At 44.4% G+C, this 72,089-nt stretch overlaps 2 pseudogenes; one reads left to right on the top strand and one right to left on the bottom strand.

Annotated features, from left to right (window-relative positions):
* Positions 1 to 37,400: 37,400 nt before the first annotated feature.
* On the bottom strand, positions 37,401 to 37,519 carry LOC148511638 (5S ribosomal RNA; annotated as a pseudogene).
* Positions 37,520 to 42,454: 4,935 nt separating this feature from the next.
* On the top strand, positions 42,455 to 42,573 carry LOC148511637 (5S ribosomal RNA; annotated as a pseudogene).
* The last annotated feature ends 29,516 nt before the right edge of the window (positions 42,574 to 72,089 follow it).

Here is a 72,089-nt window from a genome sequence, read left to right as displayed (position 1 = left end):
TCATAGTAATGCCCCTGTATTGTCCATGCCCCCATAGTAATATCCCTGTAGTGCCCTTACAGTAATGCCCCTGTAGTGCTCATGCCCCCACAGTAATGCCCCTGTGGTAATGCCCCTGTAGTGCCCATGCCCCAATAGTAATGCCCCTGTAGTGCTCATGCCCCATTAGTAATGCCCCTTATTGCCTATGCCCCCATAGTAATGCCCCTGTGGTAATGCCCCTGCCCCCATAATAATGCCCCTGTAGTGCAGCTTATTAAAAAAAAAAGTACTTACCTTGAACCCCGCTCCTGCATCCAGCGTCGCGTCCGGTCCGCCGGCTGCTCCTTGGAACTATGGGGGAGATGTCATGACGTCTCCCCCATAGTGCCCGTGGGGAGAGCCGGAAGCTGGAGTTCGGGAGAGGACTCCAGCCTCCGGCTCCGGCTACACCGCGTCGCTGCAGAGAAGGAGCCGGGCGCCCGCTGGTAATAAATATTACCAGCGGACGTCCGGCTTGGAGCCTCTCTGCAGCGCCGGGCTGGAGGTCACTGGCACCAGGTACAGCGGCTCACCCGGTGCACGTGCACCTCCAGCCCCCCCCTAGTTGCGGCCCTGTACAGAGGTACAGCTCAGGATAGTGATGCCAGAACAGACACATTTAAATCATGATTCTCTATTGATAAAACCAGTTAAGTAACCTGGGATTGTCAATGTGGTAAGGGGATTAAGGACCTCATTCAGAGTCGGTCGTTGCAGCCGCACGGTCGTACGCCACCGATGTTCGCTAAACTGCGCATGCGTAAAGTTCGCAATGTGTGTGCGCAAACTAGCTGCTACAATCAGAAATTTCTCTCTCCTTGAACACAGCCAGGTCGGTAGTTTGAGTGACAGAATGAGGCATTTGTGGGTGGTAACAGGGGAAGGTGCTTGAAAACGGAGGAGTGGAGATCCGAACGCAGGTGTGCCTAATTATGCGAACGGCATTTTATGGGAGTGCATAATTAACAAAGTAGTGTCATAGCACACGTGACATGGGTGGTTTGTACACTGACCTGATCGTAGTGCTTAAGAGAGGGTATGGCCAACCTTAAGCTCTACGACCAGTTCCGATGGTTCCCGATGGTCTCGATTAATCCTTATATGGCCGGAGATGACGTGTAATGCGTACGAGAAGGGGGCGTATTTTTTGTCTTACGGCCGCATCCTCCCCTTGGTCGGCCAGCTGCCGATCCGATCTTAAGGACGCAACTTGCGAGTGCATCATTTGCATATCCGGCCCCTTTTCCCTTATGACCGTGCGGCCGCAACTACTGACTCTGAATGAGGTCCTAAACGTGGGGGATACTAAAGTCCAGTGTATTTGCGCCTATTTGAGTGCCGCAGCTGCGATAATATGCAAATGCTAGTTTCAGCCTTCCCCTTGTGTACCAGTGCACGCCAGAATGTGCAAGACCTTTCACTGACACACCCGTGACACACGCATAACATGCCAACGCAACAGATTTTATTACGTTCTCTTCAGGTCACCACCCTGGGGCTCCCCATAACCGTGCGCGCGTCTCTGGACGAAAAGGGGCTGTGGCCATTACCGTAGGCCAGACCCCCTAAATTATGCTATTTGGGGGCATGCCCTTATGGCACGCCTCCCATTTAACGTCAGACTGTGGGCGAGCCCAGCACTCCGTCAGTAGCTGGGCTACCCCCAGCCCTCTCCCTGCACTGAATGGATGCATCTATTCTTCTTCTCCAGGGCTGGCACCGCCGCACGGCTGCCCAACCTCCCGACCACCGGAGGGACATTTCGGCCCGCGTGTGGAACAGCGGGCAGTGCCTGAAAATTGGGACTGTCCCACTGAAATCGGGACTGTCCCGCTGTCCGCACACACTGTAACACATGCGCTGTAGGGGTTTTCATATTATTCAATATTTCAGGCTGGCGAAGTAGCAACAACATGAACAGTTGAAAGAGAGAAAAAGAAAAAAGGCAAAGAACAAAATGGTAGGCTTCAGCTCATGGAAAGGGCCGCACAGTCATCAGACTTACACCCTATCAAATTGTTTTGGGGTGAGCTGGACAGAAGGATGAAATGAAAGCAACCTACTGCATAGAGCAAAATCATGCAAGATACAGTATACACTATACTGCTGTCACTCTGCACCAGCCCCAAAGTGTGCTCTGCTGATTAAAACATCCTTACAGGAAGTACCTGCCTACCTAGGATACTGCACCCCCACAGCTATCGTGGCTTCTCCTTGTGGTTAGTGAAAATGTTGGCTAGGGAGGGTGTTTTTGCCATATTTTGTTTGTAATGTTATTTTGTTCTAAAGCTTTTTTTCCCAGGTACCTTGGGAATGCATGTTACACGTGCCCTGGGTTTTGGGATTTGTTGGGGTGTCGGCATGTCAATATATGTCCTTCTATATACAGTGGTTAAAGGGCTAAGGAATAATGAGCACTGGCTATTACAATCACATTATATACTGCCGAAAGTGCCAGTTGGACTCAGGGCCTAAGGCCCTCATTCAGAGCCGCTCGTTAGCGGCAGTACGCTCGTTCCCCAAACGAGCGAGAAAATGTAAATTCCAGCGCTCGCTCGAAAGTTCGCTCGTAGCTACTCTTCCGCCCCAAAGTCTCCCAACCCCTCCTCTAGCGAGCGAGCAAAATTGCGACTGTCCATCTCCCAATTTGGTTGCAGGGAACGCTCGCACAAGTACAAACCGGAAGTGGGCCTGTCAGATTTCGATTACCTGCTCGTTCATTCTGCATACATACTTTAATCGTATCATGCCAATCAATATATTAATTAGCTTAATTGCTCTTCACATGTTTTCTATCCTTTTTTTTCTTTTTTCAAACAACTTTATTGTCCGTGTGTGTCATTTTACCCGCAGAATACGTACGGTTTCCCCAATGGTTTTCTTTTTCATAAAAACATGTTGTAACCAATTATCCTTTTGCTTTCCTGTGTTTAGGATATTCCTAATTTCTGATCCAAAATTCTTTATTTAAATTAGCTTACGCATGTCACTGCATGAAGCCTATCATAATTCACATTAGATTTTGGAGCCTGAAGGACACATGACTCATACAAGAACCAATACAATGGTTCCTGCTAATTTCCAAAGTACATTAGCCAATCAAAAGTTTTCTCTGCCCTTTATTAAAACTGTTTTTTGCCAAAAAAATCATTGCCATCATGAGAGCCTCCGCATTCACAAGACGGGAGCTGTTGGTCCTCACAGAGGTCATGGACCGGAGGATCACCAGCCATCCTCCCCCCATCACCAACCGGTGATAGCGATCGGCCTATGCGGAGGTTCGCCACCACCTGCGCTCCTTCGGCTCACGCCGTAATATAGGCCAATTAGAGCGCAGGTGGTCGGATCTGCGGTGCCGCACCCCCCGCTTGCTGGCATGTTTTCGGCAGCGGATCGCTGCAAGCAAGTTTTTTGTTTTGTTTTGTGGAATGGTTTTTTGCCCTATCTGCGTGTGCTTGTTTACAGTATAGCCCTGTTTGTTTTTTGCGGCCCTATCTGCATGTGCATGTTTGTTTTCAGTATAGCCCTGTTTTAGCTTTTTGGACATGTCTGTGTGTGCATGTTTGTTTTCAGTATAGCCCTGTTTTAGCTTTTTGGACATGTGTGTGTGCATGTTTGTTTTCAGTATAGCCCTGTTTTAGCTTTTTGGACATGTGTGTGTGCATGTTTGTTTTCAGTATAGCCCTGTTTTAGCTTTTTGGACATGTCTGTGTGTGCATGTTTGCCTGTTTTATAATGTTTTTTTTTTGGGGTGTGGGAAATTTGGCTTCCACACCCCCCCTTCCCTAAAAAAATGTAAAATGTTGTCATTAATCATTTAGGGGCTGAACGCAGAATACTGGCTCGCCGCAGAGTTCGGCGCCGGGCTCGGCCCCTGCCGCCGACTACCAGCCCGAGCACATCTCCCCAACCTTCCACCAATTCCCCCTCCACCCCTGCCCGGCCAATAGGTGAGGCCCCTCCCTCTTCCAATTTGCCCCACCCCCAAAATTCATCCTCCCCTCCAACCCCCCCTCTCTTTTATTCACCCTCCCCTCCACCACCCCCTCGATTTTTCCTCCCCAATTTCAGACCTCTCCCCTCCCTCAACCCACCAGCACTAGCCCACCTCCGAGGAGGAGGAGGAGGATGGACTTCAACCCAGACCATCCAGCCCAATGACCGGTAGGTTGACCTTTCTTTTGTTGTAATAAATCCTTTTGAATTGTATATACAATGTCTGGGATATATTCCACTGATACATCTCACCCATGTGCAAACACTCATTCTTTGTGTTTTGTGCTTTACCCCAACAAGGCTACTGTGTCCTTTTTGTTTCTCATATTTGTGTGTTCATTTCGAAATTATTATTGATACCATCTTAGCATTTGCCTTGTTATTTGTTTGGTTCTCCAAACTGGATCTTGTTTGCAACTCGATTTATTTGTTTATTTAGTTGTTTACACTTATAATGTAAGGTGTCATTTCCTTAAGGATCCCTTTTTTTTTATACCAACAGCGGACCAGAGGCGGATGCATGCTATGCAGGAGGGCTTGGCCGCCTTGCGAGGCCACGTAATTGCAATGCTCGTGGTCCTCGACCACATGTCGGCGCTCCTTCGGAGCTGATTTGTTTTTTTGGGATTTTTTAATTGTGTTTTTTTTGCAAAATAAAAATGCGTTGGATGTTAACGAGTCTCATTTCTTGTCTGTAAAAATGTCATTGTCTAACCTTCCATAAGTCCACTATTTGTTCATGTTATTTAAAGTAAGGTAAATTAGATTGTACAAAGCGCTAGAAAGTATGTAAGCTGCCACATTAAACACCTCGCCATACCAATAGGTTTGTGGCTACACCAACAGTTTGTGGTTTTGCGCGTGGTGGGTAATGTAAATAGAAACTGAAACCTGCTTAGGCCTCTTTTTTATGAAACTACTGATTCACCCTAAGACCTTTGTTGTTTTTTTAACGCCACAAAGCATGTTCAAAGACTTGACAATTTCACACATTACAGGATACAGCATTCTGAAAGGTGGCATTTTGGGAGACAGGTTACACGTGCTTGTAATGTGTAAATAAACAGTCTTTTGAATGGAAAACAAAACTTTGATACACAGCAAGCACAAACAGAAAGTGAATTGTGACAAGCAATTCACACAGTGAAAACACACGTCAAAAATCAACCTACACCAAACTCCCAAAAAACAAACAACACTCAAGAACTGTTGAAATAAGTAGCAGGCCAACAGGAATCCACAAATGAGGCGATGCAAAAATATGTCAACAAGTTAGTTCCAATGTGGCCGCATGTAGACAATTTAGTGGATCAGGTAGTAGGCATCGTTTTTACATGGTTTGAAAAGGAAGACAAGAACAAAAAAGGAAAACCAAGATTAAAAAGGCACATTCCAATCGTACATGTAGACATTGGGTCAATTAAGTAAAGGTTTGACAATAATTACCTGAAAAAGCGGGCCACCACATCATCGCGTATGGCCCCCCACATACTGACCTCCGACCAACCTCGGGGGGGCCATCCTCAGGTAAGGCATCCTCTGGCTGCATTGGGACACCACTCCTTATGGCGATGTTGTGAAAGATCCCACACAGGACCACAATTTTCGAAACCATATCCGGCAAATACATGAGTTCGCCACCAGAGCGGTGGAGGCATCTGAATCAGCCTTTTAAAAGGCTGATACAGCACTCCACCACCTGCCTGGTGGCTGTATGTGCGGAATTATACTCACTTTGTGGCCCTGGTGTGGGAGCCAAATAAGGAGTGAGCAGCCAGGGCGTGCAAGGGTAGCCACTGTCTCCTGTGAACATAAAAAAAAAACAGTCAGGATCACTGTGTCTCAAGCTTGGCAATGGTTACAACTAAAGGTCTCCACTTACCCAGAAGTCACGCATCACCAGCTTGGAGGTTGTTTAATTTATGAAAAAAATCCCTAATTGCCGGATGACGAATGAGGATATGTGCACTCCCAGGTAATTTTGCATTCAGGGACAGGATCTGGAGGGAGGCATCACATACCACCATTACATTAAGGGAGTGATAGTGCTTTTGGTTGTGAAAAATGGCCTCCAGCCGTGCTGGAGGCTGCAGTGGTATGTGAGTACCATCCACAACCCCTATGATGTGTGGGAAGCCAGCTATTTGGTAAAAATTGGCCTTTGCCACACTAAGGGAACCCATATCCAATGGCATGTTAATAAAATGATGGAGGTGCTTGAAAAGGGCCTCCATCACTGCCCTCAGGATCCTTGGAAATGGGGATTGGGAGATTCCAGCCACTATTCCCACCGTGGTTTGAAAGGATCCTGAGGCATAGAAATGTAACACCACCATTAATTGCGTAAGTGGTGGTATTGCTGTAGGACTGTCAATTTGCCGCTCAAGATCACTCTCTATTAATGAGAGAGTGTCTATGATGATTTTTGGAGGAAGACGGTATCGTCGTAAAACCTCATCATCGGGCATTCCAAAAAGGGTGACACATGTTCGAAATATCTTGGGCCTTGCATGCCTACGATGCCTACGCCTGGGACGAGATTGAGATTGGTCGGGTTCTGGAAGCATGGCCAAAACAATACGACCAACATCAACCTGAAATGGGAAGCCAGGTAGTTATTTTGGGATAAAAAGGTAAATTCAAAAATATACTTATCTTAGGTTTAAATTCCAAAGATGCTTACATGCTGGGGTATGGTCATGAGTGCAACAACCTACATTTCCAAATTTGAAATTCCGGTTAGTATTTTTGGTGGACATATTTGATTCTTTAACAAAAAACAAAATGCTTAAAAAGTTAGGGGGGAGCACACATTATTTCGAACATCAAACCTACTTTGAGAGGCCAAAAAATAATGTGCAAATTTCTTCCGAAAAAAAAAATATTGCGCTAAATAGTTCGCATTTGGCGAAGGAGAATAAGGAAACATTAGTGCGCTAAATAGTTCGCATTTGGCGAAAGAGAATAAGGAAACATTAGTGCGCTAAATAGTTCGCATTTGGCGAAGGAGAATAAGGAAACATTATTGCGCTAAATAGTTCGCATTTGGCGAAGGAGAATAAGGAAACATTAGTGCGCTAAAAGTTCGCATTTGGTGAAGGAGAATAAGGAAACATTATTGCGCTAAATAGTTCGCATTTGGCGAAGGAGAATAAGGAAACATTATTGCGCTAAATAGTTCACATTTGGCGAAGGAGAATAAGGAAACATTAGTGCGCTAAATAGTTCGCATTTGGCGAAGGAGAATAAGGAAACATTATTGCGCTAAATAGTTCGCATTTGGCGAAGGAGAATAAGGAAACATTAGTGCGCTAAATAGTTTGCATTTGGCGAAGGAGAATAAGGAAACATTAGTGCGCTAAATAGTTCGCATTTGGCGAAGGAGAATAAGGAAACATTAGTGCGCTAAATAGTTTGCATTTGGCGAAGGAGAATAAGGAAACATTAGTGCGCTAAATAGTTCGCATTTGGCGAAGGAGAATAAGGAAACATTAGTGCGCTAAATAGTTCGCATTTGGCGAAGGAGAATAAGGAAACATTAGTGCGCTAAATAGTTTGCATTTGGCGAAGGAGAATAAGGAAACATTAGTGCGCTAAATAGTTCGCATTTGGCGAAGGAGAATAAGGAAACATTAGTGCGCTAAATAGTTTGCAATTGGCGAAGGAGAATAAGGAAACATTAGTGCGCTAAATAGATCGCATTTGGCGAAGGGGAATAAGGAAACAGTGCGCTAAATAGTTCACATTTGTCCCATCAAAAATCACGAATCAAAAAATACAAATATCGGACGCTAGATTTAGTGTTAATACATGATATGCCAAATAAAAAAAAAAACATGAATGTGCCAAATATATGTGAAGACCCACACATCAAATTCGAAAAATAATGTAAAAAACAAACTTACCAAAAGTCGAACAATAAGTCACAGTCCAAAAACTTCTCTGGGGCAAAAGCCAAAATAACTGTCAAAAAAACCAAAAAAATATTAAAATGCAGAAATTCGGATTGTAGAAACCTTCATTTTTAAAGTACATGAAAAAAATACTTACTCACCAAAAAACAAAGAAAGAAAATATCCGCACTTCAAAAAAGCGAACGCAAAATATCCAAATCCAACCAAAAAACCAACTACACCTCGAAAAAACGCCTCTCAACCACGAATCCCGCCAACAATCCATGACTACACACGATACCTCCAACAATCAACACCCGCCACCTCGAACTCGAGTCGCCCATATCCATAAATAGTTTTTTTTTCCCGCTCAAATTAAGGAGGGATCATAGGAGCGCACAATCAATGATGCGAACACAAAAAAAGGACGCATGTATAAATACGTCACGGAAAAGCCAAAACGGTCTGGTGTAGTTCAAGTGCTTTTGAAAAAAATGTCTACAGACCAGCAAAACGAGGGCCAAGAGGCGCCCGGTAAGTACTTCTCTCTTTCTGTTTAAGGATTTGTTAGTCCCCAAATGTATAGACAGATGGACATGTAAATGATATTTATTTTTAAATTGAAAGGTGTGGAGGATGCCATGGAAGAGGCTGCTGGGCCGAGTATGGCAACCAAAGAAAGCAAAAAAAAAAGGCAGCCACAATTCACATGAAAGGAGATGGAGGTTTTACACCCTGCCCCTGGCAGATCGGAATATGGGTTCAAGCCAGAAGTGGAAAATGTGGGAGGAGATAGCCAGTGCTGTCAATAGGGTTGGTGAGTTTGAACGTCTAGCCTGGGATGTCAAACGGCGGTACGTAAGAACTACATTTTTAAGAAAAGTGGTTACAGGGCCAAATACTGCAGGAATAATGCTTTTGCTTTGTTCCACAGATGGACCGATTACAAATATCGTCTAAAACAAAAACTGGCAGAGAGGGCCAAGCATGCAAGGGGGACAGGTGGGGGTCCCACCCCTGTGTCATTGGAGCTGAATGACTTGGAAGAGCTGGCACAGGGGTGTGTGCAGTATGAGGAGGTGTTTGGTGTGTCCAACATGGATAAAGACATGCCAGACTTTGCGGTTCCTCATGTTGTCCCAGGTAAATGTTGTTATGTTACCAACTCTGAAATGTGTTTGTGACAATATGTAGATTGTAATGTTCCTCTTTTCTCTTTTTTCTCACAGAGACACAGGCGGATGAGTCTGATCCAGAGGGGAGCTGTGGCCGCAGAATTTGTGCTGGCTCTACAGGGGAGGAAGCAGTAGATCCGGCTGGGGACCCTGCAGAAGTCAGTCCAGGGCAATCCCCCTCGCAGGCAGTGGCCCTCCTCACGGATCTCAATTTTAAATCGGATCACCACACGGAGATTCTGCTGAGGATGGATGCCAGTCTGCTACGGGTGGCGGAGGCCATGGAGCAAAATGCTGCGGCCAACGTGACCATTGGTCAGGCCCTGGCGGAAAATACCAGGGCCAACATCCGAATTGCCAATGCCCTGGAGCAGCTCGTTCGCCAGCACATGGTGGAGCCGGCCTCCCTTCCTGCCGGAACATCAGGATCCTCCACCTCTGGCACAACAACAGCCATCCCTCCAAATGTGCCTAGCCCTCTGCCTAGTCCAGAGGCCACAACATCTGCCTCTGGAGAGGCCAGCCAAAGGACATCCCGAACCCGGTCAGGCTCCCACCCTACCCCAGCCAAACGGGGCAAAAAGCGATGACAGCACTGGCGAATTTTCCCACAATCCTTCTGTGCTTGACCCATATTCCTTAAGGGCCAAAACTTCCCTCTCCTTTCTTGTGAATTGTTTTTAATGTGTGTTCTTTTAATTTGGCCAAATGCCATTCTTCTTTTTTATTTAATTATGTCATTTTTTGTGACGTTATCCAGACCTGCAAAGTGGCCAATGGCCTGTAAAAACAAAAAAAAATATTTTAAAAAATAAAACAATCAAATTATTCTGCATTGTATTGTGACATTATTCCAAAAATGTATTTTCCTTAATCCCGGCACCCCAAATATTTTAATTTTAAAACATTACGAAAAAAAAAGGGTTCAAAACCATTTGGGAGTTTAAAGGCACACTTTTCCATTTAAAAATGTTGTTGAAATTTCTGAGAAAATTAAAAATTTTGCAAAAAAACAAACATGATGACAATATTGTTGCAATAACAGAAACCCCTAAACCAAAATAATGTAATTTTTGGGACCACAAAATGGTACGCTAATTGATTGTGTAATACTGAAATTAGCAGCTGAGTATTTCACCTGCGTACGGTTTTGGGCTTCCACCCAAAAAATAGTGGCTAAACACATTACAAGCAAGTTTGGTAATCAAAGTTGATTGCTTGTCTGTTTAAATTTAAAACATTGATGAAACATCGAGGCGGCTCGGGGAGGGGGACGAGACCATCGCCATTGTGGTAGAGTATACCAGACCCCAAGCTGTGCGAGCAGTTTGAACGGAAAGTGGATCAGACAGTGACGTATGACTCGTTCCGATCACATTTGACGTTCGCATGAGATAACTTAAGGACGCCCACAAAATGCCTCGACACGCCTGTGTTTTCCGATCTCCACCCCCGTCACCGCCCAAAAACGGCCTGTTCTGTCAATCACATTTGACAGGTCACTTCCTGTTCGCTATTTGACGAACGACTTAAAAAAAGATCGCAAACAGCTGTACGCACATGCGCTGTGTAACACCGGCGCATGCGTGGTTGCACAACATCGGAACGCTACTAGCGTACTGCCGCTAACGAGTGGCTCTGAATCAGGCCCTAAGTCAGCATGGATCACAATTGCAACCGTGTATGCAGATCGGCCGATTGTTGCTTACTGTGCATGCATATGCACGGCGATCGCACTGCGATTACGGACGCACTGTGGAAGCCATTGCAAAGTGAGTAACAGACTGTGAGCATTTAGGAGCGGTGACGGGGGAGTGGTTGTAGAAACGCAGGCGTGCCTGTCCGTTTTACCTCCATTGCAGGGGCGTTCATAAATTAGCCTCTGCGATTGCCTACGCAGCCTGAGTACTCACTGCGTGCAACGAGACTTGTAAATTCTGATACAAGTCAGAGCTGTGGTAATTGTGCGTCAGGGGCCGATGTTACCGATGTATACACAGGTCTGCCAGGCCCCTCACATCGCAGTGCATCACTGGGAACGGTGGCTTCTGAAGCTATTGGAGGCTTCTTTAGTCTCTGATCGCTTCAGAGGCCAGCGTTCACAGTTCCAAGGAGCCGCATGAAAAAGTAGGGGTCGGAGGCGAAGCGCCCCATGCAATTGCACAGGTCGCCCACCCCTAGAAATGGTCCTGCTTATGTGTATGACGTTATTTTTTCTCAGGGTTTGCTTTTTGCATGGTGTACCAATACTGATTGCCTATATAAACTATTCAGTCGGTTCGGATATAAAGTGTGGATGTTATTAACTTTATTTTACCACCACACACAATATTAACCATGAGGTGTTCTAGTTACTAAAATTGCTACCAGTAAGCTTCCAAAAATCGGATTCAGTGAGCAATAGCCCCACGCAGCTGCTAGTGTGGATGCGACCTGTGCACAACCTAGCCTGTTGGGACGGTGCAGCATCACTGTTAAGGCAGATGTACTAAGCTCTGGAAAGTGATACATTGGAACGTGCTAAACTACCAACCAGTCAGCTCCTAAATGTCATTTTTCAAACATAGGGTGGGATGTACTAAAGGAAAAATGCGGTAAAAATACAGTTTTCTGGGTTTTTACTGCATCTTCATATGTACTAAGCCCCGGCCGCCCTATTTTCGGTGCAGAGGGTAACGCCAGAAAAACCTGGTGTTACCCTATAGAAGCTTATGGGTTTCCTACCGCATCATGCTTCCGATGCTTCGCTGCCACCTAGCCGCCCTGCAGTCGAGCACTGGCCCCCACTCACCGACCTGTGCTTCTCCTGGGTCCTCAACCTCCTTCTCCTCTTAATCTTCTTCCGGGTGCAGGGAGGAGGAGGAGCCCGGGACTTCCTGCACAGGTCACCAGCAGGAAGCTCCTAGGGCTCGGAGGGGGCGGAGACCCACGGAGACCCCCTCACCCGTCGTCGGCTGTTTCGCAAAGGGCAGCTCTTATCGCAAGAGCTGTCCTTTGCGATACTAATCGCATATGTTAGTACATACTACATATGTGATTAGTCATTTTGCTGTGACTTGCGGGATATACACCGCAAGGTTAGTACAATCTGCCCAAAGTCTGTAACATGACAGTTAGGAACTGAATGACTGGTAGTTTATCACTCTCCAATTTATCACTTTCCAGAGTTTAGAAGGGCTTCAGCACAGGATGGGGCCTCTAAGAACTGGCAGAGACAGTTCGGCAATGAAGGGGATCTATCCACTTCCGTTCGGGGAGGTGGGGGGCAATAGGGGTCAGTTACAGTTAGATCCCCTTCCGTAGATGTACCCTGATGTCATCGGTTACTGTCCAACATCATTCCCTACCATCCACGTAGGCATAGTGGGGGAATACAATCTTATGGCGAGCGAAGCATGGCGAGCCCGCAAGGGGACAACTTTTTTCTTTGGTGGACAGTATGGGCAGAAAACTACACTTTCGCCCTCACTTATGTCACTTCCAGGTACAAAATCTGAAGGGGAATTATACCCTACCAATAGGGGATGCACAGTGGCCACGTTAGACACATACTGAGGGTGCAGCAGTGGAGGTCCCTGCGGCTCTTACAGACAGCCTGTCCTGCCTGCATCAATCCTAGTAGCCAGCAATGTTGTCCTGTAGCCCTCAGTGACCTGACTCCAACTGTGAGCATTACACCCACTGTGTTCTCTTACAGGGGCTGTGCCCCTGCCCCTGTCTTATCTCATGGCTCCTCCTCCCAGCTGCCGGATTTGTTACCTACTGCTGCCTGCATTTGCAAGAGGTGAGTGGGGGTTTGGGTGGTAAGGGGTAGAATTGAGGTATTATGTATAGTACATTGTATAGTGAGTCCTATGTATTGTTGTAGGTGGTTGTTATGTACACTGTGCTGTGCCCTGTATGTTGTTGTTACTCATGTAAATGTATGTTATACACTGTGTAGTGTGACCTAAGCTTTGTTATATATGTGTATGTGTGCTGTACACTCTATAGTGATACATATGCATTGCTATAGGTGTTTATGTTGTGTATTGTCTCTAGTATGACCTGTATATCATTATACGTGTTTATATGTATTGTATGTTTTGCACACTTGGGACCTCATTCAGAGTCGGTCGTTGCGGCCGCACGGTCGTACGCCACCGATGTTCGCTAAACTGCGCATGCGTAAAGTTCGCAATGCACATGCGCAAACTAGCTGCTACGATCAGAAATTTCTCTCTGCTTGAACACAGCCAGGTCGGTAGTTTGAGTGACAGAATGAGGCGTTTGTGGGTGGTAACAGGGGAAGGTGCTTGAAAACGGGGGAGTGAAGATCTGAACGCAGGCGTGCCTAATTATGCGAACGGAATTTTATGGGAGTGCATAATTAACAAAGTAGTGTCATGGCACACGTGACATGGGTGGTTTGTACACTGACCTGATCGTAGTGCTTAAGAGAGGGTATGGTCAACCTTAAACTCTACGACCAGTTCCGATGGTTACCGATGGTCTCGATTAATCCTTATATGGCCAGAGATGACGTGTAATGCGTACGAGAAGGGGGCATATTTTTGTCTTACGGCCGCATCCTCCCCTTGGTCGGCCAGCTAACGATCCGATCTTAAGGATGCAACTTGCGAGTGCATCATTTGCATATCCGGCCCCTTTTCCCTTACGACCGTGCGGCCGCAACGACCGACTCTGAATGAGGTCCTTGGTCCTTTGCATTGTTATATATGTGACTGTGTGTTGTGTAGTGGGACCTATGCTTTGTTATATATGTGTATGTGTGCTGTACACTCTATGGTGATACCTGTGCATTGCTATACTGTAGGTGTTTATGTTGTGCATTGTCTCTAGGTTGACCTATATATTGTTATACAGGTTTATATGTATTGCACATTAGGACCTTTGCATTGTTAAATATGTAATTGTGTGCTGTGTAGTGTGTCCTGTACAATCTGTTATATAAATATATATATATATATATATATATATATATATTAGGGGTGAGCGGGTTCGGATTTCTGAAATCCGAACCCCCCCGATCCGAGGCCGATCCGAGTCAGGCTCGACTTTTCCCGCCTGACTCGGATCTGAAATCGAGGCAAAACGTCATCATCCCGCCTTCCGAGTCTCGCGGGTTTTGGATCCTATATAAGGTACCCGCGTCGGCGCCATTTTCTCACTCGGCTGTGGACAGTGAAGAGGGAGGGTGGGAGTTAGGGCTGGCTGGGCTGTGTAGTGTAGTGTAGTGTAGTGCAGAGTAGTGTTGTGCTGTGCTGTGCTGTGCTGCGCTGTGCTGCTGTTGTCCACTACTTCAAAGTCCATAGGGGCTGGCTGTGTTGTGCTGTGCTGCTGTTGTTAATAGGGGCTGTGTCCACTACTTCAAAGTCCATAGGGGCTGGCTGGACTGTGTTGTGCAGTCAGTTCTCCATAGGGGCTGTGTCCACTCCAAAGTCCTGTGCAGTGTCCCAGTCCTAAAGGGGTGCTGTAGTGTTGTCCAGGGGGTGCTCTGTCCATCAGGGGTGCTCCCCCCAAGTGCTAAAAAAATAATATTTTTTGTGTGTTTGTGAATTGTGTGCGCAGTAGCCGCACGTGCATCAACAAAGTAGTGCCAAGCGTGCGCCTGTGTCATAAGTAAAGGGCCGGCTGGCTTGACCGTTAAAGGGTGCTGTAACTCCCAAAGTACACTCCAGTCCAAACAAAAAAAAAATATATTTTCTGTGTTTGTGAATTGTGTACGCAGTAGCCGCACGTGCATCAACAAAGTAGTGCCAAGCGTGCGCCTGTGTCATAAGTAAAGGGCCAGCTGGCTTGACCGTTAAAGGGTGCTGTAACCCCAAAGTAAACTATAAACCAAAAAAATATATAATTTCTGTGTTTGTGAATTGTGTGCGCAGAAGCCGCACGTGCATCAACAAAGTAGTGCCAAGCGTGCGCCTGTGTCATAAGTAAAGGGCCGGCTGGCTTGACCGTTAAAGGGTGCTGTAACCCCCAAAGTACACTCCAGTCCAAACCAAAAAAAAAATTATTTTCTGTGTTTGTGAATTGTGTGCGCAGTAGCCGCACGTGCATCAACAAAGTAGTGCCAAGCGTACGCCTGTGTCATAAGTAAAGGGCCGGCTGGCTTGACCATCAATGGGTGCTGTAACCCCCAAAGTACACTCCAAACCAAAAAAAATATATTTTCTGTGTTTGTGAATTGTGTGCGCAGTAGCCGCACGTGCATCAACAAAGTAGTGCCAAGCGTGCGCCTGTGTCATAAGTAAAGGGCCGGCTGGCTTGACCGTTAAAGGGTGCTGTAACCCCAAAGTACACTCCAAACCAAAAAAATATATAATTTCTGTGTTTGTGAATTGTGTGCGCAGTAGCCGCACGTGCATCAACAAAGTAGTGCCAAGCGTACGCCTGTGTCATAAGTAAAGGGCCGGCTGGCTTGACCATCAATGGGTGCTGTAACCCCCAAAGTACACTCCAAACCAAAAAAAAAATATTTTCTGTGTTTGTGAATTGTGTGCGCAGTAGCCGCACATGCATCAACAAAGTAGTGCCAAGCGTGCGCCTGTGTCATAAGTAAAGGGCCAGCTGGCTTGACCATCAATGGGTGCTGTAACCCCCAAAGTACACTCCAAACCAAAAAAAAAATATTTTCTGTGTTTGTGAATTGTGTGCGCAGTAGCCGCACGTGCATCAACAAAGTAGTGCCAAGCGTGCGCCTGTGTCATAAGTAAAGGGCCGGCTGGCTTGACCATTAAAGGGTGCTGTAATCCCCAAAGTACACTCCAGTCCAAACCAAAAAAAAATTATTTTCTGTGTTTGTGAATTGTGTGCGCAGTAGCCGCACGTGCATCAACAAAGTAGTGCCAAGCGTACGCCTTTGTCATAAGTAAAGGGCCGGCTGGCTTGACCGTCAAAGAGAGCCGTAACCCCCAAAGTACACTCCAAACCAAAAAAAAAATATTTTCTGTGTTTGTGAATTGTGTGCGCAGTAGCCGCACGTGCATCAACAAAGTAGTGCCAAGCGTGCGCCTGTGTCATAAGTAAAGGGCCGGCTGGCTTGACCGTTAAAGGGTGCTGTAACCCCCAAAGTACACTCCAAACCAAAAAAATATATATTTTCTGTGTTTGTGAATTGTGTGCACAGTAGCCGCACGTGCATCAACAAAGTAGTGCCAAGCGTGCGCCTGTGTCATAAGTAAAGGGCCGGCTGGCTTGACCGTTAAAGGGTGCTGTAACCCCCAAAGTACACTCCAGTCCAAGCCAAAAAAAAATTATTTTCTGTGTTTGTGAATTGTGTGCGCAGTAGCCGCACGTGCATCAACAAAGTAGTGCCAAGAGTGCGCCTGTGTCATAAGTAAAGGTCCGGCTGGCTTGACCGTTAAAGGGTGCTGTAACCCCCAAAGTACACTCCAGTCCAAACCAAAATAAAAATTATTTTCTGTGTTTGTGAATTGTGTGCGCAGTAGCCGCACGTGCATCAACAAAGTAGTGCCAAGCGTGCGCCTGTGTCATAAGTAAAGGGCCGGCTGGCTTGACCGTTAAAGGGTGCTGTAACCCCCAAAGTACACTCCAAACCAAAAAAATATATATTTTCTGTGTTTGTGAATTGTGTGCGCAGTAGCCGCACGTGCATCAACAAAGTAGTGCCAAGCGTGCGCCTGTGTCATAAGTAAAGGGCCGGCTGGCTTGACCGTTAAAGGGTGCTGTAACCCCCAAAGTACACTCCAGTCCAAACCAAAAAAAAAATTATTTTCTGTGTTTGTGAATTGTGTGCACTGTGGCTGCACGTGCATCAACAAAGGAGCAGCGCCAAGCGTGCGCCTGTGTCCCATAAGTAAAGAGCCGGCTGGCTCATTTCTTAAAGGGTGGTGTAACCCACAAAGTGCACTACTCTCCAGCAAAAATAAAAAAATATTTTCTGTGTTTGTGTGCGCTTTAGCGGCACGTATATATCAATATAACATAAATGGAGGACCAAACTTTCTCCGATAAAAATAAAATAGGGAAAGATCAAGAACCACTTCCTCCTAGTGCTGTTGCTGCTGCTGGGAGTTGTTCATCATCCCAAAGAGGAAGTAGGAACATCACTACTTTTACTAAACAATTGACCCTCCAACAGTCCCTAGCGATGAGGATGAAGTACGACAGCAGTCATCCTGAAGCAAAACGTATAACTGAGGCCTTGACTGCTATGTTGGTGTTAGACGTGCGTCCGGTATCCGCCATTAGTGCAGTGGGATTTAGACAATTGATGGAGGTAGTGTGTCCCCGGTTCCAAATCCCGTCTAGATTCCACCTGCATCCTCAAAGCAGCAGCGACAAGCGTGCGTCTGTCTGTTAAAGGGTGGTGTAACCCTCAAAGTGCGCTCCACAAACAATAAAAATATTCTTCTTTTTTTTTCTGTCTTTGTGAAATGTGTGGGCTGTAGCCACACCTGTATCCTTAAAGCAGCAGCGACAAGCGTGCGTCTGTCTGTTAAAGGGTGGTGACACCCTCAAAGTGTGCTACACAAACAATAAAAATATTGTTCTTTTTTTTTCTGTCTTTGTGAAATGTGTGGGCTGTAGCCGCACCTGCATCCTTAAAGCAGCAGCGACAAGCGTGCATCTGTCTGTTAAAGGGTGGTGACACCCTCAAAGTGTGCTACACAAACAATAAAAATATTGTTCTTTTTTTTTCTGTCTTTGTGAATTGTATGGGCTGTAGCCGCACTTGCATCCTCAAAGCAGCAGCGACAAGCGTGTGTCTGTCTGTTAAAGGGTGGTGACACCCTCAAAGTGTGCTACACAAACAATAAAAATATTCTTCTTTTTTTTTCTGTCTTTGTGAATTGTGTGGGCTGTAGCCGCACTTGCATCCTCAAAGCAGCAGCGACAAGCGTGTGTCTGTCTGTTAAAGGGTGGTGACACCCTCAAAGTGTGCTACACAAACAATAAAAATATTGTTCTTTTTTTTCTGTCTTTGTGAATTGTGTGGGCTGTAGCCGCACTTGCATCCTCAAAGCAGTAGCGACAAGCGTGCGTCTGTCTGTTAAAGGGTGGTGACACCCTCAAAGTGTGCTACACAAACAATAAAAATATTGGCCCTCATTCAGAGCCACTCGCAAACAGCAGTACGCTCGTTGCGTTCCGATGTTGACTAACCGCGCATGCGTCGGTGTAACACTGCGCATGTGCGTACGGCAGATTGCGAGCTTTTTTGGTTTCGTTCATCAAATAGCGTACAGGAAGTGACCTGTCAAATGTGATTGACAGAACTGGGCGTTTTTGGGTGTTGACGGGGGTGGAGATGGAAAAACGCAGGCGTGGCGAGGCGTTTTTGGGGCGTACATACATTAGCAGATGCGAGCGTAAAATGTGTACGGACCGACTCATACGTCACTGGATGATCCTCTTTCCCTTCAAAATGCTCGCACAGCTTAGGGTCTGGATTACTCGACCACATTGGCGATGGCCTTCACCTCCATCCCGGCACTCCTCGATGTTGCTGCGATTAATCGCGGGTGGTCTGAACAGCAATTAGTGGTGGATTGAAAACCGGCTTGGTATGTGTATTGAAAGTAGTTTTTTGTGTTAGCACAAAAGCGTACGCAGGTGGAAATCATAGCTGCTAATGTGATGATTACACAATCAATTTACCTACATTTGTGGTTTTTTCTTTGTGGCTCAATTTGTTGGTTAGGGCCTATTGTAACAATAATGTCACCATGTTTTTTTGGTTTTTACCCTTTTCTTTTGGCCTGTTGAATTTGCCTCGTTATGTTAAATTTGAAACGTTTCTTAAAGAGCCCTTTTTTTGGGGGCCATGTAAAATGTGGTTCTTGCCAGTTTGTGCCTTTTGGTCCAGGATTAAATGTAATCCATTGTGACAATAATGTGAGAATACAATGTCATTTTTTTTTTTTTTTTTTATTGCTTAAAGAAAAAATCACAATTCTAAAATTTTTGCCCAAAGTTTTTTTGCAGGGTTCATTTCCAAAGTTACAATAATTGGGCCAAAATAAAAGATTTATGAAATGTAGAACACAAAATTAAAAACAATTCACAAGAAAGGAGAGGGAAGTTTTGACCAGAAAGGAATATGAGCCAAGCACAGAAGGAGTGAGGGAAAAGTCGCCATTGCTGTCACCGTTTTTTCACCCGTTTGGCTGGGGGAGGGAGGGCGCCAGACCGGGTCCGGGATGTCATCGGGCTTGCCTGTCCAGAGGCAGATGTTGTGGCCTCTGGACTAGGCACAGGGCTAGGCACATTTGGAGGATTGGCTGATGTTGTGCCAGAGGTGGAGGATCCTGATGTTCCGGCAGGAAGGGAGGTCGGCTCCACCATGTGCTGGCGAACGAGCTGCTCCAGGGCATTGGCGATGCGGATGTTGGCCCTGGTATTTTCTGCCAGGGCCTGACCAATGGTCACGTTGGCCACAGCATTTTGCTCCAGGGCCTCAGCCACCCGTAGCAGACTGGCGTCCATCCTCTGCAGAATCTCCGTATGGAAATCCGATTTGAAATTGAGTTCTGTGAGGAGGGCCACTGCCTGCGAGGGGGATTGCCCTGGACTGGCTTCTGCAGGGTCCTCAGCCGGATGTACTGGTTCCTCCCCTGCAGAGCCAGCAGAAATTCTGCGGCCAAGGCTCCCCTCTGGAGCAGACTCATCCGCCTGTGTCTCTGTTAGGAAAAATGAGAAAAGACTCACATTAGAATCTACATATTGGCCCACTAACATTTCAGAGTTGGTGACATCACAAGATTTACCTGGGACAACATGAGGAGCCGCAAAGTCTGGCATGTCCGTATCCATGTTGGACACGCCAAACACCTCCACAGGCTGCACACACCCCTGTGCCAGCTCTTCTAAATCCGTCAACTCCAATGACACAGGGGTGGGACCCCCACCTGTCCCCCTTGCATGCCTAGCCCTGTCCGCGAGTTTTTGCTTTAGGCGATATTTGAAGTCGGCCCATCTGTGGGAAAAAATGGAAGCCATTATCCTTTTGTTTAAAATGGTGTTTGTTTTTAGGGGGGGCAAGTGTTTACTTACCGCCGTTTGACATCCCGGGCTAGACGGACATAATCACCCACCCTATTGACAGCAACGGCTACCTCTTCCCACATTCTCCACTTCTGGCTTAGACTCATATTCCTGTCTGCCTGTGGCAGGATGTCCACACACTTCTGAATAAAAACCTCCATCTCCTTTCTTGTGAAATGTGGCTGCCTTTTTTTTTTGGCAGCTTTGGCCGGAATACTGGGCCCAGCAGCCTCTTCCATGTCATCCTCCTCACCTATTTGTGTAAATATTCAGATTTCTCTAATTCACAACTTGCCCAATCTTATGTTTCAAATTAATCATTGATACAAAATGCATGAAAGACTTACCGCCTGACTCTTGGGCATTGTTTCCCTGGTCTGTAGCCATGTCTGAGGTCCAAACAAGAAATACACCAGAATTTAAATGTGTTTTCGTGACGTATTTATTAGGGGTGAGCGGGTTCGGATTTCTGAAATCCGAACCCCCCCGAGCCCCCCCGATCCGAGTCCGATCCGAGTCAGGCTCGACTTTTCCCGCCTGACTCGGATCTGACATCGAGGCAAAACGTCATCATCCCGCCTTCCGAGTCTCGCGGGTTTTGGATCCTATATAAGGTACCCGCGTCGGCGCCATTTTCTCACTCGGCTGTGGACAGTGAAGAGGGAGGGTGGGAGTTAGTGCTGTGTAGTGTAGTGTAGTGTAGTGCTGCTGTTGTCCACTACTTCAAAGTCCATAGGGGCTGGCTGTGTTGTGCTGTGCTGCTGTTGTTAATAGGGGCTGTGTCCACTACTTCAAAGTCCATAGGGGCTGGCTGGACTGTGTTGTGCAGTCAGTTCTCCATAGGGGCTGTGTCCACTCCAAAGTCCTGTGCAGTGTCCCAGTCCTAAAGGGGTGCTGTAGTGTTGTCCAGGGGGTGCTCTGTCCATCAGGGGTGCTCCCCCCAAGTGCTAAAAAAATAATATATTTTCTGTGTTTGTGAATTGTGTGCGCAGTAGCCGCACGTGCATCAACAAAGTAGTGCCAAGCGTGCGCCTGTGTCATAAGTAAAGGGCCGGCTGGCTTGACCGTTAAAGGGTGCTGTAACCCCCGAAAGTACACTCCAGTCCAAACCAAAAAAAAATTATTTTCTGTGTTTGTGAATTGTGTGCGCAGTAGCCGCACGTGCATCAACAAAGTAGTGCCAAGCGTGCGCCTGTGTCATAAGTAAAGGGCCGGCTGGCTTGACCGTTAAAGGGTGCTGTAACCCCCGAAAGTACACTCCAGTCCAAACCAAAAAAAAATTATTTTCTGTGTTTGTGAATTGTGTGCGCAGTAGCCGCACGTGCATCAACAAAGTAGTGCCAAGCGTGCGCCTGTGTCATAAGTAAAGGGCCGGCTGGCTTGACCGTTAAAGGGTGCTGTAACCCCCGAAAGTACACTCCAGTCCAAACCAAAAAAAAAATTATTTTCTGTGTTTGTGAATTGTGTGCGCAGTAGCCGCACGTGCATCAACAAAGTAGTGCCAAGCGTGCGCCTGTGTCATAAGTAAAGGGCCGGCTGGCTTGACCGTTAAGGGTGCTGTAACCCCCGAAAGTACACTCCAGTCCAAACCTAAAAAAAAATTATTTTCTGTGTTTGTGAATTGTGTGCGCAGTAGCCGCACGTGCATCAACAAAGTAGTGCCAAGCGTGCGCCTGTGTCATAAGTAAAGGGCCGGCTGGCTTGACCGTTAAAGGGTGCTGTAACCCCCGAAAGTACACTCCAGTCCAAACCAAAAAAAAATTATTTTCTGTGTTTGTGAATTGTGTGCGCAGTAGCCGCACGTGCATCAACAAAGTAGTGCCAAGCGTGCGCCTGTGTCATAAGTAAAGGGCCGGCTGGCTTGACCGTTAAAGGGTGCTGTAACCCCCGAAAGTACACTCCAGTCCAAACCAAAAAAAAATTATTTTCTGTGTTTGTGAATTGTGTGCGCAGTAGCCGCACGTGCATCAACAAAGTAGTGCCAAGCGTGCGCCTGTGTCATAAGTAAAGGGCCGGCTGGCTTGACCGTTAAAGGGTGCTGTAACCCCCAAAGTACACTCCAGTCCAAACCAAAAAAAAATTATTTTCTGTGTTTGTGAATTGTGTGCGCAGTAGCCGCACGTGCATCAACAAAGTAGTGCCAAGAGTGCGCCTGTGTCATAAGTAAAGGGCCGGCTGGCTTGACCGTTAAAGGGTGCTGTAACCCACAAAGTACACTCCAGTCCAAACCAAAAAAAAAATTATTTTCTGTGTTTAGCCGCACGTATATATCAAATCGATATAACATAAATGGAGGACCAAACTTTCTCCGATAAAAATAAAATAGAGAAAGATCAAGAACCACTTCCTCCTAGTGCTGAAGCTGCTGCCACTAGTCATGACATAGACGATAACATGCCATCAACGTCGTCTGCCAAGGCCGATGCCCAATGTCATAGTAGAGGGCACATACAATCCCAAATGGCAAAGTTCAGGAAAATGACCTTGAAAAAGACATTTAAATCAGCTGAAGAGAAACGTAAACTTGCCAATATGCCATTTACGACACGGAGTGGCAAGGAACGGCTAAGGTCGATCCCTAGTATGTTCATGACTAGTGGTTCAGCTTCACATGACGATGGAAGCACTCCTCCCACTAAAAAAATCAAAAGAGTTAAGCTGGCAAAAGCACAGCGAAGAACTGTGCTTTCTAAGAAGATATCACAAATCCCCAAGGAGAGTCCAAGTGTGGTGGTGGTTGCGATGCCTGACCTTCCCAGCACTGGACGGGAAGAGGTGGCTCTTTCCACCATTTGCACGCCCCCTGCAAGTGCTGAAAGGAGCACCCACAGTCCACTTGCTGATATGCAAATTGAAGATGTCACTGTTGAAGTACAACAGGATGAGGATACTGGTGTAGCTGGCGCTGAGGAGGAAGTTGGCGAGGAGGATTCTGATGGTGATGTGGTTTGTTTAAATCAGGCTCCGGGGGAGACAGTTGTTGTCCGTGGGATGAAAAAGCCCATCACGGTCATGCCTGGGCAGAAGACCAAACATTCCACCTCTTTGGTCTGGCAATATTTCTATCCAAATCCGGACAACAACTGTCTTGCCATATGTACCATATGTAAAGGTGAAATAAGTAGGGGTAGGGACGTCAACCACCTAGGAACATCCTCCCTTATACGGCACCTGCAGCGCGTTCATAAAAAGTTACTGTCAAGTTCAGAAACTTTGGCTCAGACCGTAAGCAGTCCAGGGACACCTAAATCCCGTTGTCCTGTTGTATCCAAGCGCCTGCAAACCACACCGTCAACTCCCTCCTCGTCAATTTCCTCCTTAGTCAGGATCGGAAGTAGTCCTGCAGGCCATATCACTGGCATGACTGACTCTCCTATCCGGGATTCCTCCGGAGGATCCTGCATTGCTACGCCTACTGCTGCCGCTGCTGCTGTTGCTGCTGCTGCTGGGAGTCGTTCATCATCCCAGAGAGGAAGTAGGAACACCACTACTTTTACTAAACAATTGACCCTCCAACAGTCCTTAGCGAGGAGGATGAAGTACGACAGCAGTCATCCTGAAGCAAAACGTATAACTGAGGCCTTGACTGCTATGTTGGTGTTAGACGTGCGTCCGGTATCCGCCATTAGTGCAGTGGGATTTAGACAATTGATGGAGGTAGTGTGTCCCCGGTTCCAAATCCCGTCTAGATTCCACTTCACTAGGCAGGCGATACCGAGACTGTACAGAAACGTCAGAAAAAGTGTCCTCAGTGTCCTGAAAAATGCCGTTGTACACAATGTCCACTTAACCACGGACATGTGGACAAGTGGAACAGGGCAGACTAAGGACTATATGACTGTGACAGCCCACTGGGTAGATGTATCACCTTACGCAGCAACAGCAGCAGCGTCACCAGTAGCAGCATCTCAGAAACACCAGCTCGTTACAAGGCAGGCTACGCTGTGTATCACCGGTTTCAGTAAGAGGCACACCGCCGACAACCTCTTAGAGAAACTGAGGGAAATCATCGCCCAGTGGCTTACCCCACTTAGACTCTCCTGGGGATTTGTGATATCTGACAACGCCACCAATATTGTGCGGGCATTACATCTGGGCAAATTCCAGCACGTCCCATGTTTTGCTCACACAATAAACTTGGTGGTGCAGAATTTTCTGAAAAGCGACAGGGGCGTGCAGGAGACGCTTTGGGTGGCCCGAAAAATTTCTGGCCACTTTCGCCATTCAGCGACTGCGTGCCGAAGACTGGAGCGCCAGCAAACACTCTTGAACCTGCCCCGCCATCACCTGAAGCAAGAGGTTGTGACGCGGTGGAACTCAACCCTCTATATGCTTCAGAGGATGGAGGAGCAGCAAAAGGCCATACAAGCCTATACATCCACCTATGACATAGGCAAAGGAGGGGGTATGCACCTGACTCAAGCGCAGTGGAGAATGATTTCCGTGTTGTGCAAGGTTCTTCAGCCCTTCGAACTTGCCACACGTGAAGTCAGTTCAGACACTGCCAGCTTGAGTCAGGTCATTCCCCTCATCAGGCTTTTGCAGAAGCAGCTGGAGAAAGTGAAGGAGGAGCTAAGACGGAGCGATTCCGCTCGGCATGTGGGACTTGTGGATGAAGCCCTTCATTCGCTTTGCCAGGATTCCAGGGTGGTCAATCTGTTGAAATCAGACCACTACATTTTGGCCACCGTGCTCGATCCTAGGTTTAAAGCCTATGTGGTGTCTCTCTTTCCGGCCGACACAAGCCTGCAGAGGTGCAAAGACCTGCTGGTGAACACACTGTCAGCTGAAGCGGAACGTGACACGTCAACGGCTCCTTCTTCATTTTCTCCCGCAACTGGGGCTGCCAGGAAAAAACTTAGGTATCCTAAGCAACCCGCTGGCGGTGATGCAGGGCAGGCAGGACCAAGTTTGGACATCTGGTCCGGACTGAAGGACCTGGCAACAATTTCTGACATGTCTACTGTCACTGCATATGATACTGTCACCATTGACAGAATGGTGGAGGATTACATCGGTGACAGCATCCAAGTAGGCATGTCAGACAGTCCATACCTGTACTGGCAGGAAAAAGAGGCAATTTGGAGGCCCCTGTACAAACTGGCTCTATTTTACCTGAGTTGCCCCCCCTCCAGTGTGTACTCCGAAAGAGTGTTTAGTGCAGCCGGGAACCTTGTCAGCGAAAGGCGTAGGAGGTTGCTTCCACAGAATGTGGAGAAGATGATGTTCATCAAAATGAATTATCAGCTCTTCCAGGGAGACCAGCCTCCAGAACGTACAGAGGGACCTGTGGTGGTGGATTCAAGTGGGGACGAGTTAATACTTTGTGAGGATGAGGATGTACACACTGAAGAGGGTGAGGAATCGGTGGATGAGGAGGATGAGGATGACATCTTGCCTCCGTAGAGCCAGTTTGTGCAGGGACACATTAATTGCCAGCTTGTTTTGTGGGGGCCCAAACGAACCAATCATTTCAGCCACAGTTGTGTGGCAGACCCTGGCGCTGAAATGATTGATTTGTTAAAGTGTGCATGTCCTGTTTATACAACATAAGGGTGGGTGGGAGGGCCCAAGGACAATTCCATCTTGCACCTCTTTTTTTCTTTGCATTATGTACAGTTTGGGGCCTAGTTTTTCTAACTGCCATCCTGTCTGCCACTGCAGTGTCACTCCTAGATGGGTCACGTGTTTGTGCCGCCCACTCGTGTCGCTTAGCATAGTCATCCAGCTACCTCGGTGCAACCTTTTGGACATAAAAACACTATTGTGAGGTGTGAGGTGTTCAGAATAGACTGGAAATGAGTGGAAATTAAGGTTATTGAGGTTAATAATAGCATAGGAGCAGAAAAACCTACAAATTCTGTGATTTTAGCTGTTTTTATGCTTTTTTTCAAAAAAATACAGATCCAAAACACAAAACCCAGAACCCAAAACACGGAAGGGTGGTTTTGGCAAAACCAATCCAGATCCAAAACACGAAGAAAGATCCAGATCCAAAACCAAAACACAAAACACGAAAAGTGGCCGGTGCACACCCCTAGTATTTATACATGCGTCCTTATTTTGCGGCCGCATCATTGATTGTGCATTCCTATGATCCCTACTTAATTTGTGCGGGAAACGAAACACTATTTATGGCTTGGTGTGTCTCGAGTCGAGGTGGCGTTTTTGGATTGTTGGAGGTTACCTTGGTTGGAGTTTCTTGTTTGCGGATAAAGGAGTTGGCGTTTGGAGTTTATTTTGTTTGCTAGATTTGCGTTTTTATTTTCCGTTCGCTTTTTTTGTATATTTTTTTTTGGCCTCGTTTCTTGATTTGGTAAGTTTTGTGAAGTCTAACTTTGGTTCAATTGGTGTCTCATTGTGTTTCTTTTTGTTTTTAATTTTGTGATCCATAATTTCATATCTTTTAGCATTTTTTTAATTTCGGACCCAAAGACCTTTTAATTTGGAATCTTATATATTTGCTCTTGGTAAGTCCATTTTTTATCTTGTATTTGCGAACTAATTAGCGCATTTTTCTCAGTTTGTTTATTAACTTGTATTTGCGAACTAATTAGCGCATTTTTCTCTGTTTGTATAGTGACTTGTATTTGCGAACTAATTAGCGCATTTTTCTCAGTTTGTTTATTAACTTGAATTTGCGAACTAATTAGCGCATTTTTCTCTGTTTGTATAGTGACTTGTATTTGCGAACTAATTAGCGCATTTTTCTCAGTTTGTTTATTAACTTGTATTTGCGAACTAATTAGCGCATTTTTCTCTGTTTGTATAGTGACTTGTATTTGCGAACTAATTAGCGCATTTTTCTCTGTTTGTATAGTGACTTGTATTTGCGAACTAATTAGCACATTTTTCTCTGTTTGTATAGTGACTTGTATTTGCGAACTAATTAGCGCATTTTTAAATGCTTATTAATCCTGTAAAATTTTTTGTGGTTGCCCTTTCGCTTTTTTGGCTTACATTTCAACCCATTTTGATGTACTGTGTGCAATGTCGTTTTGCTCTTTGGCCAAATGTGTGTTTCGCATATTTTAAGTTTTGTCTAGCACAAAATTTTTAAACATAAATGCACAGACTAAAATTTTTCAAATTATTTTTGGGATTAATTTCAGGTTGGGCGTATCATGACAATACCCCGGCATGTAAGCAGCAATGGATGGTATCATCAAGCTAAGTTGTTCTTAATTTTCTTTTGGGGTGGGTCCAAAGCCTTACATTCCAATCTTGCCATTTCAGGTTGATCTTGGGCGGATTGTTCTGGCCATGCTCCCGGAAGCCGACCAACCTCAATCTCGTCCCAGGCGTAGGCATCGTAGATATTTTGAACACGTGTCACCCTTTTTGGAATGCCCGATGATGAGGTTTTAAGACGCTACCGTCTTCCTCCCAAAATCATCATAGACACTCTCTCATTAATAGAGAGTGATCTTGAGCGGCAAATTGACAGTCCAACAGCAATACCACCACTTACGCAATTTATGGCGGTGTTACATTTCTGTGCCTCAGGATCGTTTCAAACAACGGTGGGAATAGTGGCGGGCATCTCACAATCCTCCTTTTCCAGGATCCTGAGAGCAGTGATGGAGGCACTTTTCAAGCACCTCCATCATTTTATTAAAATGCCTTTGGATATGGGTGCCCTTAGTGTGGCCAAGGCCAATTTTTACCAAATAGCTGGCTTCCCACACATCATAGGGGTTGTGGATGGTACTCACATACCACTTCAGCCTCCAGCACGGCTGGAGGCAATATTTCGCAACCGAAAACACTATCACTCCCTGAATGTAATGGTGGTATGTGATGCCTCCCTCCAGATCCTGTCCCTGAATGCAAAACTACCAGGAAGTGCACATGACTCCTTCGTCATCCGGCAATCAGGGATATGGCACAAATTAAACAACCTCCAAGCTGGTGATGCGTGGCTTCTGGGTAAGTGTCGACCTTTAGTACATAACAATGTTAAGCTTGATACACAGTGATCCTGATGTTGTCTATTCTTTTTCACAGGAGACAGTGGATACCCTTGCATGCCCTGGCTGCACACTCCTTATTTGGCTCCCACACCAGGTCCACAAAGTGAGTTTAATACCACACTTACAGCCACCAGGCAAGTGGTGGAGCACTGTATCGGCCTTTTAAAAGGCCGATTCAGATGCCTCCACTGCTCTGCTGGCGAGCTCATGTATTTGCCGGATATGGTTTCGAAAATTGTGGTCCTGTGTGGGATCTTTCACAACATCGCCATAAGGAGTGGTGTTCCAATGCAGCCAGAGGATGCCTTACCTGAGGATGGCCCCCCCGAGGTTGGTCGGAGGTCAGTATGTGGGGGGGCCATACGCGATGATGTGGTGGCCCGATATTTTAGGTAATTATTGACCAAACAACAGTGTGTATACCCAATGTGTTACGGTTTTTTAGCGTTCATCTTTTTTGATATTAATTCTTGCACCATCTTCTGTTTGTTTGCATAATCTTTGGCACTCCCACGATGACTACTTCCTGCTACCCTTCAAAAACCTTTATGTGGAAACTTCTGGAATATATTCTGACACCAATATTGCAACGCCATATTTTTGAAATCATGTGGGCATGGACCTTCGTCAACCAGTTCTTGATTTGTTGTGTGTTTGTTTTTCGTGTTTTTGGTATGTGGTGTATTTCTGATTATCATTACTTGTTTTGTTTGTGAGTGACCACTTTGTATTTTGATTTCTGTTGTGAATAAATATTTGGAGAGTGTAATTTGTTTCCTTTTTGGGCACGTTAGAAGCAAGTGTAAACAAACTCCCAAACGCTAATTTTACCTAAGGGGTAACCCAGTAATGAAGCAAGTGGAGCTAAAATGTAATATGTTTTCGGGGTACTAACCAACACACCAAGGAATCCTGTACAATCAGTTGCCTTCGTAAGATTGTCCTAAGCAGTTTGGCCACCAAATAGGAACCTGAAAAATGGTGTAAACTATCATGTTGACCACCACAAAAAAGGAAAATGACATTGGTACTGGGAGGTGTTTCTTGTGCCTGTTTGCATTCAAAATACAACACACAATCTGTAGTGAGATTCTGTGGCAATCCTTGCTTGAAGAGTCTACTTATGTCAGTGTAAAGAATCTTGGATTTACTCCAAACGCATGAGACAGAGCTTGATTTAAAACTGATTTATTAGGAAACAATTAGAAAAAAAAAAAAAAAAATACTAATTCCTAAGGAGGACCAACAGATGGTCAAGGCCCTGCAGAAGCCCGGTGACCTGCTCCCGCATACGGGCCACACACTCACAGATTTCTGCCCGACGCCTCTGTTCCTCTGTGGGTGACAAAAGTTTGGGGATTAATAAATCGATAATGAAGCAACATTCTAAAAAAACACAAAACAAGCAAACCAAAACTTAAAAGCTTGTGGGCAAAAAAAACATTACACGGATAAAACCCAGCACCCCAAAATGTCGTAGGCCAAAAATACAAGGGCCCTAAAAAAAGGCACACAGGTGTGATATGTGTATGGTGACATCAGCAGGAACAGGTAAAGACAACCCCCAAAAATACCCTAAGGCGACAGAAAGCCAACAAAAATGGGGACGACACATGATTACATACAAACAGTTTGTGGTGGCCAAAATAAAATTTAAAAACATACCGTTCTCCAAAACGCCAGAGTCAGAAGCCACTCCCTGGACCACCTCGGAGGTGGCTACATTCCCCAAACCTAGGGGCAGGGTGTTTGAGGAATCCTGGGAGGGGGTATTTGGAGGAGGGATGGATGGAGGAGAGGGGGAATTGGGCTGGAGGGGAAGTAGACCTGAAATGTCGGCCACAGGGTCTGGGGAGGAGGGGGTAATTGACGAATTGGGGGTTGGAGAGAGGGGCCGGGACCGGCGTCTTGTCTGGCGATGCCGCCGTAGTGTTTGCTGTGCCCCTAAAAAATGAAAAAAATATTGTGGTTAGTTTCAACAGGAATCCAAAATAAATAAAAAAATAAAATAAAAAATAAAAAAAATGACTAAATAGGACAGACATGAAAACATGCACATGCAGATATGACTACAATGACTCAATAGGACAGACATGAAAACATGCACATGCAGATATGACTACAGTGACTCAATAGGACAGACATGAAAACATGCACATGCAGATATGACTACAATGACTCAATAGGACAGACATGAAAACATGCACATGCAGATATGACTACAATGACTCAATAGGACAGACATGAAAACATGCACACGCAGTTAGGGCCCACAAGATAAACTTGAAAACCACAGTCCAGAACACTTACTTTCCGCAATCTGCATGCGAAAGCATCGGTGCAGGTCCGACCACCTGCGCTCCAGCTGGCCAATATGTCGGCGTGAGCCGAAGGAGCGCAGGCGGCGACGTACCTCCGCATATGCGGAACGCTTTTGCCTATTTGAGATGGGTGGAGGCTGACTGGTGATCCGCCTGTCCATCACCTCCGTCAGCACCAGCAGTTCGCGCCTGGTGAATGCGGCGGATCTCATGATGGCAATGGTGTTTTTTTGGCAAAATATTTTTAATAAAGCACCCCAAAAAAATTTGATTGGCTAATGTATTTGGGAAATTAACAGGACAAATTCTATTGGTTAGTGTATGAGTCATGTGTTCGACAGGGCCACAAATCTCTTGAGAGTTATGATAGGCTTGATGCAGTGACATGCGTAAGCAAATTTAAATAAAGAAATGAACCACAGAAAATTTGTGGGGAGACAAACAAATAGAACAATTGTTTAATTGGGGCTAACATGTCTTTTGAACAATAAAAGCGAGGGTTTCAGCCGTACGTATTCTGCGAGCAAATACAAACACGGACAAGATTAAAGTTTATTGCATTGTGTTGAAAAAAAAAAACAATTAAGCTAATTGATACATTGATTGGCATGATACGATTGAGGGAGGTAGGCAGAAAAAACGAGCAGGTCATCGGAATCTGACAGTCCCACTTCCGGTTTGTACTTGTGCATGCGTTCCCTTCAAGCCATTTCGGGGATGTACGCTCGCTATTTGGCACGCTCGTTAGTTATAGGAGGGGTCGGCTGAGTTTGGGGTGGATTTTTTGCTGCGTACGAAAATACGAGCGAGTGCTTGAATTTAAATATTTTTTTACGTACGCCGAACGTACGTACGCCCAATTGCGAGTGGGTCTGAATCAGGCCCTTTGTTCTTTTTTTTTCTGTCTTTGTGAATTGTGTGGGCTGTAGCCGCACTTGCATCCTCAAAGCAGCAGCGACAAGCGTGCGTCTGTCTGTTAAAGGGTGGTGTAACTCTCAAAGTGCTCCAAAAAATAAAAAACGATTTTTTTTATGTGTTTGTGACTTGTGTGCGATGTAGCCGCACTTGCATCCTCAAAGCAGCAGCGACAAGCGTGCGTCTGTCTGTTAAAGGGTGCTGACACCCTCAAAGTGTGCTACACAAACAATAAAAATATTCTTCTTTTTTCTGTCTTTGTGAATTGTGTGGGCTGTAGCCGCACTTGCATCCTCAAAGCAGCAGCGACAAGCGTGCGTCTGTCTGTTAAAGGATTACATCGGTGACAGCATCCAAGTAGGCATGTCAGACAGTCCGTACCTGTACTGGCAGGAAAAAGAAGCAATTTGGAGGTCCCTGTACAAACTGGCTCTATTTTACCTGAGTTGCCCCCCCTCCAGTGTGTACTCCGAAAGAGTGTTTAGTGCAGCCGGGAACCTTGTCAGCGAAAGGCGTAGGAGGTTGCTTCCACAAAATGTGGAGAAGATGATGTTCATAAAATGAATTATCAACTCTTCCAGGGAGACCAGCCTCCAGAACGTACAGAGGGACCTGTGGTTGTGGATTCCAGCGGGGACGAATTAATACTCTGTGAGGATGAGGATGTACACAACACTGAAGAGGGTGAGGAATCGATGGATGAGGAGGATGAGGACGACATCTTGCCTCCGTAGAGCCAGTTTGTGCAGGGACAGATTAATTGCCAGCTTGTTTTGTGGGGGCCCAAACGAACCAATCATTTCAGCCACAGTTGTGTGGCAGACCCTGGCGCTGAAATGTTTGGTTTGTTAAAGTGTGCATGTCCTGTTTATACAACATAAGGGTGGGTGGGAGGGCCCAAGGACAATTCCATCTTGCACCTCTTTTTTTTCTTTGAATTATGTACAGTTTGGGGCCTAGTTTTTCAAACTGCCATCCTGTCTGCCACTGCAGTGTCACTCCTAGATGGACCACGTGTTTGTGCCGCCCACTCGTATCTCTTAGCATAGTCATCCAGCTACCTCGGTGCAACCTTTTGGATATAAAAACACTATTGTGACGTGTGAGGTGTTCAGAATAGACAGGAAATTAGTGGAAATTAAGGTTATTGAGGTTAATAATAGCATAGGAGCAGAAAAACCCACAAATTCTGTGATTTTAGCTGTTTTTATGCTTTTTAAAAAAAAAATACAAATCCAAAACACAAAACCCAGAACCCAAAACACGGAAGGGTGGTTTTGGCAAAACCAATCCAGATCCAAAACACGAAGAAAGATCCAGATCCAAAACCAAAACACAAAACACGAAAAGTGGCCGGTGCACACCCCTAATATATATATATATATATATAGACCTGTGAATTGTCTGTTATACAGTCTATTGTGACCTGTGTATTGTCAGGCGGTATTTGCTATTTAGAGTGTAGTGGGGATGGGCATAAAAATGCGATGGTTGCAGACCATCAATGTTTTTTTATGGCGTTTCGATGGTAACCTTTCTTTAGCGGGCAATAACTAGGTACAGGGGAGCAGTGATGAGGTCTAGGAGGGACAGCTACTGGGCACACAGTGGGTCACACTGCTGGGCTGCTGTACCTGCTGTGCTTTGGCAAAGGAGAGATGCTTGAAATGGACTGTGCACAACTTCTCTCCAATTGGCTGACTTGGTGATGCCACTCTGCCGTTACACAGACGCAAGGCATGCTGGGAGTTGCAGTGTTTCCATACTCTGCCCACATTTCTGGGAAGTAGTGATGTCTGGGCGTAAGAACTACAACTCTCAGAGCTATGTGCATACACAGTGACACACAGCGCTTCAGTAACACACACTACAACTGGCTGGCCAGAAATAACCATGCTGTGGGAGTCTGAGCGGGACCTGCAGGCGGCAGCAGGCACACAGTCACCGCTTCGGGCTGTGTGTGTGTGTGCGGTGGTGGGGATTGTATTCATATTATCTGTGTTATATTATGGGTCACTGATGGGCTCTTCATTATGCATGGAATTCACTGCGTGCTCCCTGTATTATATGGCAATAACCGCTCTCTGGGTAATATGGCGGCCACTGCAACGCACAGGGTAATATATTGGCACTGTAACGCTTTCTGCCACACCCCCTCAATCAACTAGCCACACCTTCAGCTTTACGCCGTCTCACTGCAGTGGGCCCTACCATTGCATTCCCCCCTTTAAGCCCATCCTGACCCAGGCCAACACTGTCGGCAGGTTCGTCAAGGAAAAATTTTACTTGACTGCCTTTCAGCAGAGAATAGAGATGCTTGCCACCCAGGCCTGCCAGCTGTTTCTAGGTGGCAAACCTATTACCTAGAACAGGACTAGACAACCTGTGGCACTCCAGCTGCTGTGCAACTACATATCCCAGCATGCCCTGCCATACTTTTAGCATGATCTAAAAGCATGACTTGTGGCAGGGCATGCTGGAACGTGTAGTTCCACAGCAGCTGAAGTTCCACTGGTTACCTACCCCTGCCCTAGAACAAAGAATGTTTCCAGATAACAGTTTCCTGCAAACTACAGTATCTTTACGTATAAAACTGTTGTTTGTTTAACAAACTTGTTTTAGCTGCTGGGCTGCCAGTTCCACACACGCGTGCAACACAGGACTCTGAAAAAATAAAGTCTCTAAATATCCTGGATCGCTTACGGTCAATAGAACGGCCTATACAGTAACTCTGATACCACAGCAATAAAATATTGTTAAAGGTGCATACACACACAACGATTTTTTGAATGATTATCGTTAACTATGTCGAGTATCATTCAGTTGTTGAATAAATCGTTCACTTTCTAAGTTAAAACGATGAGCGACTATCGTTCATGCTTGTTCACGTTTGTAGTTTCTAGTTCAGTCAGACTGACCAACTCAACGATTTTCATTAAGGGAATATGCAAAAATCGTTTGTAGTTCAAGAAAATCGTTCATTAAATTTTTCTCTTGAAAAAATGTATGAAAATCGTTTATTGAAATCGTTCATTTACAAAATCGTTGTCTGTGTATGCAGCTTATATAATAACATTTATTTATTTTTTTAATCAACGCATTATCTCTCTCCTCACAGTGGAAAATAATGATAAATAGGTCCCTTAATATCCACATATGTGCAAAGTTTCAATATAAGTACAGACTTCATCAAATAAGAGACCATGTTTAAGTATAAACTAAAACAGAGAAAAGGTTATTGCTATGCAGACAGCCTTTCCCTAACCTTATATACTCTACTTTATATAAAGATCGTCAATTACAGTCTAAGGATCAGCCCTGAACAGTGTAGAATTCTCCAGATATCACAATTTCATTACTTCATTTCTTTTTCTGCAGTTTTCTACGCTCGGTGGACAAGTGAAATGAAATTGCCATTAGCAGAAAGATGAAGCAATATCAAATTATTGTTTGGTCTCAAGCCACAACGTTTTAATTACCAGGTCCATAGAAGGAAGCCGTTGCTGCTCTTTCTGTAATAAACTTAATACATTTCTCTCACCGCTAAATGACTTCTTATTCAGTATTATACCTAGTAAACACTTGTTTACTGAAATCTTTGTTGTGACCTGTTTTTGCGCCCCGCAGTGCCTCAGATGAAGTTCCTGCTCACAGACGGGATCTTGGTCAATTGCTGCTTCTCAAAGGCTTTTGGCACAATTTGTTCTACAGCTTTCAAAATATCCAAGTGGCTGAAATCATTTTCTGACTGGGAGGAACAAAGTGAGAGACAAAAGCACTTACTGTATTTAATAGAGCTGTGAGTGGAGTTCATCCTGCTAGGGACACTTTTCGTGGAGATGGATAAAACTTTCCCGAAGTTGCAGAAAGTATATGATACTGGTGATTTTTGTGATTTCTGTACAAAGTAAACAGTCGGCGTAAGCTGATGAATATTCTTAGTTCATTGATTGGCTGCTGTTTGTCACAATTGTTAACGTTCTCTTACACAGTTTGATCAATCCTTCTGTTTATTCTCAGCAGCACAAAGGTGGGGGGAACCTAGATGGAAGCACGGGCCTGCCAGGAAGGCGTAGACATGCCAGCAAGTGGGTATAGCCACTCCCCCTTTAGAGGCATATATCTATATATCTCTATCTCTCTCTCTCTCTCTATATATATATATATATATTATATATACATATATATATATATATATATATATATATATGAATAATTATGAATCCGGCGCCAGAACCTAAACCAATGAATAAACTACTGGTGCTTTGAACAATTGCAAGTATATCCCGAGGCGTATACCTAGGGCGTCTGCTCCTTAGTCAATAGTTTGTAGTGCTGGTGAATACACTACCTAGTAAATCGAGAAGGGAGTTATTGACTGTGGGCGACCAACCTGCTAATAATAAATATTCACACAAATATATAAATATAAATAAAGTGCTGAGTGCTAACGTGCTTGAATCAGCCTGAGCAAGTATACATAAATCATAAAGTGCTTAGTGCCAAATAGTCCTAGCAGCATAGACCAATGAAGTGCTTAGTGCAATATAAATACTTTTAGCAGCATACAAAAATAAAGTGATAAAAGAAAGCTAGTACCATAAAAAATATTTAATAGGGTTTGACAAAAACAAGATAAATACGATAAAACACTGTGGTTCCTAATCAGGAGTAACCACCAGAGAGCAATAAATAACCGATAAAAATAAGATCAATTTAAGAGGTAAAAGAAGAGTTTTAGCTTATCTGAAAATCAATTTGAGAGGGTCTGGGTGTAAATCCCAAGGGCAAGTAATGAGACCCAACGCGTTTCGTCCATTGACTTCTTCCTGGGGATGAAGGTTAAGGAATGGTGATCACCTATTTATACTCCTTCTCCACCTTCTATTAGGGACAAAGAACTTCCGGGTCACAGTTCAAAAGTGCATCCAGGTTACATTCTAAGAGCTAAAAACTGGCTCAAAACTCAAGGGGGACACCTAATATCCAAGCGTCCATCATAGGTAATGTCCATAGGGCAGTATCCTTAAAACCTTTTAGTTTGTTTTAACCATCAGGTTTGTAATAGTTATATGCCTCCGCCCTTTCATATGTGTACTTCCGCCAGGCTGATGACATCACGTCCGGTCAGACATCGCGTCCGGTCAGATGTCCCACTCCAGGATTGGCTAGCATACTCGTCTCGTCTTCCATCTGTCCCGCGTCATGTCCGGTCATGTGCTTCGCCACCAAGCATCATCGCGCCACCGTGTTCTCGCTTGCGTGATTGCGTCATACGTCAGTGTGACGTGATCATGTGCACCGCTCCACGCCTCCTCCGATTGCACTTATCTGTTGTGTAGTTCAATTCCTGCACATCCGCCAGCACCTGTGGGGAAAGAGTAGCTAACTTCCGCCCTTAGTCATCGTCACTGCTGTCCATCGATTTTGATACGTTTCAATCATAATGGAATGGATCTATAAATAAATGGAGGCAGTAATAAATAAGCGGATCAATATATTTAAACACGGGGTTGTCCACCACTAATAACATTTTACTTAGTGCAAATCATCATATAGTGTAATTCAGTATTCTGAGTATCAGCCATAAATAAATAAGTCTGCAAGTTCTAACAAGAATGTTATTAGCAAAAGGTAGTGATAGATATTATTAGATACAACCAATCGATACCTAACATAAAGGATAGACCATCATTAAAAAAAAATGAATGAATAATCATAGGTGTAAATTTCTACTGGAACAGTTAATTATGTCACTTCTTTTTTTAGATTATGAGGGGATTGGAACTAATAGTGATTAGATCAAAAGTACATAAATGGGCTACAAGAGAAAGCTTCTGTTGTTTAAAGTTCACATTGGACCTAATATTCCTGGTGTTGTAAGTTATAGAAGTTCCTTTTCAGGTTGAAGGTTTTTAATTAGTTGATGCATAGAATTCTTTCTTTCTTCTTCTTTTTGTATCTTTCTTGTTTCTTCTTTTTCTCTCTGTTTTTCTACTTTGTCTCTTCCATCTTTTCTTTTTCTATGTAGGACTGGATTTCGGTCTTAAGGTGGATGCCTTCATGTGCTGGTAGACGGAAAGCCTAGAAACTCTTAAACTACAACACCTGGTATTCTCAGGAGGTCCCCCATCCCAGTACTAACCAGGCCCAGTTGTGTATAGCTTCCAAGATCAGACGAGATTGGGCACACGCACACTGGTATGGTAGTAGGTATTTAAAAGGCTCCTCACCATTAAACCATCACTTAGAATGAACTGAAGGACAAAGCAAATCTACTACACCTGGTATTCTTTGGGGGTCTCCCTCCCAAGTACTATCCAGGCACAATTCAAATTACCCCATTTGGGCACCCATCAACAGATGGGAAATGATGTTATAGTAGTAGAAGAAACCGATTCGATACATCTCAAAGTCCTCTTTTTAAAGAAACGGTGCGATCTCGTAATAATCATTAAATCCTTTGGGGACCATTGTATCAAGAGTGAAAATCCAGTACATCTCACGTTTAGACAGGAGGTTTCCTAAGTCACCCCCTCTTTCACTCAACTTGACATGTTCAATGGCCTTAAAGTTAAGATCTTCTGGGTTGGAGTTATGTTTCTCAGAGAAATGTTTTGACACTGCATGGCCTTCCACTTTATTCTTGATATTCCTAATGTGCTCTTGGACACGTATTTTCAATGTTCTTTTGGTTTTGCCAACATATTTTAGTCCGCAAGTACACTCCAACAAGTAGATGACAGATGTGGAATTACAGTTCATAAAACGTTTTATGGGAAACTCTTTTGAACCTGCTGAATTTGAAAAAGATTTGCGCGTGGGATGTAAGTATTTACATACATTGCACCGCCCGCACTTATAGCTACCCTTGCAACTTAGAGTGCCATTCCCCATTTGCTTAACATTTTTGTGCAAAAGGCTGGGTGCTAGTAAGTCCTTTAGGTTTCTTGACTTCCTAAAAACAATCTGTGGTTTCGGTGGAAGAATCTCCTTCAGAACAGGGTCCATGAGGCGAATGTTCCAATTTTTTCTCAAGGATTTCTTTATTTTATTTTCATGTCCGTTGAACGTAGTAATGAATGGAACCAAATCAGACTTGGACTTCTTATCCTTATACTCCAACAAATTGTTTCTATCCAGAGATTTAGTTTTATTCAGGGCTTTTTCGAGAATCTCTTCAGGATAGTCTTTATCTCTAAATCTGTCTGCATATTGTTCCAATTGTTCATTGCATACTCTTTGGTCACTACAATTGCGTTTGATTCTGTAAAATTGGGAAAAAGGGATATTCTCCTTCCAACTATTTAGATGACAACTTTTGAAGTGCAAATAACTGTTGGCATCTACATGTTTAATAAAATTCTTAGTAGATATTTCGCCTCCATCTCCCATTAAAACCAAATCTAAAAATTCAACAGATTTATGGTTAAAATTCTAAGTGAATCTTAAATTCATGTTGTTGTTTGAAACCAGAGATAAAAACTGATTCAAAACTTCTTCTTGCCCTTGCCAAATGATTAAAATGTCATCTATATATCTTTTGTAAAATATAATGTTATATTTGTAGGGATTGTTACTGTAAATATAGTTTTTTTCCCAGCATCCCATAAACAGAGTTGCGAAACTGGGAGCAAAAGTAGTCCCCATTGCCGTACCACAGATTTGTTTATAAAATTGGTCTAAAAATGTAAAATAATTATGATTCAATATAAAAGATATGAGGTCACATAAAAACTCCTTGTGCAGGTGGTCCACATTTCCATCCATCTCTAAAAATTCTCTTGTAGCATTGATACCTTTTGTGTGTTCGATACAAGTATAGAGTGATTGTACGTCAATTGTAACCCAATTATATTCTTCTCTCCATTGTATCTCTTTCAAGGACTGTAATACATTAGTCGTGTCTTTCAAATACGAATCCAACTCTTTCACGTATTTCTGTAGAAAAATGTCGACATATTTTGAAAGGTGTGATGTAAGTGACTCTATCCCGGCTATGATAGGTCTACCCGGTGGTTTCTCCAATGACTTATGTATTTTGGGTAAAAAATAAAAAATGGGGGTAATGGGGTTGTTTTTCATTAGGAACTGAAATTCCTCCTTGGTGATAATTTTATTATGTAATCCGTAGACCAGGAGTGATCTTAATTCATCCGTGTATTCTTCTACTGGATCTCTCTCTAGCTTCTCATAAGAAACTGTATCACTGAGGAGTCTATTTGCTTCCTCAATATAGTATGATCAGTCCATGATCACCAACCCACCCCCTTTATCGGCAGGTTTCATAACAATATTCTGATTGTTTCTCAATTCCTTCAAAGCTTTCTTCTCTTGACCATTCAAATTGTGTTTCTTAATTGTCCCCACCTCTTTCTCACATAAGTCCTTTTTCACCATCTCATGGAATACATTAATATGACTACCCTTGGATTCAACAGGGTAATAGGTGGACTTCCCCTTCAGACCAGATTTTGATGTGTTCTCATTCCAGTTTCGTATTGGTGCGTCCTCCTTCTTTAAAAAATGTCTCTTAAGAGTTAGGTTCCGAACAAATTTATTGAGATCTATGAACACGTCAAACTTCTTCATAGTAGTGGTAGGTGCGAACGACAGTCCTTTGCTAAGTAGGGAAGTTTCGGGTTTCTGTAAAACATGTTGTGAGAGGTTGAAAATACCTTTATCCTTTGGATCTATTGGAGGGTTCTCCTTTTTAGATTCCTTCCTCCTATTGCCCTGCTTTCCTCGTCATCTCTGTACCTTCTTTTTAATGGTGACGCTGGATGAGTAGTTTCTCTTAGTGCAGTTTTTCTGTTGCTGAATGGATGGTCCTGTCCTGGTGATAAAAAAAGTTCACCATCACTGTTTGAATCTGTACGTTGGAGTGTGGAAAATCTATTTTTCATATGACTGGTTGCCTCCAGGGGATGAGACTTCTCCTGTGGTTTCCTATAGCTGTTCCTCCTTCTAGGGGGTACTGTTCGCCAGTTAGGTTTTTCCCAAGAATCTAATCTTTGTCCATTCCTTTCGTTCCTTCTAAACTTGCTCCAATTCTTAATTTGGTTCATCTCATAGTCCTTCTTGTCCCTGATGAATTTATTTTCCTTGCCCTTCATCACACCCTCTTCAATTCTTTCAATCTTTTTGATGAGCACTTTCTCATTTTCCTTATATTCATCTTTATCCTTCACTTCTTCCATTTTAACCTCCATACCTTTAATTTCTTGTTCTAAGGTATTGAGTATAGTTTACTTCTCTTCAATAATCAATCGCATCAGGTCTATGGAACATCTATGTAGAATGTCCTTCCAGTTTCTCATGAATTCTGGTTTATCCAGACCAAAGGTGGGATTCTTTAATAATCTAAGTCCTCTAGGGATTCTGTTTACTGAAATATAATGTTCCAGTCCCTTTATGTCCCACCATGCTTTGATTTCCTTGGTGATCAATTTTTCAATGTCCCAGAACATGTTATCAATATTTTGAGTGGGGATATTATCACTGGGAACTACATTTTCATTGAATACCCTCTGACAATAATCACTTCTTTTGTTCAAACGGTCTCTATTTCTGAACATATTATTAAAAAGAGTATGTTGTGTGTATATAAGTAGTGACTAAAAAATAATAAATAATAAATTGGTTTTGTACTGTCAGACTTAATTCAACACCACCAAACAAACAATAATAGAAATAATTATGAATCCGGCGCCAGAACCTAAACCAATGAATAAACTACTGGTGCTTTGAACAATTGCAAGTATAACCCGAGGCGTATACCTAGGGCGTCTGCTCCTTAGTCAATAGTTTGTAGTGCTGGTGAATACACTACCTGGTAAATCGAGAAGGGAGTTATTGACTGTGGGCGACCAACCTGCTAATAATAAATATTCACACAAATATATAAATATAAATAAAGTGCTGAGTGCTAACGTGCTTGAATCAGCCTGAGCAAGTATACATAAATCATAAAGTGCTTAGTGCCAAATAGTCCTAGCAGCACAGACCAATGAAGTGCTTAGTGCAATATAAATACTTTTAGCAGCATACAAAAATAAAGTGATAAAAGAAAGCTAGTACCATAAAAAATATTTAATAGGGTTTGACAAAAACAAGATAAATACGATAAAACACTGTGGTTCCTAATCAGGAGTAACCACCAGAGAGCAATAAATAACTGATAAAAATAAGATCAATTTAAGAGGTAAAAGAAGAGTTTTAGCTTATCTGAAAATCAATTTGAGAGGGTCTGGGTGTAAATCCCAAGGGCAAGTAATGAGACCCAACGCGTTTCGTCCATTGACTTCTTCCTGGGGATGAAGGTAAAGGAATGGTGATCAAATATTTATACTTCTTCTCCACCTTCTATTAGGGACAAAGAACTTCCGGGTCACAGTTCAAAAGTGCATCCGGGTTACATTCTAAAAGTTAAAAACTGGCTCAAAACTCAAGGGGGACACCTAATATCCAAGCGTCCATCATAGGTAATGTCCATAGGGCAGTATCCTTAAAACCTTTTAGTTTGTTTTAACCATCAGGTTTGTAATAGTTATATGCCTCCGCCCTTTCATATGTGTACTTCCGCCAGGCTGATAACATCATGTCCGGTCAGACATCGCGTCCGGTCAGATGTCCCACTCCAGGATTGGCTAGCATACTCGTCTCGTCTTCCATCTGTCCCACGTCATGTCCGGTCATGTGCTTCGCCACCAAGCATCATCGCGCCACCGTGTTCTCGCTTGCGTGATTGCGTCATACGTCCGTGTGACATGATCACGTGCACCACTCCACGCCTCCTCCGATTGAACATGTCAAGTTGAGTGAAAGAGGGGGTGACTTAGGAAACCTCCTGTCTAAACGTGAGATGTACTGGATTTTCACTCTTGATACAATGGTCCCCAAAGGATTTAATGATTATTACGAGATCGCACCATTTCTTTAAAAAGAGGACTTTGAGATGTATCGAATCGGTTTCTTCTACTACTATAACATCATTTCCCATCTGTTGATGGGTGCCCAAATGGGGTAATTTGAATTGTGCCTGGATAGTACTTGGGAAGGAGACCCCCAAAGAATACCAGGTGTAGTAGATTTGCTTTGTCCTTCAGTTCATTCTAAGTGATGGTTTAATGGTGAGGAGCCTTTTAAATACCTACTACCATACCAGTGTGCGTGTGCCCAATCTCGTCTGATCTTGGAAGCTATACACAACTGGGCCTGGTTAGTACTGGGATGGGGGACCTCCTGAGAATACCAGGTGTTGTAGTTTAAGAGTTTCTAGGCTTTCCCTCTACCAGCACATGAAGGCATCCACCTTAAGACCGAAATCCAGTCCTACATAGAAAAAGAAAAGATGGAAGAGACAAAGTAGAAAAACAGAGAGAAAAAGAAGAAACAAGAAAGATACAAAAAGAAGAAGAAAGAAAGAATTCTATGCATCAACTAATTAAAAACCTTCAACCTGAAAAGGAACTTCTATAACTTACAACACCAGGAATATTAGGTCCAATGTGAACTTTAAACAACAGAAGCTTTCTCTTGTAGCCCATTTATGTACTTTTGATCTAATCACTATTAGTTCCAATCCCCTCATAATCTAAAAAAGAAGTGACATAATTAACTGTTCCAGTAGAAATTTACACCTATGATTATTCATTCATTTTTTTTTAATGATGGTCTATCCTTCATGTTAGATATTATTAGATACAACCAATCGATACCTATCACTACCTTTTGTTAATAACATTCTTGTTAGAACTTGCAGACTTAATTATTTATGGCTGATACTCAGAATACTGAATTACACTATATGATGATTTGCACTAAGTAAAATGTTATTAGTGGTGGACAACCCCGTGTTTAAATATATTGATCCGCTTATTTATTACTGCCTCCATTTATTTATAGATCCGTTCCATTATGATTGAAACGTATCAAAATCGATGGACAGCAGTGACGGTGACTAAGGGCGGAAGTTAGCTACTCTTTCCCCACAGGTGCTGGCGGATGTGCAGGAATTGAACTACACAACAGATAAGTGCAATCGGAGGAGGCGTGGAGCGGTTCACGTGATCACGTCACACGGACGTATGATGCAATCACGCAAGCGAGAACACGGTGGCGCGATGATGCTTGGTGGCGAAGCACATGACCGGACATGACGCGGGACAGATGGAAGACGAGATGAGTATGCTAGCCAATCCTGGAGTGGGACATCTGACCGGACGCGATGTCTGACCGGACGTGATGTCATCAGCCTGGCGGAAGTACACATATGAAAGGGCGGAGGCATATAACTATTACAAACCTGATGGTTAAAACAAACTAAAAGGTTTTAAGGATACTGCCCTATGGACATTACCTATGATGGACGCTTGGATATTAGGTGTCCCCCTTGAGTTTTGAGCCAGTTTTTAGCTCTTAGAATGTAACCCGGATGCACTTTTGAACTGTGACCCGGAAGTTCTTTGTCCCTAATAGAAGGTGGAGAAGAAGTATAAATAGGTGATCACCATTCCTTTACCTTCATCCCCAGGAAGAAGTCAACGGACGAAATGCGTTGGGACTCATTACTTGCCCTTGGGATTTACACCCAGACCCTCTCAAATTGATTTTCAGATTAGCTAAAACTCTTCTTTTACCTCTTAAATTGATCTTATTTTTATCAGTTATTTATTGCTCTCTGGTAGTTACTCCTGATTAGGAACCACAGTGTTTTATCGTATTTATCTTGTTTTTGTCAAACCCTATTAAATATTTTTTATGGTACTAGCTTTCTTTTATCACTTTATTTTTGTATGCTGCTAAAAGTATTTATATTGCACTAAGCACTTCATTGGTCTATGCTGCTAGGACTATTTGGCACTAAGCACTTTATGATTTATGTATACTTGCTCAGGCTGATTCAAGCACGTTAGTACTCAGCACTTTATTTATATTTATATATTTGTGTGAATATTTATTATTAGCAGGTTGGTCGCCCACAGTCAATAACTCCCTTCTCGATATATATATATATATATATATATATATATTGTGACACAGTTAGGTTAGGGGGTCCCTCTCCTGGGTAGAGGACTCCTTCCTTACACACACACAGCAGCAGGGAAGCAGCACACCAGTCTGGATGCAAGTACAAGCTGGTCGGCGCCAGTCTTTATTGTACAATGACAGAAATATAAAGAAAACATAAATATAAATCCTAGCCCTGTCGGGGCACTAACTTCACAGGTAGTTCCCTCACTACCAGAACCTGGCAGGGCCTAATGCCCTCGCCAGCAACAAAGCACAGCACAGTACTCACAAATAGGTTTTTCAAGTGTCTCTGAGCAAACTCCCTGCCTGCTCTCCCAGGTGAGACACTCAGCCCTAAACACACTAGGCTTATATTGGCCACTCTCAGGTGGAAAACTAACAAGCCTGTTACCAGGCTGCGAGAACCAAAACCTGGAGTGGCCGTGGGTGGAGCCCTCCCTCTCCTCTCACCCACAACCCCCAGGTCCCAAACCAGCTTTTCAAAAAGCCAAAACTCAAGCCTGGTACACTGCAGACTTTCTCCTGGGGGTTTAAAACACAAAAGACAGGAATCTGGGACAAATGTACCTGCCACAGACCACTTTACCAGTGATCCTATCACATATCCCCCCCCTTTGTTTCGACCTGTGGGGCGGAACAACTGAAGCCCCCAAACAATGAACGCGTGACAATGCGTCAGCATTGGCCAGCTGGCTTCCTGGCCTGTGTTCCACTGAAAATGTAAAAGTTTGTAACGCCAAGAACCATCTTGTAATTCTCGCATTACTGTCCTTATTTTCAGACATCCACTTCAGAGGGGCATGGTCAGTGATCAATTTGAACTTTCTTTCGACCAAGTAGTACCTGAGAGCCTCTAACGCCCACTTTATGGCCAACAATAAATACGGCAATAAGTAGTCCCAATCCCTACCATCCTTGTCGACCACTTTCCTAAGCATGTGTTTTAACGTCTTGTTAAACCTCTCGACCAGCCCATTGGTTTGGAGGTGATAAACCGAAGTTCTTAACTGTTCTATTTTGAACAGGCGGCATAACTCTTTCATGACTTTGGACATAAACGGTGTACCCTGGTCAGTTAGTATCTCCTTAGGTATACCCAGCCTGCTAAAGACATGAACTAGCTCTCTGGCAATGGTCTTGGTTGACGTATTGCGCAACGGGATCGCTTCCGGGTACCTGGTAGCGTAATCCATTATGACCAGAATATACTGGTGTCCCCTGGCAGACTTCATTAAGGGTCCAACCAAATCCATCGCTATTCTTTCAAACAGCACCTCTATGATAGGCAATGGAACTAGTGGACCCTTAAAATGTGGCCTGGGAGCATGATACTGACACTCAGGGCAGGATGCGCAAAAGTCAGATACCTCTTTATGAAGCCCGGGCCAAAAAAACCTCTGCATTATTCGCTCAGTGGTTTTCTCTACCCCTAGATGGCCAGCCGTTATATGACCATGGGCCAGATCCAACACTGTTCTTCTGTAGGCTTTGGGAACTATTAGTTGTTCCACAACATCTTCCCCCTTCTTAGTCACCTGATATAACAAATCCTGCCACATTGCCATGTGGGGATAGGACAAAGGACTATCAGGGTCTACGGGTTTACCATCAACTACTTTTACATTCTCCCTGGCTTTTACCAAAGTAGGGTCATTCAACTGCTCCACGGCAAAGACCTCTCTTCTGACCTCTAAATCAGGCAGACGATCACCTGGCCCAACAACACTTCCCACCTCAATGGGAGGCACATCAGTTGGCGGGCCACCGTCACGCTCCGCATTCTCTAGTTCGCCAATCATAGTAGAAAAAGGGAATAACTCTGACTCAGAAGAAACTCCCTCCTCCACTACATCGACAACCTTCTCAAATGGATCGGGGTTGTTCACCTCTGGAACAAAACGGCTTTCCCACAACTTCCAGAAGTGAGCAAAGTCTCTCCCCAATATTGCATCGTACATCAGACCATGTACCAAACCTACAGAAACTATAGCAGAACCACATGGTGTTTCGATGTTCACCTCGGCAGTAACATAATATCGAGTATCCCCATGTATGCAGGTCACACCAACAGTTTTCCCCTCACGCCGCAAGGGGTTCACCAGCTCAGCTTTTATAAGTGTCACCAAGCTACCAGAGTCTAACAGTGCCTCTACTCGGTTGCCATCTACAGTGAGTACACACATGTGCTTATCAGTCACAGCCTGCCGGTCAGCCGTACAGGCTATCTGTGCAAAGAAAGACCCCCTGCGGTAGACATGAGCAGTATCACATTGCATAGGTTCAGTTGTAAGTGCACAATTAGCGGCAATATGGCCGAAGCCACCACATCGGAAACACTGAGTCATATTAATGTCTAGTCGTTTACGGGGCAAGAACCTTCCCGGCCTGGCAGGCCTGTCTCCAGGTTCTACACCCTCAGTCTTAGGTACATTCCACCGCCCAGCACCCTTCTCCCCTGGAACAGTCTTACCAGTGTCTGTGGGAGTTCGCCGGTGCACCATCGGGGCTCGGTGGGGCATACTCATCAGCTCCTCAGCCGCCACGTACCTCTCCACCAGCTCGACCAACTGGTCCGCGGACTTAGGGTCTGCATGGCTCACGCACTTGCGCAGAGTCACAGGTAATGATCGCAGGTACCGGTCCATCATGACCCTTTCCACGTTCTGTGGTCCCGTCAGCATCTCGGGCTGTAGCCATTTTGAGGACAGATGGACGAGGTCATGCATCTGTGAACGTGGAGGCTTGTCCTTATGGAACTCCCAGCGGTGGACCCGTTGGGCACGAACAAAGGTGGTGACTCCCAAGCGAGTTAGGATCTCCTGTTTTAGTTTTTTTATAGTCCTTGGCATCAGCCAGGCATAAGTCGAAATATGCTTTTTGTGGCTCCCCAGACAAAAAAGGTGCCACCAGACTTGCCCACTGCTCCTTGGGCCAACTCTCCCTCTCGGCCGTTCTTTCAAATGCGGCGAGATAGGCCTCCACATCATCGCCCGAAGTCATCTTTTGGAGGAAGTGACTGGCTCGTGAGTGAGTGGTGGTGGGAGGGCCAGTATTAACATCTCTGGGCCGGGCAACCAGGTGCTGTACCACCTCTCTTATGGCCTGGCTGTTTTCCGCTAAGGCCTGGCGGGTTTCCTCAATGGCGACCTGTTGGAGTCTGTTAGTCTCCTGCTGAAGTTTGTTTGTCTCCTGCTGAGCTGCTGTAGCTTGAAGCAAGGCCTTAATAATGTCCTCCATTTTGTCCTGGGGTGTAGGTTGGAAGCTGAACCTTGCCTCTCTGAGCATTGGCTCCCTCTATGGGACTCCAAGGACACAGTGTTATTTCCACACTCACAAATTGGGTGTCTGTCCCTTTAATTTTTAAATGGAAAGTTTTCCTCTCGCTGCAACTTCAGTGTGTGTGGTTGCCCGCATTCTCCACCATATTGTGACACAATTAGGTTAGGGGGTCCCTCTCCTGGGTAGAGGACTCCTTCCTTACACACACACAGCAGCAGGGAAGCAGCACACCAGTCTGGATGCAAGTACAAGCTGGTCGGTGCCAGTCTTTATTGTACAATGACAGAAATATAAAGAAAACATAAATGTAAATCCTAGCCCTGTCGGGGCACTAACTTCACAGGTAGTTCCCTCACTACCAGAACCTGGCAGGGCCTAATGCCCTCGCCAGCAACAAAGCACAGCACAGTACTCACAAATAGGTTTTTCAAGTGTCTCTGAGCAAACTCCCTGCCTGCTCTCCCAGGTGAGACACTCAGCCCTAAACACACTAGGCTTATATTGGCCACTCTCAGGTGGAAAACTAACAAGCCTGTTACCAGGCTGCGAGAACCAAAACCTGGAGTGGCCGTGGGTGGAGCCCTCCCTCTCCTCTCACCCACAACCCCCAGGTCCCAAACCGGCTTTTCAAAAAGCCGAAACTCAAGCCTGCTACACTGCAGACTTTCTCCTGGGGGTTTAAAACACAAAAGACAGGAATCTGGGACAAATGTACCTGCCACAGACCACTTTACCAGTGATCCTATTACAATATATATATATATACAGTCAGGTGCATAAATATTGGGACATTGACAGAATTTTCATATTTTGGCCTCTATTCACCACCACAATGGCTTTGAAATGAAACAAACAAGATGTGCTTTAACTGCAGACTTTCAGATTTAATTTGAGGGTAATTACATCCAAATCAGGTGAACGGTGTAGGAATTACAACAGTTTCTATATGTGCCTCCCACTTTTTAAGGGGCCAAAAGTAATGGGATAAACTAAACAATCCTAAATTTAACTTTCACTTTTTAATAATTTGTTTCAAATCCTTTGCAGGCAATTACAGCCTGAAGTCTGGAACACATAGACATCACCAGACGCTAGGTTTTATCCCTGGTGATGCTCTGCCAGGCCTGTACTGCAAATGTCTTCAGTTCCTGCTTGTTCTTGGGGCATTTTCCCTTCAGTTTTGTGTTCATCAATTGAAATGCATGCTCAATCGGATTCAGGTCAGGGGATTGACTTGGCCATTGCATAACATTACACTTTTTTAGCCTTAAAAAAACTCTTTGGTTGCTTTTGCAGTATGCTTTGGGTCATTGTCCACCTGCACTGTGAAGCGCCGTCCAATGAGTTCTGAAGCATTGACTGAATATGAGCATATAATATTGCCCGAAACACTTCAGAATTCATTCTGCTGCTTTTGGTCAGCAGTCACATCATCAATAAATACAAGGGAACCAGTTCCATTGGCAGCCATACATGCCCACGCCATGACACTACCACCACCATGCTTCACTGATGAGGCGGTATGTTTTGGATCATGAGCAGTTCCTTTCCTTCTCCATACTCTTCTCTTCCCATCACTCTGGTACAAGTTGATCTTTGTCTCATCCGTCCATAGGATCTTCCAGAACTGTAATGGCTTTTTTAGATGTTGTTTGGCAAACTCTAATCTGGTCTTCCTGTTTTTGAGGCTCACCAATGGTTTACATCTTGTGGTGAGCCCTCTATATTCACTCTTGTGAAGTCTTCTCTTGATTGTTGACTTTGACACATATACACCTACCTCCTGGAGAGTGTTCTTGATTTGGGCAACTGTTGTGAAGGGGTTTTTCTTCACCAGGGAAATAATTCTTCTGTCATCCACCACAGTTGTTTTCCGTGGTCTTCCGGGTCTTTTGGTGTTGCTGAGCTCTCCGGTGTGTTCTTTCTTTTTAAGAATGTTCCAAACAGTTGATTTGGCCACACATAATGTGTTTGCCATCTCTCTGATGGGTTGTTTTGATTTTTCTCTTTGGATCTCATATTGAGAGTCGACAGCAACTAATTCCAAATGCAAATGTCACACCTAGAATCAACTCCAGACCTTTTACTTGCTTAATTGATAATGAAATAACGAGGGAATAGCCCACACCTGTCCATGAAATAGCTTTTGAGTTGATAGTCCCACTTTTGGCCCCTTAAAAAGTGGGTGGCACATATAGAAACCGTTGTAATTCCTACACCGTTCACCTGATTTGGATGTAATTACCCTCAAATTAAATCTGAAACTCTGCAGTTAAAGCACATCTTGTTTGTTTCATTTCAAAGCCATTGTGGTGGTGAATAGAGGCCAAAATATGAAAATTCTGTCTATGTCCCAATATTTATCACCTGACTGTATATATATATATATAAAACTAGGGATGTGCGCCGGACCATTTTTGCCGGATTTGGATTTGGTTCTAATTCGTCGTCCGGCTTTGGATTTGGATTTGCCAAACTGCGGTGACTGGCTTTGGATTTGGATTTGGATTTGGATTTTTTTACAAAAATTGACAAAAAAAGCTAAAATCACATAAATTGGTCTTTTTTTTCTTCCTAGAGTATTATTAAGCTCAATAACATTAATTTCCAGTCAATTTAGACCATATCACAGCTTATAATATTGTTTTCAACATTATTGGCCAAAGGTTGCAGTGAGCTGACTGGTTACTAAGCGACAAAGCAGCGGCACAACGACACAGACACCACAGTATAAAGCACATCTATGACACATTGCCACACAGCAGTGGCAGAAATGAAAAGTAGTGCACCCACCCAGTGGGGTACGGCCAGCAGAGTCACAGTACTTGTTTACAAAGTGGGCTACGGCCCTAGGAGTCACAGTGCACAATCTTATTAGCATTACACCGCACATAGGGCCTGATTCACATTACACCATAAAGTAGTGTCTCTTATTTATGTTACGACACACAGTAGTGCCCCTTTTACACAATGCCCACAGTAGTGACCCTTTTACACAATGCCCACAGTAGCGGTGTCCCTTACACAATGTCCCCCAGCAGTGGTGCCCCCTATGCAGTCCCCTTAGTAGTAGGGTCCACTATGCAGTGCCCCCAGTAGAATGCCCCCCAGTAGTATGCCCCCCATTAGCAGGCCCCCCCAGTAGTATGCCCCCCATTAGCATGCCACCCAGCAGTATGCCCCCCATTAGCAGGCCCCCCCAGTAGTATGCCCCCCATTAGCATGCCACCCAGTAGTATGCCCCCCCAGTAGTATGGCCCCCCCAGTAATATGGCCCCCCCAGTAGTAGGCTGCCCCAGTAGCAGGCCCCCCCCAGTAGTAGGCTGCCCCAGTAGTAGCCCCCCTGTAGTATGGCCCCCCCTGTAGTAGGCTGCCCCAGTAGCAGCCCCCCCAGTAGTAGTAAGCCCCCCCAGTAGTATGGTCCTCCCAGTAGCAGGCCCCTCAGTAGTATGGCCCCCACAGTAGCAGACCCCCCCCAGTAGTATAGCCCCCCCAGTAGCAGGCCCCTCTGTAGTATGGCCCCCCCAGTAGTTTAGCCCCCCCCCAGTAGTGCAGACCCCCCCAGTAGTATAGCCCCCCCCAGTAGCAGGCCCCTCTGTAGTATGGCCCCCCAGTAGTGCAGATCCCCCCCAGTAGTATGGCCCCCCCAGTAGCAGACCCCCCCCAGTAGTATAGCCCCCCCCCAGTAGCAGACCCCCCCCAGTAGTATAGCCCCCCCCCAGTAGCAGGCCCCTCTGTAGTATGGCCCCCCCCAGTAGCAGACCCCCCCCAGTAGTACAGACCCTCCCCAGTAGTATAGCCCCCCCCAGTAGCAGGCCCCTCTGTAGTATGGCCCCCCCAGTAGTATAGCCCCCCCCAGTAGCAGACCCCCCCCAGTGGTGCAGACCCCCCCCAGTAGTGCCCCTGGCCCTTGCACAAATAAAAAAATAAAAAGTAAAAACTTACCTGAATCCCCGCTCCCGCGCTGTCCGCTCTGTCACACGCTGAGGAGGGAGCCGGAAGACGGAGCTCATGTGTGAGCTCCAGCCGGCTCCCTCCGTGCAGCAGCCAATGAGAGTCTGTGTGACTCTCATTGGCTGCTGTAACAAACACACAGCTGCCGCTGGCGGCTGTGTGTCTGTGTCTGTGTAGGGCAGAGCGCTATCACTGCGCTCTGCCCTACACGCGAGGAGACCTGATGTCGGATTCTCTAGTGAGAATCCGACATCAGGCGGCCGCCGTTCGGCCCCGAACGGGGATCCGAGTCAGGCGGTGAACACCCGAACAGGGTTCGGGTGGACTCGGATCCCCAATGTTCGGAGCGGTTCGGATTCCACAGAATCCGAACCACTCATCTCTATATAAAACAGCATCATAATGTGAGTAAGGTGCAATCAGGGAAATTTGTAGCCTCCTCAGGGAGTCAGGGAGAATGCTACTAGTTCAGGGAGTCTCCCTGACAATCAGGGAGAGTTGGCAAATATGGTGTGACCATACCCCCAAATGCTTGGCTAGGGCCATAGCTAGTGTAGTGCGGCCAGTGCCATCACACAGGGCACCACAGGGCAGGGGTAGCTGTTTGGGCCTGTCAAATTTCTATTTATCCTCATTCTTGCTTGTAGCTTCCTCTTATTTCATCCCCAGCATCTCCTGGCCTCTCCTATCTCTTCCCTGGCCCTTCCCCATGAAGCCATGGCCCTTTTTTGGGTGCACAATGTCCCTTTGAAAAATGAGGGGGGCGCCAATGCTCTTCCTGGCACAGGGCACCAAAAAGTCTAGTTACGGCTCTGTGCTTGGCCACTAAACCTAGTACCAGACCACAGCAGATCTCTGGTATATTCTAACACACTAACTGACTTTAGGCTTATTCAAGACCTACCCAAAATAAAGTAATTGTTATATAGACCATATCTCCCAACTGCCCCAATTTCATCGGGACAGTCCTAATTTGTGGTACTTAAAATGGGCGTAGCTTCTGCTGAACTGGGTGGACTTATTTTGACCTGATTTTGCCTTAGGAGGTAAGCAGGGACATGAAATTTGCCTAAAAACAGGAATAAATATGGTAATAGCTAGTCATAGTTTTTTTGTGTGTTTATAGTTCAATATTCTTGCTGTATGCCGTTACAAGATAAACTCCATATTAATATTATTATTTACTATCAATTCCTTTGGCTATCGGAACTGTGATGGTGTAATGCCCTCGACCCGAAATCTACCATAACTCCCAGCTGTACTAGTTTGGCAAAATCACCTTATAGTGGGTTAATAAAAAAAAGACCCTCATTTCTCTCACATGAAATAGTTCAACAACGTGAGTAACAGCAAGATTTGAGACGGCTACCTGAGCATCATGGGAAATGTAGTACAACCACAGCAGGAGTGAGGAGAGCTGCTTTTCTCTGTACTAGAGAATGTGATAATGTGATGTCACATAAAATAAGTCATGACAAGTAATGATCGCTAACAGCTAATACTGCCAGCAAACATAAGACCAAGCTAAAATAGCAGAAACACAGTTAAACAACAACAAAATAGAAGTATTTTTCAAGAACAGAAGAAATTCAATTCACTCTAGTAGCACAATATATTTTAATAATCCAAACTTCAAAAAGATAAGTGAAGTATACATGATAAATTCAAATAAACTTTTTGAACTTCTGAAGATTATCTCTGTAGGCAACCAAAAAAAAACCAAAACAAAACTCATTAAAATAATTCTTTCAACTGAACGTCTCAATACTGGTAATTTAGCATTATTAATACTTTTGATCTGCGTGCATTCAGAATTTGCTCCGCTTCCTTTGTTAGGCATACTTACAAACCTTTTAAACTGTAAGTAACGGAGACACAGATATAGAATTCTCGAGCTCCACTTATAATAGGCACGGTTGTCATAGTAACCTAGTCCTCTTGACTGACAGGTTCAGACCGTTTAGTTCAATTTCCCTTTGGGCGCCAATTTCTTTGCGATTTGTTAGAGAGCGCTGATACAGAGACAGACAAAAAAAATATAACAAAAGAAAAAAAAACAAGTTGCATTGTGCAACTAACTCTAATCAGTTTCTTTGATCCGTACTGGAAATCTAAAATAAGAGTTTGTGCTATTGTATGTTTGTAAGTATCGCTGTATATAACTGTATGTATTGTATAGGCATCGGTGATTCATTGTGTTGAACAAACCAAAAAAAAAAATGAGGAAGCAAAACAGGTCATAGAGTGTATTTAGGGGGTATAGTCATCGTCACCAGCAGGGGCAGGCTGGCAGATGGTAATTAAATAACGCAAGATGCACAGTACTAGTAAAAATAGCAATGGTTAAGGTGATAATAGAAACAATGGCTTCTAATGTCAGACCTGTTTACAAGTATTTTATAAGCATTAAAAACCTAGCATTATAATGTGCTTTCCTAAATGTGCTCTCTTTGTTGAGTCGCATTGGCATAAAAGGTGTGGTAGTCCAGGCTTGTGTTTACCCCCTGGGCTAAAAGTTGGCAGACATTCCCTGGTCACTTCCTGCCACTCCATATGGTTCTATACTATCTCATGCTATTTGCAGTGTACATGCTACATCTGGGTGAAATAGTCAAATGCCATGGCCTGGTTTACCACAGTTATGCAGATGATCTTCATGAAACTCAATTGTACCCATCCTTTACTTTCGGTACTGAGAACTCAATACCAATCTTAACTGACTGTCTAGCTGATCTCATGGATAATTCTCCTTTGGCTTCAATGGAATCCTGAAAAAACAGGTTCTAATGATAGGTGCTAAATGTCTAAGGACTGTAGCTTTGCCAACCAACTGGACTTGCGTTTGGGGGTTGAAGTTGCAAGACACTGATCATGGGTGGAGTTTGGGTGTTACCATGGATTGAGGTTTGACACCTAAAAATCAGGTGTCAGCCATGATCAAATCTTCATTCTTTCTTCTGAGGAAGACACTGATCATGGGTGGAGTTTGGGTGTTACCATGGATTGAGGTTTGACACCTAAAAATCAGGTGTCAGCCATGATCAAATCTTCATTCTTTCTTCTGAGGAACATAGCCAGATTATAGCATTTAATTCCCATTAATTCATACTATATGACTGGCTGTCAAATTTTATCCTGGAAGGCAATTACACAACAATGGCCCATCCTTAAAAGGTAGTTTATGCATAGAACTCAGAGGCTACTAGTGCTGCTAAGGACAGCACCATAGTCAGAACATCTTGAGGATGCCCCGGAGTGCTGTACAGGCTGCCGGCTGTATGTCCATGTCTGGAGCATCCAGTGGACACTCCAGCAGCGCTGTAACAGTGACAATGCCTTCAGGGTACCGTTCCAGGCACCCTGCTAGCGAGATGCAACATCCATGGGGCAGCGTCGGTGCCACCCACAGAGCCCTGCGTTCTGTGTGGCGGGACCACCCACACACCCTATAGTTACGGCCCTGGGTGGAGCTAATTAAATTGTGATACTGAGAGGATCTGTAAAACATGTTAGGAGTTGCTGAGGACTGGAGTTGATAAACACTGTTAAACACTGTTGTGGTTACAGGCAGTGGCAGCTCCAGACGTGGGGATGCAGTGTAGTCCAAAATTCAAATAGGGGGGCCGCGCCAACAGTCATTTCAAACATTGACAAACATTGCCAGCCTGGATTTACTGGCAGTTGGTGTGGTTCCCCTATTTGAATTTTGGACTGTGCTGCAGCCCCACCTCTGGAGCCACCACTGTGTACAGGCCAAATAAATAGGTATTATTCTGAAACAAACCTACCAGTTATGTTGTCCAGCTTAGTTGGTGAACAGCTCAGAGTATGGTAATAATATTGTATGGCTAGGTGGGGACATGTGAATGAGCAGTGACAGCAGCTGAAATTCTACTTGGGACAAGTTTTTTTTTATTTTAATTTCTGTGGCACTGACCATCATGTGGCCCAGTCTCTGCAGACATACAGTAGGCATGCATGAGCCAGGTAGCCAGAGCAAACAAAAGCCCATACTGTATATGAGTTTTATGTCCCACTAATATGGGGAAACAGTTTAAAAATAGATAAGAAAATATTTAAAACTACTGACCATAGAAAAATATATTTATTAACAGAATAAACCATTTTTTAATTCAGTTTCGACTTTATTGCCATTGAGATGAGAATAACATAAAAGTATTGCAGCGTTATTTGTGATGTCATGGTAGTTGTTAAGCAGACTTCCCCGCGCAAAGGCGTTGGCAAGCTAACAGCGGTGATTATTTGGACAAGGCTGATTTTATGAATTTAATTAATCATATTAATAAAAAATTATTTAACTTAAAATTCATTCATAACCTACAATAAAGACAGATCGATTTCCTAGAACTGGTATTGAATGGCATAGGCAATAATACTTCAACAAGAAATTTTATTGAACCGGTAGACATAAATAGTTACTTGTAAAAAACTGGCAAAAATGATGTATGATACTCTCAGTTCCACTGTATTAAACATAATTGCAGTGATGAAACCATCTGTAAAGAGCAACTGGAAATCTATGCTGGCAGATTCAAAGAAAGAGAGTACCCCAAGACTATTATTGAAAAAGCCTAGGCTAAAACTCAATTACTCCAAAGGGAAGAATTACTGGAATACAAGGAAAAGAAAGAGAAAGGAGACTTGGTTCCGTTCATAACCCAAAATAACAACGAGGAGGGCAAAATCAAAAAGATTCTGGATAAACATTGGGGAATTCTCAAAATGGATCTGATCCTTGGGGACATTCTTCCCAAACCCAATAAACCTAATGCTATTTACAAAAAAGTGAGGAACCTTCGAAGATAATTTGTCACTAAGCATGCTTAAACAACCAGGAACCTTGCACACTGAATCGAATAATGCCTGGGATCATATAAATGTGGACATTGCAATATGTGCAAATAGCTTAATCCTAGTAGAAAGGCCTTCTGGAACCATGATAATTCCAGACAATTTAATATACAGTAGTGTTCATTCTAGCACCCTGCACCTGCCACAACCTGTGCAGTTCCTCTTTCCTGTCTGGGGTGTCGCTCTTTGCTCTAGTGCTTCTAGCACTCTCTGGTCGATATCTCAGCAGCTTGTTGCATCAGCTGAGGGTGCTAGAAGCACCAGAGCATAGAGTGACCCCCCCCCAGACAGGAACAAGGAAATGCATGGGTTGTAAAAGGTGCTAGAATGAACACTATAATATGAAACATTTCACCAAGTGCAACACATGCTCCTGTCTTTCTTTATTATAATGTACAGTATGTGTGGCATGTAATATCTAGATAAGACAGAAAGAAGTCTAAAATTTAGGATACAGGAACATGTACGAAATACTAAACACAAGATCAAAATCCACACAGTCTCTAAGCACTTCCACACTATTATAATTCTAATTCAGAACACTTTTAGAGCAATAGAACATGTTAAGTTCGGCCCTAGAGGTAGAGACCTTTCCATTAAGCTCTCTCAAAGAGAAATGTTCTGAATTTTTGAACTGTACACCTTGGTTCCTAATGGATTCAATGAGAATTATGAGATAGCACCATTCCTTTGCTGGTTTGCTGGCTACAACCTTTACATTGAATATTGAGTTAGACTTATGCGAGCACCTCTTGCTATAGGCTTTATGGTATGTCCTGGTAATTTCTTAATAGACTCATTACGTTAACATGCCATATATATTTTTCATATGATATTCACCTAAATATTATCTTATTTTATAATATATCTTATTCAAGCTAATAGACACGTATGTAAGCATTTTTTTAATAATGCATTTATTAACATATTTGACTGCTAGTATATGTTTACCTTTATTTTAGTGTCTGTCTTTATATCTATTATTATTATATATGATAACTTCCTGGACCCCATCTGTCAAGTGACGTCACGGGTTTTGCAAGACATGCAATGTCATGTGTCCAGAATAGTGCATACTGGGAAAAGGTGAAGGATTAACCATGGTGACAAGATATACAAACCTCCACGCTAGACAGATAAGGGGAGGATACAAAATAAAGTCCCATACCACAGAGTAAAAATTATACATACAATAATACCGCCATAGGAGTCCTGGCGAACGGTATTTATTTGGGTAAGTTGTATTATGTTTTGTACCCTGACGGAAATGTTGCACTAACATTAAAACGTTGGTCATTATCTCGGACTAGTTTGTATTACTAGTCTATTGGAAGGCACCTGCCTATCTGAATTTATTATGCTTGTGGAGTGCTGCTTGCCTTGCATTTATATATATATAAAATATTTATATAGCACAATACTTGCTCCAGTGCCCTCCTAAGGGTTTCAAAGTCCAAAACCTCCAAATAGTATTCCAAAATAGACGCAACTCAGAGACTCCAAATCATGGTGAAAAAAGCAGCAGTTTAATCTGTCGACGTTTCGGAGGTCGAACGTCCTTTTTCAAGATACTGACATAAAATAAAACATTGAACATAAATACACTTGAATACCTGACATCCCAATGTGAAATCTCCTCCCCACACAATCAGTGCGCTCACTATGCTTCCGGTAATGATCAGGGGAACGCCATCAAATTACGCAACAACCCGGCAATCACTAAGCAGCGCCCTCTGATGACAACACCACTAAACAAATCCGCACGGCATGCTGTCATGGCAACCATAAACAAAACGGAAGCCAATGTCAACAAACCACGGCTGTGCAAACATAACAACATTAAAATAACATTCAGATCTCAATGTTGCTCATTAAATACACACTGTACACAAAAAATGCTCAGCAAAAATTCCATAAAGTACAAAAAGCTTTGCTATATAATAATATGCCATTACATTACAATACTAATGGTGACATAAAAAATGCATCAAAAATATTGAATAACTATAATTATATAAAAAAATGGGCATAAACATATAGAAAACAAAAAAAAAGCAAATAAGGAGGGGATAGGAAACAGCTAGAACTATAAAATCTGAAAATAAACTCAGAAAAAAACACTAAAAAATGAAGATATATGAACACTAAGAGATCTATGATAGACAAAAACGAGCCTATATAATACTCTAGGGGATATATTGACGGGCACGTAACCTATATGCATGAACCCACTAGATGGACTGCGAAACATCATAACTGGAATATCTATGTAACAAAACACCTCAAAGTTTGTGCCCATGAATCATAAACATAATACATAAGGAAATATTAATATAAATATACAAAAAAGAGCTAATACTATAAGGCAAGCAACTATAATGGAAACGAACAGAGATGTTATTGTAAATAATGAAATATGCAAGAAAATCATTATAAAAAACAACTACACTAACTAAAACTACTGACCTGGACCACGGCCAGCGTTGCCCACACCGTCGGTCCGACAGCGCCCAGGATACGAACCCTGGCCACTCCCCCTAGTTACGCCACTGTTTATAGTGCGTATCAACAACTAGGACAATATTGATGACAGCTTTTTATGCCTTTTTAGGTGAACAATATTGCTTGATTATCCTATATCTAACCAACAAAATGGTTGCCATTATACACAGCAACGGTTAAAGTCCAGCCACCAAAAATATGGCTGCTGTGGTATACAGTGCTATTTCTAACAATGATAATGGCCGCAGACACATATGGCTACATTTGCTGGGCATCTAGCCTTCGAAAATTTGGCCACCTTCCATAACCATATCCAGTGGTGTCCCTCCCTGTGGTGACACCCGGTGCTGGGAGGGTTGTAGTGCTCGACGCGTGCCAGCAAAAAAGGGGGTGTTGCCTCTTCGACAGGGGGCGTAGCCTCGTGGCCCGTACCGCCGTTTTAGTCACTCCGGGGGTCCCGGAGATGCAGACTGCCCCACAGAGACCACTCTGTGTGCAGTGCTGGGACCCTCACTGTATCAGGAGCAGAGTGCTGTATGTAATGGTACAGTGCAGCACCTGGCTCCTGTCACTGAGGAGTCGGCACTTTGGTGTCACCCCTCGGTGTGGCCCGCACCCCCCCGCCCTCCCCTTGTGACACCACTGTCCATACCAATTAAAGGGATAATATGGCAAGCCTATTTATATAATCTTAGCCACTGACTGCTGAAAGGGAAAAGCACTTTTTTAGCTGAACGTTTAACTAGCTGCTCCACAACATAGCCGGCAAACTTTATGCAATTGTTATTGTATATCTGTTAGAAGCAGCACCTCAGTGCACCTGCTATATTTATACCATACTTGCCAACTCTCCCTCATTGTCAGGGAGACTCCCTGAAATTAGGGATGTGCGCCGGACCATTTTTGCCGGATTTGGATTTGGATTTGGTTCTAATTCGTCGTCCGGCTTTGGATTTGGATTTGGATTTGCCAAACTGCGGTGACTGGCTTTGGATTTGGATTTGGATTTGGATTTGGATTTTTTTACAAAAATTGACAAAAAAAGCTAAAATCACATAAATTGGTCTTTTTTTTCTTCCTAGAGTATTATTAACCTCAATAACATTAATTTCCAGTCAATTTAGACCATATCACAGCTTATAATATTGTTTTCAACATTATTGGCCAAAGGTTGCAGTGAGCTGACTGGTTACTAAGCGACAAAGCAGCGGCACAACGACACAGACACCACAGTATAAAGCACATCTATGACACATTGCCACACAGCAGTGGCAGAAATGAAAAGTAGTGCACCCACCCAGTGGGGTACGGCCAGCAGAGTCACAGTACTTGTTTACAAAGTGGGCTACGGCCCTAGGAGTCACAGTGCACAATCTTATTAGCATTACACCGCACATAGGGCCTGATTCACATTACACCATAAAGTAGTGTCTCTTATTTATGTTACGACACACAGTAGTGCCCCTTTTACACAATGCCCACAGTAGTGACCCTTTTACACAATGCCCACAGTAGCGGTGTCCCTTACACAATGTCCCCCAGCAGTGGTGCCCCCTATGCAGTCCCCTTAGTAGTACGGTCCACTATGCAGTGCCCCCAGTTGAATGCTCCCCAGTAGTATGCCCCCCATTAGCAGGCCCCCCCAGTAGTATGTCCCCCATTAGCAGGCCCCCCCAGTAGTATGCCCCCCATTAGCATGCCACCCAGTAGTATGCCCCCCCAGTAGTATGGCTCCCCCAGTAGTAGGCTGCCCCAGTAGCAGGCCCCCCCAGTAGTAGGCTGCTCCAGTAGTAGCCCCCCCTGTAGTATGGGCCCCCCCTGTAGTATGGCCCCCCCTGTAGTAGGCCCCCCCAGTAGTATGGCCCCCCCAGTAGCAGACCCCCCCCCAGTAGTATAGCCCCCCCCAGTAGCAGGCCCCTCTGTAGTATGGCCCCCCCAGTAGTATTGCCTCCCCCAGTAGCAGACCCCCCCCAGTAGTGCAGACCCCCCCCCCAGTAGTATAGCCCCCCCAGTAGCAGGCCCCTCTGTAGTATGGCCCCCCCAGTAGTATAGCCCCCCCCCAGTAGCAGACCCCCCCAGTAGTGCAGACCCCCCCCCCAGTAGCGCCCCCGGACCTTTGACAAGTAAAAAAATAAAAAAAATAAAACTTACCTGTATCCCCGCTCCCGCGCCGTCCGCTCTGTCACACGCTGAGGAGGGAGCCGGAAGACGGAGCTCATGTGTGAGCTCCAGCCGGCTCCCTCCGTGCAGCAGCCAATGAGAGTCTGTGTGACTCTCATTGGCTGCTGTAACAAACACACAGCTGCCGCTGGCGGCTGTGTGTCTGTGTCTGTGTAGGGCAGAGCGCTATCACTGCGCTCTGCCCTACACGCGAGGAGACCTGATGTCGGATTCTCTAGTGAGAATCCGACATCAGGCGGCCGCCGTTCGGCCCCGAACGGGGATCCGAGTCAGGCGGTGAACACTCGAACAGGGTTCGGGTGGACTCGGATCCCCAATGTTCGGAGCGGTTCGGATTCCACAGAATCCGAACCGCTCATCTCTACCTGAAATAGCAGCTATCTCCCTCTCTCCCTGAAGAGTCTACCAATCTCCCTCATTTCACCTTACCCCCATTATGGCACTGTTATATAAAAGAAAAAACAGAGATATATACATTCAAATGGGATCATTAGTATAATTTCCCTGCTTTGGGTATAAGGCACAATGATCCCTATGGTTACATGTATTTTCTGAGAAGTATCAGTGTGTTTTCATTAACAAGTAGATCTTACTAACTGCTTTGGGGCTCATTTACATGTGGATGTAAATCAATTTTATGACACGCCTCTCAGATGTAGCAGTACACGCCCACTTTACCTCCGCGCTCATAGGTGGTGCTTTCACAATCTCCCTGAAATGCTTTTTCAAAAGTAGGCAAGTATGATTTATACTATTGTTCTGGGGAATCTTCACATTAAAATGGAGCATATAACCGTTACTGTCTCAAGACTAAATATCGCTGCCTGTACTACACCACCTCATCCACCAAAGAGCATTGCAGTGACCTCCAAATAATACAGAATGCATCATAGTGAACACCAGATAATGCTGAAAACATCACAGTATGCCATATAATGCAGAGAAATTTACAGTGACCGCCATATAATTCATAGAGCATCAGTCACCACCACATAATGCAGAGAACATCACAGTGACCGTCATATAATTCATAGAGCACCAGGAGGAGAGTGATAGCAGGAGGGGCTGGGGAGATGGAGTCTGATGTGGTTGAGGTTTCTGTGCAGCAGCCTTTGCTGGAGTCTGAGTTACAGGAGGATGATGATGATGGCTCTGTGGTCAGGGGCAAGACCAGGAGTGGCTGCAACGTGCTGTTTGCCTTTGAGGAAAATGAGTCCCTTGTGAAAGGAGTGATGAAGCATTACGACCACTTGTTTGGCCGCTATGCCTCAAGACAAGTGGTTGCAAGAAATCACTGATGTGGCATAAGATTTTGGAGGGCGTCAACTGCTCAGGGACTCTGAAGAGCACTGTGGATGTCTGCAAGGAGTGCTTCAGCAACATCAAATGACATGTCAAACGCAAAATGGCCACAGAGGCACAAAGCCAGACGCAGACTGGTGCTGGCTCCCGTTCCAGCAGGAGTGGCTGGAATATGAAGAGACACTCCATCATCCCTCCAGAGGTGGTTCAGGCTCTGCATGTCCACGATACAGATGCTCCGCCAAAACAGAGTGAGTAATATCCTACTAATAACCTTTGTAATGTTACTTTCATGTGATCAGTGTACTGTACTTTTATCCAAATCAGCCTAGTACTTTACAAACAATGGGCCAAATGTAATAGGGTGAGAGTTTAGAAAATGTGACGGTTTAGCAGTAACTCTCACACTATTACATTGGTCCAGTTATATTTTCTAAATGGGAAAACATCTGGATGAGAGTTTAAATCATGAGAGTTTTTGAGTCTGTAAAACATGCGAGTTTGCCTGTTCTCGGACTCTATTACATTGGCAGAGTTTAAAAGCTTACTCTCACATTTTCTACACTCTCACACTATTACATTTGACCTAATATTCTGTTTTGTGCAGACCTGGAAATGTGAATTAGTTATGTTAGCAAATATATGTCTACACAACCATTGTCTTTTTGTTGCCCATGTTGTGTCTGGTTTGGAAAAAAAGCACAAAACATGAACTTTATTAGTGACAAAGAAAAAGGCAGGTGTATATGTTTGGTCGGTTCAGTGGTGTATTCATTTCTATTTGCCTTTGGCCGATATTAGTAAAAACAATATTGTGAGCTGTGACATGGCTAAAATTGACTAAAAATGACTGGAAATTAATGTTATTAAGGTTAATAACCTGTAGGAACAAAACAAGCCCAAAAGACTTGATTTTAGCTGTTTGGTAGCATTTTTTTCTTTATATAAAGATCTAAAACCAAAACATGTAAGGGCGGGTTTTGTAAAAGCAAAACCCGGAGACAAATTAGAACCAAAACCAAAAAATGGAGGTTGGTGCACATCTCTAATTCTTACACAGCAACCTTGTTGGCAATTGACATAGTGCTACTGGGGGTGAATTCTCCCAGAGGGCCGGATTATCTAGGACGGAACCTTTATAGCTATCAGGGTAACATTTACATTACAGCTAGAGTTATCTTTTATTCTGAAATATTCTCTGAAATATTCTGAAATATCTTGTTTATTTTATATTTAATACTTAGCTGCCTCAAAAGTCAAATTCCCTCCCATTAAACTGTATATGAATTCTCCACAGTATCTAATGTACCATAGAACCCCCTTGCTATTGACATAACACTCATACTTTGTTTGGCATACAATACTGCTGATTAGTGCTAGCATGGGGCTTTCTGCACAACTAAAAGTTCTTTCTGTACTTGAATTGGTTATTATAAAGAAATCAGACATGCTGAAATATCGTGCTGATTCTTGTAGCATGGAATACATTTCTGCAGTGAAACCTTTCTATATTGTATAGTAAGTGTAACATGAAGTATTCACTGTCTGCATGGCTGCTGGTGGCTGCGGGAAGGATGACAGCCATGTACATGTCAGGTTTTATGTGACATTCTGTTATCTGCTCATATTGGTGCATGGCAAATCAGGCAGCTTAATATCTATGTCTCTTCTGCTTAACATTAGGTAGAGTGGCAGCAGAGACAGCCATTTCCACTTCTCCTATTGCTATTTTCGTGGTACAATTCTACCCTGTAAATAGAGGGCACAAAAATATATGTATTTTTTTATGGCTTTATAGCATACAAATAGTTTGTTGTATATTAGTATATCTCTTTTGCACATTCAGAGTTTGAAGTCTTTATGCATTTTAAAATATTTCAATATGCATTACTGTTTATGCAATAAGACCACACACAATGTAGTGTAAAACATTACCCTTCCTGGCGCTGATAGTTACATATTATATAATTATATAATTGATACCTGCTGCAAGTAACTTGGGTCTGATTAGGAATAAATATATATATATATATATATATATATATATATATATAAACAAATCAATCTAGCAGCACTCCTCTCCAGCCGGTCTACTCAAAAGTGCAGGTGCCTTCACGTATACCTCCAAATGGATGGATTACAAAATGTAACAACACAGAGAGCGGCACTCATTGCAATAATATAGACAGGAGTCCAATTACGCCAACGTTTCAATGTCTTTATCCAAACATTTTCCTCAGGGCATAAAGAATAATACACACTTACCTATATACCCCCTCCGGTCCGTCCGTGTCACCGCGTGCATGCAAAAATGACGTTACTGGAAGCGTCGGCATCAGCGCCATGGGGGGGCTGGACCATGTGACCACTAACAACCAATAAAAGAGACAATAAGGTAACCCAGCAACAGAACATAAACATTGCAGACACGAAAAAAGGCAGAGCAAAATAGCGTACATATCAATATATCAAATACTAATAAAGAATAAATACATGAAAATTATGCCCAGTAGTAACATTATGAGCTAAACCAGTTCATCACTAGCACCCAAAAAAAACTTATGTATTGAATACAAATCAATAAAGAAATATAAAGCATAAAAAGACATATTAATTAATGATATTAAATAATGATAAATAATACTACACTAAATATAAGTAATATTTAATTACAAAAAAATATATTCATTAAAAAAAATGAATAATCAAATTACATTAGATTAACATATGACTAAATGCACAAAAAATTATCATAGAAAACAACTCAACCCCAAATGATCATTAAGTCCCAGAGGGGACAGAGGGCCTGATTCAGAGCCGAACGCTCTGACCAGAGCGCTCGCTCTGAATCAGGGCCCTCCTCCATGAAAATGGAGCGTCCTCCTGGACGCTCGCATAGCTGTGGGTGACCATGATGATGGTCGCGAAGGTCAAGACCATCGCGACCATCGGGCTTGCGACGGAGACCCTGCGCTAGGGTCTCGCTGCCGCAAGCCTGGAGTGATTTTGGCTCTATCAGAGCCAAAATCACTCGTGGGGCCGGCTTCAGACGGTAGGCGTTCCCATGGGAACGCCTCCGTCTGGCAGCCACGCCCCCGGCACGCCCACCAAAGGGGGCGTGCTGTCAATCAACATCGACAGCACGCCCCCTTTGGTGCGAGACCCAGAGCGACGGAGAGCCCAACGCTATCCGGGTCTCGTGCATGCGCACGACGGAGCTCCCTCCGTCGTGCGCATTCGCAGTGGGGCAACATCGACCCGCTTGCGAGTGTCCTGCGCTCGCGAGCGGGTCTGAATGACCCCCAGAGTGTCCAAGCGAAATATCCACCTGCATTCCGCCTGCAGTAATTGTAAACAATCACCTCCTCGTTTGGGTTTTTTTATATGATCGATAATCCGATATCGCAATGAGGCCAAACTGTGTCACACTTCTAACTCCTCCATTCGGACATTTTGTCGTATGGTAGATAAGGAGGTGCAACAAGCAGCTATTAAACAACCTTATTTACATTCTAACCTTACTAAAGATGAATGGCAGGCATTAAAAGCTCTCAGCACATATACGGACATAGTAATACAGCCCGCCGACAAAGGCGGAGCCGTGGTTATTCAAAATGTTTCAGACTATATTTCAGAGATTGATCACCAATTGAGCGATGCTAGCACCTATCCTCTTCTCCCGAATGATCCGACTACTGTTTTTAAAAAAGAATTAGATAACATCTTGATCCAGGCTGTTAATGATAATTTACTTACTCAATCATTATCTGAATCTTTACATACTGCATTCCCCAAAACTCCGTTACTGTACTCTTTACCAAAAATCTATAAGGATTGCCATAATCCACCCGCAAGGCCCATTATATCTGCTAGTGGGTCTATGTTTCAGCCAGTTTCTACTTTTTTGGACTCTGTGTTACAACCATGTGTTCAGTCTAAATCTAGTTATTTGAAGGATACTACAGCACTATTGAATACACTGGCCATGATTGAATATGTCCCTGCTGATTGTCTATTGGTTACTACCGCATCATCAAGGGTTGGCTGCTGTTAGGATGCTTATTGAAAATAATCCACTTTATAATGGACCTGATATCGAGTTATTTCTTTTACAACTGACATTACAACAAAATTATTTTGTATTTAATGGATCTTATTATTTGCAACTCAAAGGATGTGCTATGGGTTCCAACGTAGCACCATCCTTTGCTAACAGTTACATGTACCATGTGGAAGAGGAACTATTTTTTCATAATGTGGAGATTCTATCCCATATTCTACTCTACTTACGCTACATTGATGATCTGCTTTTATTTTGGATGGGACCACGCCAGCTACTTGAGGATCTGATCTGCACTCACAATTCATCGGATTCACCAGTTAAATGTACTTACCAGATGGATACATCCACTGTCAATTATCTGGATGTCACTATCACAGTATGTAATAACATCATTAATACCACTATGTTCTCTAAATCTACAGACAGGAATAACATCTTGCTTGCTTCGAGTCACCATCCTGCGGCTCTAAAAGGTGGACTTCCTTACTCGCAGATGCTGCGGGTTCGAAGCATTATTAGTGATGAGTCAGTATTGGATGAAGCATTAAATAATATGATTGAAAAATTTGTTTCTAGAGGATATGACCGTACATCCTTGACTCGAATAAAGAAGAGAGTCCTTAAAATTTCTAGATCAGATGCATTGAAATCATCTAATAAAAAGGAATCAAATAATCGCTTCATCTAGGTAAATACCTTTAATACTAACAGCACTCAATCTAACCGCATCAGTAAATCCTATTGGCCTATTATCCAGTCGGATATACATCTTAGCCAATTGTCTGCCACACGTCTAATGTCAGCTAATAAACGTGGTCGTAATATTCGCGATTACGTCATGAAAACCGATGTGACATTAGAACCAGTGACTCAGATGGGTTCATCTGCATCTACCTTTTTAAATACCATCCGACATGGTTGCTTCAAATGCCTTGGTTGCACCATGTGCAGCTATTTGATAAGTGGAGACACATTTTGCCATCCATTTTCTGGTAAGAAATATAAGATCCGTTATTGAGTGACTTGTTCCACGAAGTTTGTTATTTATTTGATCAGCTGCCCGTGTGGCAAACATTATGTGGGAAAGACGGAAAGGGCCTTCAAGGAAAGAATGGCGGTCCATAGGTCCTCAATTAGATCTGCTTTACAAACAGGGAAGACAGATCAACCAGTGGCTTCGCACTTCTTAGAAGTGCGACACAGTTTGGCCTCATTGCGATATCGGATTATCAATCATATAAAACCCCCCAAGCGAGGAGGTGATCGGGTTTTACAATTACTGCAGGATACCTTATTGTCTCTTTTATTGGTTGTTAGTGGTAACATGATCCGGCCCCTCCGGGACTAACTGCGTGTGGTAGCAGTTCTTTACATTGACTACAAGACCCGGAGTGCCATCCGATATTACTTCTATATTACACGTCTATTTCATTTGGAAGGGCACCCAGGCAACTTATATGTTATACACCGGAGTGCCGGTTCTGGTTGCTGACATATATATATATATATATATATATATAATATAGATATATAATAAGTAATTACTGCGCTGGTATTCAATTTCCTTTTTCATTCATACACATATGTTATATATTAAGGTTTGCTCTCTATTAATGTACAGGAGGCTTGTTCAATTTGACCAATAATAGTTTTATTCAAAGCATCAACATATGGTAAAAGCAAAAACAAGTGCACATATATAGCAGCAATCTTCATATATTACACCAATTTTAGTAGTTAAATTCTATCCTCATCTATACCATTGGTGTGTAAACGTGTAAGTTGGCATACACATACATACTCCAAAAACACTTCACATAAAAAAACACAAATTATAAATCCCTTTTGCTATTTTGAGTGGTTGAAAATACAGTTTCCTCAATAAGATACTGTGTTATTTGTAAGCAAGTCCACAATTTGTTACAAGCCCTGTAATTTAGTAAACATGTAGCAAAATGTCAATCTAGTATAACGTGAGCATACGCACTGCTAACAAGCTGGCTGCTATATAAATATAATGTTTAGGTAACTACTGGCGTCCCAGTATTACCATATGTAATCCTCTGCTATATGTTGATTTCCCCCACACTCATATCAGCCAATAGATAGTAAATTACCATTAGTCCATAACACTGCGTGGCACGCTTTTTTGGACTTCCAAGGACCGGGCAAACTATGTCCTTCTGGTGGTAATGGCTGGAGGTGGGGAGATGCTAGCGGCACTGTGCAGACCCCGCGGCTGTGTGTCTCGGCTACTGAATAATTGAATCAGTGTGGCTGCTGCTTGTTCACGTCCGGCTGCTCACAAGTGCTTTTCCAAGCAGTTTCTGGCAATTTCCAAAGCAGAGTATCAAGGGGATAATGAAAGGGTCTTCATTATGTGTAGCAGCACACAGTGGGGCAGTACGGTGTGTAGCAGCACACAGTGGGGCAAACAGGTGTGTAGCAGCACACAGTAGGGCAGACAGGTGTGTAGCAGCACACAGTAGGGCAGAAAGGTGTGTAGCAGCACACAGTGGGGCAGACAGGTGTGTAGAAGCACACAGTAGGACAGAAAGGTGTGTAACAGCACACAGTGGGACAGAAAGGTGTTTATCAGCACACAGCAGGACAGGAAGGTGTGTAGCAGCACACAGTAGGGCAGACAGGTGTGTAGCAGCACACAGTGGGGCAGAAAGGTGTGTAGCAGCACACAGTGGGGCAGAAAGGTGTGTAGAAGCACACAGTAGGGCAGACAGGTGTGTAGCAGCACACAGTGGGGCAGAAATGTGTGTAGCAGCACACAGTAGGGCAGAAAGGTGTGTAGCAGCACACAGTAGGGCAGACAGATGTGTAGCAGCACACAGTGGGGCAGACAGGTGTGTAGCAGCATAAAGTGGGGCAGAAAAGTGTGTAGCAGAATAAAGTGGGGCAGAAAGGTGTGTAGCAGCACACAGTGGGGCAGAAAGGTGTGTAGCAGCATAATGTGGGACAGAAAGGTGTGTAGCAGCACACAGTGGGGCAGTACAGTGTGTAGCAGCAAACACTGGGGCAGAAAGGTGTGTAACAGCACACCTTTGGAAAGAAAGGTGTGTAGCAGCACACAGTGGGGCAGTACGGTGTGTAGCAGCACACAGTGGGGCAGAATGGTGTGTAGTAGCATAAAGTGGGGCAGAAAGGTGTGTAGCAGCACACAGTGGGGCACAATGGTGTGTAGCAGCACACAGTGGGGCACAATGGTGTGTAGCAGCACACAGTGGGACAGAAAGGTGTGTAGCAGCACACAGTGGGACAGAAAGGTGTGTAGCTGCACACAGTGGGACAGAAAGGTGTGTAGCAGCACACAGTAGGGCAGATAGGTGTGTAGCAGCAAAAGTGGGGTAGAAAGGTGTGTAGCAGCACAGAGTAGGGCAGAAAGGTGTGTAGCAGCACACAGTAGGGAAGACAGGTGTGTAGCAGCACACAGTAGGGCAGACAGGTGTGTAGAAGCACACAGTAGGACAGAAAGGTGTGTAGAAACACACAGTAGGGCAGACAGGTGTGTAGCAGCACACAGTGGGGCAGACAGGTGTGTTTAAGCACAAAGTAGGACAGAAAGGTGTGTAGCAGCATAAAGTAGGGTAGAAAGGTGTGTAGCAGCACACAGTAGGGCAGAAAGGTGTGTACCAGCATAAAGTGGGGCAGAAAGGTGTGTAGCAGCACACAGTAGGGCAGACAGGTGTGTAGCAGCACACAGTAAGGCAGACAGGTGTGTGGCAGACAGGTGTGTAGCAGCACACAGTGGGGCAGACAGGTGTATAGAAGCACACAGTAGGATAGAAAGGTGTGTAGCAGCACACAGTAGGGTCGATAGTAGTGTAGCAGCACACAGTAGGGCAGAAAGGTGTGTACCAGCATAAAGTGGGGTGAAAAGGTGTGTAGCAGCACACACTGTGGCAGAAAGATGTGTAGCAGCACACAGTGGGGCAGAAAGGTGTGTAGCAGCACACAGTAGGGCAGACAGGTGTGTAGCAGCACACAGTAGGGCAGACAGGTGTGTAGCAGCACACAGTAGGGCAGACAGGTGTGTAGCAGCACACAGTGGGGCAGACTGGTGTGTAGAAGCACACAGTAGGAAAGAAATGTGTGTAGCAGCACACAGTTGGCAGAAAGTTATGTAGCAGCACACAGTAGGGCAGACAGATGTGTAGCAGCACACAGTAGGGCAAAAGGGTGTGTAGCAGCATACAGTAGGACAGAAATGTGTGTAGTAGCACACAGTAGGGCAGAAAGGTGTGTAGCAGCACACACTGTGGCAGAAAGGTGTGTAGCAGCACACAGTAGGAGAGAAAGGTGTGTAGCAGCACACAGTGAGACAGAAAGGTGTGTAGCAGCACACAGTGGAGCAGAAAGGTGTGTAGCAGCACACAGTGGGACAGACAGGTGTGTAGCAGCACACAGTAGGGCAGAAAGGTGTGTAGCAGCACACAGTAGGGCAGACAGGTGTGTAGCAGCACACAGTGGAGCAGAAGGGTGTGTAGCAGCATACAGTAGGGTAGATAGTAGTGTAGCAGCACACAGTAGGACAGAAGGGTGTGTAGCAGCACACAGTGGGACAAACAGGTGTGTAGCAGCACACAGTAGGGCAGACAGGTGTGTAGCAGCACACAGTAGGGCAGAAAGGTGTGTAGCAGCACACAGTGGGGCAGACAGGTGTGTAGAAGCACACAGTAGGACAGAAAGGTGTGTAACAGCACACAGTGGGACAGAAAGGTGTTTATCAGCACACAGCAGGACAGGAAGGTGTGTAGCAGCACACAGTAGGGCAGACAGGTGTGTAGCAGCACACAGTGGGGCAGAAAGGTGTGTAGCAGCACACAGTGGGGCAGACAGGTGTGTAGAAGCACACAGTAGGACAGAAATGTGTGTAGCAGCACACAGTAGGGCAGAAATGTGTGTAGCAGCACACAGTAGGGCAGACAGATGTGTAGCAGCACACAGTGGGGCAGAAGGGTGTGTAGCAGCATACAGTAGGACAGAAATGTGTGTAGCAGCACACAGTGGGGCAGAAAGGTGTGTAGCAGCACACAGTAGGGTCGATAGTAGTGTAGCAGCACACAGTAGGGCAGAAAGGTGTGTACCAGCATAAAGTGGGGTGAAAAGGTGTGTAGCAGCACACACTGTGGCAGAAAGATGTGTAGCAGCACACAGTGGGGCAGAAAGGTATGTAGAAGCACAGTGGGGCAGATTCTAAGTTGCCGCAAAGTGGCTGTAGCTGGGGGCAGCCTCCGAAGCCTGATTTACAACCTTGTGCTAATGCGAGAGTCTGTAGGATGAGTAATACACCTGCTTTACTACTACTTTACCTTCATTACTTTGTGCTGCTAACCTCAGTATCTCTGGCTTACATTTTCCTTCTGGGAAACCTCTGTCTCTGTGCTCAGCACACAAAATTGCTGTTAACTTGTGCAGCCAAGGGAATAATTAAGATCATGCAGCCACCCTGCTAATTGACAACACCCACACTACAAAAGGTACACACCTATCAGCTTCACATATGCTTCTGATGAAGGCAGCGATTGTGCATTGAAACGCTTTAAGTCTTCTGGTTTCCCAGCACACTGACATTCTGGTGGCTC

This window comes from Taudactylus pleione, unplaced genomic scaffold, assembly GCF_031769625.1.
Source record: "Taudactylus pleione unplaced genomic scaffold, aTauple2 ptg000301l, whole genome shotgun sequence".
NCBI classification, from domain to species: domain Eukaryota; kingdom Metazoa; phylum Chordata; class Amphibia; order Anura; family Myobatrachidae; genus Taudactylus; species Taudactylus pleione.
The sequence above is the reverse complement of the archived record's forward strand: the minus strand, read 5'-3'. Positions and strand labels throughout refer to the sequence as shown.